The 72,089-nt window shown below is 45.8% G+C and overlaps 1 long non-coding RNA gene across 1 annotated transcript; it reads right to left on the bottom strand.

Annotated features, from left to right (window-relative positions):
• Positions 1–30,501: 30,501 nt before the first annotated feature.
• On the bottom strand, positions 30,502–51,186 carry LOC121005447. Its single transcript, XR_005779948.1, has 3 exons — positions 50,981–51,186; positions 35,037–35,048; positions 30,502–30,512 (listed from the first exon to the last, which is right to left on the bottom strand). It is a non-coding gene; the product is annotated as an uncharacterized LOC121005447 (long non-coding RNA).
• Positions 51,187–72,089: the final 20,903 nt, after the last annotated feature.

Below are 72,089 nucleotides of genomic sequence, written 5' to 3'. Positions count from 1 at the left end.
CAGCCTGTTTCCTGTAGCACATATATTTAAGGGCCAGCACACGTCACTTCCTATGATTTAAGAATTAAGCACATATGACCTGTGCTGACCTTCTGACCAATATCAGCCTTTCTGCACTTATATAAGTGGTCCATCCCCCTTCCCCGGTGCCTAGGTGTCAAAGATCCTTGTGTCCTGCTAAGGTTGCTTTCATATGTGCTTATGTTCCTGAACCCCTGACCCGTACACTACCTGTTTGATCCTTGTCTGCTCAGTCTCGACTCTCCTGCTGATGACCCGGATTGCCTGTACCTGAGCCGCCGACTTCACCTCTGTCTCATCTTTTGATCCTGCAATGTCGCTCCTGATTACGACTTGGCCTGTTGACTACGTCTGTACATCACCCCCTTGGATGAGAAGCAACCCCACATGTAAATGGTCTCAGGATGCTTTACTGTTGACATGACGCAGGACTCATGGTAGCACTTGCTTTTCTTCTCTAGACGATAATTTTTCCTGATGTACCAAACAAGGGGCTTCATCAGAGAAAATATCCTTACCCCAGTCCTCTGAAATCTAATGCCTGCACTTCTGGCAAAATGTCAGTCTTTCCTTGATGTTTATCTTGAAGAGAAGTGTCTTCTTTGATGATGTTCTTGACACAAGGCCTTCTCCTCACTGTGCATGCAGATGCACTCACACCTGCCTACTGCCATTCTTGAGCGAGCTGTACACTGGGAATGAGCTATTCCCATAGCTAAATCCTCTTTAGGAGATGGTCTTGGCACTTGCTAGACTTTCTTGGGCTCCCTAAAGCCTTCTTCACAGCAATTGGACCTCTCTGCTGGAAGTTCTTAAAGGGATTCTGTCACCAGGTTTCACCCCTGTTAGCTAAACATATGCTGATGTTCAGGGCCTCATCAGGATTCCTAATGTGGGCTTCTAAATGTGATCCGTAGCCTTATTTTGCTAAAAAAAACAGGTTTTACTAACCTGTCACTCAAAGAAATAAGGTGCCCAAGGGGATGTTAAGGGATTCAAGGTGTCGGCCGCACCCACCGCCGTTCATGCCCAGCGCCGCCTTTCCATACTTCTGCACCGCCTCCTAATCCTCTGTGCCGCCTCTCGCTCTCCCTCCATCCCCTCTCCTCCTGCTGTAAGATATTGCGCGTGCGCACAGGGCTCTGAGAGGCTGGCGCCAGAGTGCAGGTCATACCTGGGTTGAGCGAAGTGCCGGCGCATGCGCACTTCGCTTTAAGAAGCCAAATCGAGAAGTCCGCACGGGCGCATCAGGCAAAGCCCTGTGCGCACGCGCGAGATCTTACAGCAGGAGGAGGGGGGATGGAGGGAGAGCGAGAGGCGGCCCAGGGGATTAGGAGGCGGTGCAGAAGTCTTGAAAGGCAGTGCTTGGCACGAACGGCGGTGGGTGCGGCCGGCACCTTGCATCCCTTGACATCCCCTTGGGCACCTTATTTCTTTGAGTGACAGGTTAGTAAAACCTGTTTTTTAGCAAAATAAGACTACGGATCACATTTAGAAGCCCACATTAGGAATCCTGATGAGGCCCTGAACATCAGCATATGTTTAGCTGACAGGGGTGAAACCTGGTGACAGAATCCCTTTAAATTCCGATAAATGGTTGATTTAGGTGCAATCCTACAAGAAGCAATATCCTTGCCTCTGAAGTCCTTTTGATGTAAAGCAACCATGATTGCACATGTATCCTTAGCGGTAACCATGGTTAACAGAACAGAAGAAGACAATTAATTCAAGCACCACCCCCTTTAAAACCTTTTAAATCAACCAGTCTACTTCTCTAATTCATGGACTGATATCAGCTGTCTTGTCCTTGTTAACACTTTCTCCTGAGATAACAAGAAGATCATTGAAATGGTGGTAGCAGGTCTTTTTGTAGCAATGAAAATGGGGGTTTTATTTTTATAGCAATGAATGACCTTGCAACTGATTGCAATTCATTTGATCACCCGTCATGAGAATGGTGGCAATGCAAATTGCCACTATAAAAACGGAAGCAGCAAATTTTGCGAAAACCAAATGGCATCAGCCTCAAAACTTTTGGTCTAGACTGTAGTTTACCAGCTGTCCATTTCTGATGATAACTGGTCTCCGTCATTTTACATGAGCCTATTTGTAAATGTGACACGCGTGATCCAATTTTAGGTTTTTAAGAGGTTAATAAGAATTAATATATTTTCCTGGCGAGGCCTGCTTTCCCCTACACTGGCAACGTGAAGTTTGCACAGATGGAACAGCCAGCAAAACCCACAGCAGGATTCCCAGCTACTATCCTGGTTCACACCTCGAAGGAAAAATGGAACAGCACAGAATGGCCAAAGTAAACCATTTGTGGAAATCTAGTCAGCTCCTGTATTCTGCCTTCTAGCTCAGTCTTATTAAAGGTCACTTATGGGCTGAAGAAAGAAGTCTGCAAAGTAGGCCCCAAACCGATCAATGGAGCAGACATAATAATCATGCAAAACTGCACACGTAGAGCCTGTTGTTTGAAACAATACAAGTTCTATAAAACTCTACTTATTAATATGCCACCACTCTGTCCCCTGTATGCCCATTGTGCAAAAAAGTACAATGTTCTTTACAGATCTCTGCCACAAATATGCTATCAGTCTCTCCTCAGGATGCCACTACTGTCCCCTGTGTGTGACCACTCTGTCCCCTGTCTGCCATTATTGTCCACTGTGTGCCACCACTCTGACCCTTGTATGTCCATTGTGCAAGAAATACAATGGGCTCAAGAAAACTCTTGTCGGTCCTTTTGTTCATTTTTCACAAAGCAATAAAATACAAATTGCGGAATTATTGGTAGGATGATTATCCTCCCAGGACAGGAGATATGGACACATGTCCATGCGTGGCTTCGTTGTTTTTATCTATTTTTTTATTTTCATGGTTTTATATGTTTTGCTCCCCCTCCACACACTGACCTCCAGATGATAAATCCCCCACTCGCGACCCACTTCTTAAAGAAAGAGGAGCAAGGCAGCATGTTCTTTACCCATGCCGGGAGCATCCACTACTACAGGCAAATTGTAACCTGCTCTACACTCATGCTGGCTACTACTCATGAGTCTACTCTTTGTTGCCCATAAAAAACAATCAGAGCTCAGCTTTCATTTCTTAAGCTGGTAGAATGAAAGCTGTGCTCTGATTTGTTACTATGGACAACAAACAGTTTTTCTTTTAGATAAATCAGCTACACTAATCCAGGACCCAAGTACAAAAAGTGCTCAAAATACATTATACTCTGTGGTTAAAATTTGGTACCTCATACAGGTGTTTACATTTTCTGAACCATATAGTTAAACATAAATCATGACCAGAGGTGGGCTTGAAATTTCTGGGGCCAAAAGTTATGTCTGGGGAGCCTAATCAGGACAGCCAACCAGGAATCACAATTTCCAGCAGTGGTTCTCTGTCTGCTTACAACTGGATCTGCGTCCTTAGGACACAAATACAGTTAAAAGTTGTGGCCAAGGCAGATTCTAGATTTCTGCTGCTTGAGCTGAAAATTTAAATGGCCCCACCCCTCACCCCGTGCCAAATTCTCAATGCAACCCCTCCCCCCTAGCCCTACTGCTAAAGGCATATTTGAATTGGACATTGCATACAGATCTACATCCCTCTTACATGCAATGATGTCTCCTTTGATGAAGAAGTTCTCTTAGCTCATCTACTCCATTTCGACAAGTTATTTCAGCTGCCTCTTATCCTGCTGCTATCCCCAATGCTGTGTCCACTGTACTCCCCATTAACCCCAAATACTATACTTATGTAATAAAATTGCCATGCAGATAGTCCCCAAAGTCTTATAGTCTGCAGTCAGGATGGTCCAGCAGGGCCAGATCTCCCTGACTGCTGCCACGTGAGTCTGCCACTCACTTTTCACTACAGTGGCCAGCAGTACATGTAAACACCATTTAGATCATACTTCAAAACACTTAGTGTACCTCCTTATTGACCCATTCACCACTGTGCTGGCTAACCAACTTAGCAGTAGTGATGAGCTGCAGTAGTCATATTCGAATTTGCAATATTTCGCGAATATTTTGTAGAATATTCGGCGAATATTCGCAAATTCAAATATTTGTTATATTCTACGATTTTTTTTTACTCGAAAAATCGACAAGGTAATGATCGCGCAATGATATGCGAATTTTCGGATATTTTTATCGCAAATTTTTCAATTGCCGAGCAAAAACATGATTCCTCCCTGCTTCTTGCTTGTGGGCCAATGAGTCATAGCCCTATATACATTACTTTTTTCGAATACATTAGTTTTTTTGAATATTCGTAATATTCTAAAACAAGAATATATAGCAATACAGCCAATATTAGAAAAAAACGAATGTAGAGCAATTTAGCTAATATACAGTTGCAAGAAAAAGTATGTGAACCCTTTGGAATGATATGGATTTCTGCACAAATTAGTCATAAAATGTGATCTGATCTTCATCTAAGTCACAACAATAGACAATCACAGTCTGCTTAAACTAATAACACACAATGAATGAAATCTTACCATGTTTTTATTGAACACACCATGCAAACATTCACAGTGCAGGTGGAAAAAGTATGTGAACCCTTGGATTTAATAACTGGTTGAACCTCCTTTAGCAGCAATAACTTCAACCAAACGTTTTCTGGAGTTGCAGATCAGACGTGCACAACGGTCAGGAGTAATTCTTGACCATTCCTCTTTACAGAACTGTTTTAGTTCAGCAATATTCTTGGGATGTCTGGTGTAAATCGCTTTCTTGAGGTCATGCCACAGCATCTCAATCGGGTTGAGGTCAGGACTCTGACTGGGCCACTCCAGAAGGCGTATTTTCTTCTGTTTAAGCCATTCTGTTGTTGATTTACTTCTATGCTTTGGGTCGTTGTCCTGTGGCAACATCCATCTTCTGTTGAGCTTCAGCTGGTGGACAGATGGCCTTAAGTTCTCCTGCAAAATGTCTTGATAAACTTGGGAATTCATTTTTCCTTCGATGATAGCAATCCGTCCAGGCCCTGACACAGCAAAGCAGCCCCAAACCATGATGCCCCCACCACCATACTTCACAGTTGGGATGAGGTTTTTATGTTGATGTGCTGTGCCTCTTTTTCTCCACACATAGTGTTGTGTGTTTCTTCCAAACAACTCAACTTTGGTTTCATCTGTCCACAGAATATTTTGCCAGCACTGCTGTGGAACATCCAGGTGCTCTTGTGTAAACTGTAAACGTGCAGCAATGTTTTTTTTGGACAGCAGTGGCTTCCTCTGTGGTATCCTCCCATGAAGTCCATTCTTGTTTAGTGTTTTACGTATCGTAGATTTGCTAAAAGGGATGTTAGCATATGCCAGAGACTTTTGTAAGTCTTTAGCTGACACTCTAGGATTCTTCTTCACCTCATTGAGCAGTCTGCGCTGTGCTCTTGCAGTCATCTTTACAGGACGGCCACTCCTAGGGAGAGTAGCAGCAGTGCTGAACTTTCTCCATTTATAGACAATTTGTCTTACCGTGGACTGATGAACAGCAAGGCTTTTGGAGATACTTTTATAACCCTTTCCAGCTTTATGCAAGTCAACAATTCTTAATCGTAGGTCTTCTGAGAGCTCTTTTATGCGAGGCATCATTCACATCAGGCAATGCTTCTTGTGAAAAGCAAACCTAGAACCGGTGTGTGTTTTTTTATAGGGCAGGGCAGCTGTAACCAACACCTCCAATCTCATCTCATTGATTGGACTCCAGTTGGCTGACACCTCACTCCAATTAGCTCTTGGAGATGTCATTAGTCTAGGGGTTCACATACTTTTTCCACCTACACTGTGAATGTTTACATGGTGTGTTCAATAAAAACATGGTAACATTTAATTCTTTGTGTGTTATTAGTTTAAGCAGACTGTGATTGTCTATTGTTGTGACTTAGATGAAGATCAGATCACATTTTATGACCAATTTGTGCAGAAATCCATATAATTCCAAAGGATTCACATACTTTTTCTTGCAACTGTAGTGCTATAATCTTTTTTTTTAATAGTTGTAATTTTTTTCCAATCTGAACTTCAGATGAGAAAAAAATTACAACTATTAGACAAAGAAGATTATAGCACTATCTTAGCTAAATTGCTTTATATTCGTTTTTTTCCCCCCGAATATTTGCTATATTGCTATATATTCTTGTTTTAGAATATTAAGAATATTCGAAAAAACGAATATATTCGGTATAGTGCTATATATTAGTTTTTTAGAATATTCATAAATTTTCCCATTTAAAGTCATGATTCCCTGTTTCTTGCTTGTGGGCCAATGAGTCAGCAGGGAGGAATCATGTTTTTACTCGGCAATTGAAAAATTTGCGATAAAAATTCGCATTACAAAAATTCGCAATAAAAAAATCTAGAATATTCGAAATTACGAATATATATCACTATATTCTAAATATTCGCGAATTTTCGAATTACCTATATTCGCGATAAAAATTTGAATATTCGTGATCAACACTACTTAGCAGTGCACACTAAACCAGGAGGTGAGATGTGGGCCACAACACCAAGCCAGTAGTGTTGATCGAGCATGCTCGGCCGAAAACGTGTTCGGCTAGAGCATCTTGATGCTCGGCACATGGCGGTACTCGGCCGATTACCGCATGTACTCGAGTGCCATGCTCGAGTCTCCTGCCCACACGTTTCTTGGCTGCTACCAAGAAACGTGTGGGTAAGTACTGCCCTTACTGTAATGCCAGTAGCCATGTTGGCTACTGGCATTACAGTGATTGGATAGCCGGAACGCGTCATCGGGTGCTAAATAGCACCCTATGACGCATGTTCGGCTCATTCGTAGTCAGGGAGAGCTGAGCATAGGAAGGGACAGAGAGTGTAGGGAGTGTAATTGAATATTTTTTTTGTACAAAAACGTTTCAGAGATCCAAAAGTCCTTGTAAGGATTATTGTGTGTGACAGCAGCAATATAGTTTGTAGCGCAACCTGTGCTAAATTGCTCAGTGTTAGGGAGAGCTGTGCAGAGGAAGGGACAGACAGTGTAGGGAGTGTAATGAGTAGTGAAGATTTTTATACAAAAAACTTTTCAGAGAATCAAAAGTCCCGTTAAGGACTGTGTGTGACAGCAGAAATATATATTTTTAGCACATCCTGCGCTAAATTCCGTGTAATAGGCCGCTGCGGACAGTTAAATTATTCGCGCCACATCTACTGTGTAAAGTGTGTGCATCCCTAAAATATCTGACATCCAGTGTACTTTTTCCGTAGATGGTGTCTGCTGCGGAAAGTTAAATTATCCGCGCCACATCTCCAGTTTAAACTGTGTGCATCCCTAAAATATCAGCGACATCCAGTGTACTTTTTCCATAGATGGTGTCGGCTGCGGATAGTTAAATTATCCGCGCCACATCTCCTGTTTAAAGTGTGCGCATCCCTAAAATATCAGTGACATCCAGTGTTCTTTTTTTCATAGACGTTGTCCGCTGCGGACAGTTAAATTATCCGCGCCACATCACCTGTTTAAAGTGTGCGCATCCCTAAAATATCAGTGACATCCAGTGTACTTTTTCCGTAGACACTGCGAACAGTGACATTACCTGTGGTACCTGTCCTGTATAACGTTTCCTCATCACAAATACCTTTGTAATTTTTTTTGCGCATACACTTCCAAATCCTACGCTACTGTACTTGTGACATACCTTCAAGCATAAATCACATTTAAAATGAAGAAGGCGAGCGGTAAGGGACGGGTAAGTGGCCGTGATGATGCACGCAGAGGCCGGAGAACAATAAAAACAATCATTCACAATACCTAGCTTCATGTCCCAGTTTGCAGGGCGGCGCAGGACAACTTTCGTGAAGTCAGCCCAGTGCGAGCAGGTGGTCGGTTGGATTGCAGCAGATAATGCTTCCAGTCGGTTAAACACCACCCTGTCTTCCACCAAGTCCAGTCTGAGTAGCCAGGAGTCTGGTCAACACAATCCTCACCCTGATCCTCCTTCCTCCCACCATGTACAATCTGGCCAAACAAGTGATCTCACACTCGGATATTCCGAGGACCCTTTTTTCCTCGCCATTACTTGATTTGGCACTCTCGCCAAGGACGCTTGTAGAGGGACATGAGATCTTGTGCCCTGATTCCCAACTTCTTGAGCATCCACAGTCACAAGAACATGACGGTAGGGAACGGCAATTAGTGTTTAATGAGGTGGATGATGATGAGACACTGTTGCCAATGAGTCAACCGCAATTAGTCTCAAGAGGTTGATGAAGAAGATGAGACACAGTTGTCAATCACTGAGGTTGTGGTTAGGTCAACAAATCAGGAGGATGATCAGAGTGAGGAAGTGGAAGAGGAGGTGGTGGACGATGAGGTCACTAACCCAACCTGGGAAGGTGGAAAGCCGAGAGAGGAGAGCAGTACAGATGGGGAGGGATCTTCAGCACCGCAACAGGCTGGAAGAGGCAGTGGGGTGCCAAAAGGGAGAAGGCGGGCCCCACCAAACAGGGCCGCAACTGTTCCACAGAGCACCCCCTTGCCAAGAGGTAGATGTTACGCAGTATGGCGCTTTTTTGAGGAAAGTGCGGTCAACAAAAGAATAGTAGTTTGCAACCTGTGCCATACTAAAATGAGCCGGGGAGTGAACACTAGCAACCTCACCACCACCAGCATGATCCGCCACATGGCATCCAAGCATCGTAATAAGTGGGACGAACGCCTGGGTCCACAATCTGTGTCTGTGGGTCACACCACTGCCTGCTCTTCTCATATGTTACATGCTGGCCAATCCCCTGTCGAAGGCGCAGGCCAGGATGCCTCCCACCCTGCACCTGGACCTTCGCAAACACCATCAGCGACCACATCCACTTCTGTGTCCCAGCGCAGCATCCAAATGTCCTTACCCCAGGCCTTTGAACGCAAGTGAAAATACCCGCCACCCACCCACCCACAGGCCATAGCACTAAATGCGCAGCTTTCTAAATTACTGGCCCTGCCATTTAGGCTTGTGGACACTGAGGCCTTCTGCAGCCTGATGTCGGCGGCCATCCCATGTTACGCAGTCCCCAGCCGCCACTATTTTTCAAGGTGTGCCGTGCCTGCCTTAGACCAACATGTGTCCCGTAACATCACACGTGCCCTGACCAACGCAGTTACTGGGAAGGTCCACTTAATTATGGACTCAAGGACAAGTGCATTCGGCCAGGGACGCTACATTTCCCTGATGGCACACTAGGTGAATATTGTGGAGGCCGGGGGCGAGTCATACCCTGGGATGGCACGGGTGCTACCGACGCAAGGATTGCGGGCCCTACGTCGATCAGGGTTTCTGCCAGCACCTACGTTAGTGGCTCCAAACCCCACTTCCCCTCCTCCGCCTCCTCCTCCACTTCCACCTCCAAATTATCCGTGTTCAGCACCAGTCAGTCATCAGTCGGTAGCTGGAAGCAGTGTAGCACTGCAGTGGGGAAGCGGCAACAGGCCTGCTGAAGCTGATATGCTTAGGGGACAAAAAGCACACCGCTGTAGAGCTGTGGCAGGGGATAAGAGACCAGACTGAGCTGTGGCTCTCGCCACTCAACCTACAACCAGGCAGGGTTGTGTCTGATAATAGCCGTAACTTGGTGGCGGCTTTGGAGCTCGGCAAGCTCAGACACATCCCATGCCTTCAACCTTGTGGTTCAGTGGTTTCTCAAAACCTACCCATCATGCCCCACTCTGACGATGTGCGGAGGTCGGCCAGGATTGCAGCACGAGTTTAGTGTTTGTTTTGGAGCCGTGCTGGATCCGCCTCTCATCAGGTGCACTGGGTGGGGTCATTAGTTTAAAGTGCTCACCAGTCCAGTGCTCTGAGCGGATTATACAAATCATTGTGGTCTTGGAAGCTAGGAAGGAAGGTTCTCTGTCTGTTCCTGCTCAGAGAGATAAGTGTGATTTCTGGTTTAGTTATTTTGTGTCATCTTTTCCATCCTGGTTCTGTGCGAGCAGGCTGCTCCTATTTCCCCTCTTCACCATCTCAGGGAAGTTAGGGTTTTGTTAGCCCAGGCACGGGGACACCTCATACCTACCTTAAAGATCTGTAGGTAGGCTGAGCAGTGCAGGGAAAGAGGTCAGGGATTTGCTAGGAGGTGACCCTTCCCCTGTCTCTCGCCCAGAGCCTGGTTGGTAGGTTTTCTGATTCTGAGTGCACGCCCGCCGTGACACTACCCCAATTGGTGAAGGTGCGCCACGTGTGTGCACATTTCCGCAAGTCATCGACAGCTTCAGCAGGTCTGTCAACGCTGCAGCAGCGCTTGAAATTGGCAGTTCACCGACTGTTGTGCGACGTGAGCACACGCTGGAACTCCACTTTCCACATGTTGGCCAAGCTTTGTGAGCAGAAGAGGGCAGTAGTGGAATACCAGCTGCAACATGGTTGTCGCCTTTCCAGTCAGCTTCCGCTATTCACAAGCGAGGAGTGGGCATGGATGTCTGACCTCTGTGAGGTTTTAAGAAACTTTGAGGAATCAACACAGATGGTGAACGGCGATAACGCTATTATCAGCGTAACCATCCCACTTCTGTGTCTACTCAAACACTCGCTGCTCCCAATTAAGGTGGACGCTTTGCCTGTGGAAGAGGTGGAAATGGGGGAAGACATTACACAGGGTGATAGCCAGATCACACTCAGTTCGTCTTCTCAGCGAGAATTGGACGATGAAGAGGAGGAGGAGCAGGAGACGGTTGCCTCCGCTACAGAGGATAGTACCCATGGAAGTTTAATTCCATCTGTTCAGTGTGGGTGGGCAGAAGAGGAGGAAGAGGATGAGGAGATTGAGAGTGATCCTCCTGATGACGACAGCGAAGTCTTGCCTGTTGGTACTCTGTCACACATGGCTGACTTCATGTTAGGCTGCCTTTCCCGCGACCTGCGCATTATACGCATTTTAGATAACACGGATTACTGGTTGTTCACCCTTCTCGACGCCCGCTACAAAGAGAACTTCTCATCTCTCATTCCTCTGGTGGTCATAGCAACACATACTTATTTTCGTCGCATATAATGCCCTCGCATATACGCCCTTCGCATATAATGTTTTACAGGGTGAGCTCACCAGCAGGCCCTCACCTACAATGTTTTAGAGGGTCAGCTCACCAGCAGGCCCTCGCATATAATTTTTTAGAGGGTCAGCTCACCAGCAGGCCCTCGCATATAATATTTTACAGGGTCAGCTTACCAGCAGGCCCTCGCATATAATTTTTTAGAGGGTCAGCTCACCAGCAGGCCCTCGCATATAATGTTTTACATGGTCAGCTCACCAGCAGGCCTTCACCTACAATTCTTTACAGGGTCAGCTCACCAGCAGGCCTGCACCTAAAATCTTTTACAGGGTCAGCTGCAGGCCCTCACCTAATTATACCTAATGGGTAATTTGCGCGCATGCTGCCTTGCTTGGATGTTGTAGCCGTAGCTGTTTCTCAGGCTCCCTCTCAGGAATCGAACCATCGTTACCCATGGTCTATATGGTTTGGGCTGAAAATAACATCGAAAGTTGATAGGGCAGACATCCAAATAGATTGTCGCTGTCACGGGGATGTGCGATCGGCCCCAGGTTATCTAGAGTCACCAAAGTGGCAGCAGGCCCTCGCCCATAATGTTCTAGATGGTCAGATCAGCAGGCCCTTGCTCCAAATGTTTTTGAGGGTCACCAGCAGGCCTTTAATCATAATTTTCCAAGGCTGTGTATGATGCCCTCCTATATCTGTAATAAAGGGTGTATTGTAGTGCCGGTTCCTTGTAATTTTTGGCAGAACTTTCACTTAGTGCATAGGCTTTATGAGTGTAAGAATCCCACTACCTGAACAATTGTACCGCAATGTGAATGAGGCCCTCCATTAAGTGATATACAGGTTGTATCGGAGTGCCACTTCCTTGTAATTTTTGGAAGCACTTGCACTTTATATACAAGTAAATATACAGGAAAGAATGTTTCCTAACAATTTTTCCTCTAAAATCGATTTTATCTTCGGTTTAGTGCGTATTATTGTCAGTCTGTAAAAGTGGCGTACTACTCGGACAACATCGTTCCCAGCAGCGACCTGGGAGTCCAAGATGCATCCAGACATCCTCCCCATGCTGTTTCCGAACCATTTAGGTGGTGCTTCCATCGTTTTCTGACCTTTTCCTATGAACCAGGCACCCTCCCTTCTTCAGAGCAGGGGGTGCCTGGTTTAATGCTCGGGTTCTCCCATTGACTCCCATTATACCCGGGTGCTCGATAAAGCACCCGAGCATCCCGATGTGTTCGGCCAGAGCACCCGAGCACTTTGGTGCTCGATCAACACTACAAGCCAGCCCTAACCTCAGCATGCTCCCTGGACTTCCTCTAATAATAACCCCTATAGTTCCCCCAGTAGTATCGGCCCACAGGGAAAATTCCCTGTAGGGTGTATGGCCAGTCCACCGCTGGCCATTGGGCCTAAAAGATGCTAAGGTCTCCTGTCTTTTGAGAGCACCTAGGCATGCTCTGTCACGGTATGATGTAGGGATCAGTAGAGAGTAGATAAGCTGTGGTATCACTTATTGTGAATGGTAGAGTCTGTGTTATCTATATAAAGGTGTTCCTTATCATTGTAATTCTGCCTGTGGTGATAATGATAATAGCTACTGAAAAGTTACCTGTATAGAGCAGGAAATCATGACCTATTATTATCCCTAGTAGCCAGGGTTATATACATTTTTTCATTACATAGATAGAGCGGGTAGAATTGTGCTAAATGGCAATCCCTCAACTCTACTCCACTATCTAATTATTGAATCTCCCAGATTCCCTTTAAAAGGCCAGGAAATAAAGGACTGAAAATAAAATACATGGAGAGACTTCAAAAATTATATCCAGAAAACTATCCACCTGTTTTTCATAAAGAAAATACAACGAATATTCACATATAGACTGTTAGTGTCTGATAAAAAGGTAAAAGTAAAGATAAGGTTTAAGGTAAAGTTTAAAAAAAAAACACAAAACACAATATATATATGTTTTTTTCCCAATGGACAATGTAAAAATGCAATTTTTTTTGCTTGTCCTACCCAAAATAAATTCCTAATAATTAAACTGAAATTGACATGTACCCTCCAAATAGTAGGTGAAACTACAACTCTTTCTGAAAATAAGCAAGAATTTATATTTATATTGCTGTCTTGCATTTAACAAAATGATTGGTTCCCCAGGGCCGAGATGAAAGTCTAAACAAGAAGCCCAAATATGGCTTAGTCCAGAACAGTCAACATTCTGTACATCACATAAAACCTATTGGACGGAAGGAATTTTTCTTGCGTTCCTAGTCCAAAAAGAATATTTTATTTGATAACTGAACTTGGTCTCCATTCTATATTCTACATTTTTCAAACCTGCACCTGGATGTAAATACTTCTGTAATCGCATGTATCTGTATAGCTCCACCTGCAGTTTTTTTTCTTTCTTACTTCTTTGACCTGCTCACTGAGATGGTCGCACATGCTCAGTTTCATCCTTCAACTGCCTCCCCAGTGGTAATAGGGTGAGAGTTGCAGCAGAAAGGATGCGCCTCCGTCCTGAGCTACAGCAGAAAGAACACCCCCCTTGAGCTGTCTGCTTGATGTAAATCTAGCAGAGCAGTTGGAGCAATGAATGGGGAGATCTCTGGATCTATGTGAGGTACAGGGCTGGTTCTGGCTTTGTTAGAAAGAGATTGTCATGTACTATATGATGTTTGATTTTCATTTTATATATTTATCATGGGATAACGCCTTTAAAATGTTTCACCAACTAGAATTCATACAGGCATGGCCACCATTTATTTGGTGGCTTTATGCACTAAGGGCAAATTTTGAGGTTATGGCTACAAACACGGTTCTACATATAAACATAGTTGTGATCAAACCCCACTTATCTAATAAAATAATTTGTTTCGCTCAGTGGTGCGGGGTCAGGGGCTAAATGTCCACAGTTTTTAAGGTTCCCTCAGTCTAGATGGAGGATAAAGGAACATGACCTAGTCAGACCTGTATAAGAGGACAGATAAAGACCTACATGTCCTGGTGAAGCCTTCTATGGCTTATGTTGGAGATGTATGTCTAATCTGTGTGCTGATTTGAGTGTAATCTCTGTAATACTGCATTTTATTACAACGTTTTACACAATAGATCCCTCATAAGTGAATCAGTGTTCATAGTCCCCAGTCAGTGGGATTGTTCCAGCTCAGCCCTTGCTCTGTGACCCTCAGCTAATCCAGGACTGCCCTTGGTCACGGTCTGTGCCCAGAAATGAGGTGTGAGAGCTGCGTGTCTGCTTCAGTGGGAGACCATCTGTCTCTGTCAGCTTCACTCTGTCACTGGATGTTCCTTTCACAGCTCACTGTGCCAGGGTGGAGAGGGACCTTCTCAATCGCCCTCAATGTACCGGATACAGTGTATTACAGTATAATCAGTCTTGTCTTCTTAAAAAGCTGAATTATACATTTGCACACATTTAAAAACAAAATTCATTATGGCAGCTCAGTCTTGAGCACTGTTTCCTTGCAATACTGTGGTTCTGGGTTTGGAACTACCCAATGACAGCAGATTGCATGAAGTTTGTACACAGTCAAGTCACATTATTAAGACCACCAATTAATATCCAGAGTAACCGCAGTGTGTATCATGGACAACAGCTAAACGGGCTAGGAGTGGCTCAGGGAGGTCTTGCTAGATTGTCATAGGTATCTGGAGCCATGCTGAGGGAACAGGAGGTAGGATCCATAGAGCAAACACAACGATAAAAGTGGTCCTACAGATCCTCAATTGGGTCCAAGTCTGGGGAATTAGGGGGCCAGGGTAGTACTTGGAAGTCTTGGTCATGCTCTTCCAACCAATGTTGAACATTTCTAGCCATGTGACATGTTGAATTGTCTTGATGAAAGATCCCATCCACCCCAGGGAAGACAATCAGCATGTGTGGGTGTACGTGATCTGCAAAGATGGGATCATACCAAAATTAGTTGATAGTGTCTTCCACATGGATGAGTGTCCCAGTACTGTCATAATGCTGTCACCTCCAGCTTGTGTTCTTCCAGCAATGCTTGCAGGGTGTTTATTCTCTGATGTTACTTGCCTGACACATCAACATCAATTCGTTCGATGAAGCAGAAAATGTAACTCATAGGAGAAGGCAACCCTTTGCCAATTAGCGGAGGTCCAATTCCGATACTCCTGCGAACATTGAATCTTTTTCTGCTGATGCAACTTCGTTAGCAGAGGTGCAGTGACCATCCTTCTGCTTCGGGGCCCCATATGCAATAGGGTTCACCGAACTGTTGTTTTAGACACACGTCTGGTAGCTCCAGGGTTCATTTTGGCGGTGCGTTGCTCCACTGTGGTTGCGCAGATTTGCTCCGGGTTCACGAGTATCCTCCCACACTCCAAAAGCATACTAATACGTTAATTAGCTTCATATGGAATTGGAACTTACTTGTCCATCTGAGATAAGGGTATTAGACTGTGAGCCCTATTGGAGACTAGGACTGACATAGTCTCTGTATAGCGTTGAGGGATATTTCGGCTTTGTAAACTATGGAACAAATCATGGGTATAGGAGGTTGAAATTAGCAGTCAAAATGAGCACCCCCACTTCTTGGTCCTGGTTTACCACTATATACCCCTATACATGGACAGCTGTCACTCGGTTAAAGTTCGTGCCACATAAGGTCAGTGTATGCCCAGGCTTAGGTGGAACGGCAGCATGAACCTTAGGTCAATGTCTCCTTCATATAGCTGAAATGCTGTGAATCTTCCATGCAGATTTGCACAGGTAATATTTACTCCAGGTAACAGTATCAAGCAACCAGATGAGTTTTTAACAAATCTCATCCACACATTGCATAACTTTGCCAGTACAGAAAATCACCTGTAATCCAAATTTTTATGTTAATTTCTGGCACGGGTTGCCTGTTAATTTGTTGCAGGTTTTCACGATTGACTTCAATGGAGTAGTACAGCGGTGCCACATTAAGGATGAAGACACCGCACAGCCTCTGTGTGGACATACAAGCCAGAATGGGATCTTAACTGATTAGAAACAACGTTTTTTTTGTGTGTTAATGGTGACTGTGTCCAAACCCGTATGACTGTACCCTTAATGCGTAGTTCACACAATGCAGCAGACGGCAGGGAAGGCACGAGGATAGGAGTGGTAGGGGTGGAGAGGATGGAGGTGATGGCACTCATGGTGGTGATCCTGCTTCAGCACTCCCTAGGCCATGTACAGTACATAGTGAAGGGAGGGGCAAAGCCCTTCCCTCCCCTCAGGGCACACCTTGGTTTGAGGTCACCTGGATGATGTACTGCAAGGTGGGTTGCCGTTGGTGTTGGTGGACTATGGAGTTCAAGGCAGGGATCTGGCAGATGTGGTGGTGCACCGCAAGGCAATGACTCTTAAGATATCACCATGCTTCTCTCTTACCCAACTTGATGGTGCAGTATTCTCTCAAGTACTGTATTCTCCTGACGTATGGTGCTACAATACCCTCTGCAGGGTGTAGTCCTTCATTAGACTATCAAGATCTCTCTCTCCCTCTAATATGGCTAGGGACTTTAGGCCTTTACACCTAATCAAAATAGCGTGGAGTCCAAAACCTTATAGGACTGTTACCTCCACAAAACAATATGGCTGCTTGACCTTTAATAGAATTGTTATTAGCTGTCTCAGTGTGGATGGATGGCAGGAGTTCCTCTAAGCCCCAAGTACTTGGCTGCTTACTGCTCAGTCGAGCTTACAACATCCCAGCTAACTTAAGGAAGGAGGCTAAATCAGGGATGCCCAACCTGCAGCCCCCCAGCTGTTGTAAAACTACAACTCCCACCATGCCGGACGGCCTACAGCTATCAGCCTACAGTGGGGCATGATGGAAGTTGTAGTTTTACAACAGCTGGAGAGCCGCAGGTTGAGCATCCCTAGGCTAAATAAAGAGGGCTGATCAGGCCCCTGCCTAGTAACCAAAAGCAGAGTTAACCTTTCATGTGCCAGATGGAATTTTACAAAACTTTGCAAAAATAAAATTTTTGAACCTAGTTCACACATTTGAAGACATAACTTCTCTTAGACTTTGGGGGATCAGTACATCTGTCATCTTTAGCAGTGGCCTCCAGGTCACTGGAACGATTTGGTGTGGATTTATCTTGCAGATTTCCCCACATATTGAGAATTTGCTGTAGAAATTTTCTGCAGCAAATCCAGCTTTTGTGTACTCATTCTAAGGTTATTAATTTATTATACATTCTCTTCACTGTCAAAAAGTTGCAGCAATCTTTTTTTTTAAAAAACAGCTTTTTCTAAAACCTGTACCTGTGACATCACGGATAAATGTCAAATATGAATATGTAGCGTGTGAGTGTTTTCTGGATGGTACAAGAATGTTCACTCTCAGGTGAGTATGCTATTGCCCTCTGCCATCCAGGTTGGCTCTGGTGTATTGTCAGCATTACTGTACAGCCAGCGTACATTGCAGTGGATACTTCGGCTGAGCCCTGCGCCCCACACATCCTGTTCCCATCTCAGTCTCTCCACTCCATTTGGGAAACACATTAGTGCTGACAAGGATCCCATTGTACAGCTCCGCTGTTAGCTGGTGATTAAATCCCATTCCTGAAATTTCTGGGAATCAATGAAAACCTGGGGAATGATCGAGGCTGGTAACCCATTCGCTGCCAAGGTATTTCGTGGAAATTTTCAGCAAGGTCTTTTCATAGTCTGCTTTGAAATGGAAATGTATTTGGTTTTAGAGAGAACTGTCACTAGAAAGTGGCACAGATTACTCTTCTCTCCCATGCCAGCTTGTACAGATGTGTGCCATATCTATAGTCAATTTCCCCCTCCATGGCTTTCTCTTCTATTAAGGTGTAGTGCCTGTAACAGGGCCCCTCCACCATTATAAGCTACTTGTATTACTGCTGTTCACTCCATCAGGAACAAGTGGGGCGACCCTACTTCTAATATCTCAGTGGACTTTTTATGTCAACAGAAATTTCCCTTAATTAGCATGAAGCTCCCCCTTTAAAGAAGTTCTGCAAAGCAAGTGACGATATACCAGAAAACATAACACACCCTATCTCCTGTTAAACATAACAACAGAAAGCTTTATACCAAAGGGGTTCAGCTAGAGTATGTAAGGTGAATTTTCCCATGGTGGGACTATTAAAGGTGTCATACAGTATATTGCTTTCTATACTTCAATAATGTTATGTAGAAAATTAACTCCTAATATTAGTCTTCACCGATCAGCCATAACATTTAAACTGCCTAATATCATTTAGGCCCACCTCATGCCACTAAAACAGCTTTGACCCACGGAGGCATGGACTCCACAAGACCTTTGAAGGTGTCCAGTAGTATCTTATGCCAAGAAATTAGCCACAAGTCCTGTAAGTTGTAAGGTGGGACTAATATAGATCGGACTTGTTTTTCCAGTACATCCCACAAATTTTGAATCGGATTAAGATCTGGGAATTTGGAGATCAAGTCGTCACCGTGAACTTTTAGTCATGTTCCGCAAACTATTCCTGAACAATTTTTGCCAGTGCACTGCTTGTCTTTCCTTGGACATCTTTTTGTAATTACTAACCACTGCACACAAGGAACACCCCACAAGACCCTCTGTTTTGGAGATGTTCCGACTAACTCATCTAGCCATCACAGTTTGGTCCTTGCAAAGTTGGGTTATAGCTGAGGGCGAGGTTTGTGGGGTTCGGATGGGGGCTCAAACAAGTAAATTTTCCTTGTCCAAGGTTTTTAGATTGAGTTCCATTGCAGCACTGAATATTTTCTCTGGAGGAACCTTGCCCTGACTCTAAACCTATATTGAAAATCAGAAAGCATAGAATGAACGTGTCAATTTTTAGTCCATTAGCAGTTAGATTGCCTATGTATATGCTATAGCCATATGAATGTTACCATAAAGTCTTTTATATGTTGTATATATTAAAGGGGTTGTCCAAGATATTAATATTGATGGCCTATCGTCAGGATAGGTCATCAGTAGAGATGAGCAAAGTTTTCAAAAATTTGTTTTGGACGCTTCGCCAAATTCTTTCAAGAAATTTGCTTTGTTCTGAATTAATTAGTCACGAAGCGAGTTAAATCAGCTATATCCTGGGAGAGTGTATCTTTGTATACACCACTGTGCATTGCAGCAACATGCATAGCTAGTCCTTTCTGGTAGTGAAACAGTTGCTGTGCGTCAGTATGAAAGGCAGGTCTCATATAGTATATGGACGTGCACATTGTCGTGTAGGCCACCAACAGTCCTAGCTAACCCCTAGCTAAAGCAAACGAAAAACACGACCACTAGATGATAGTGGCATCTCTGGCCTGTTACTGCGGCGGCTGCCACCACCACCCATTCTTCTGTTGCTACTTCTGCTGGCTCCAGCAACATATTTGCAACTGCCCATTCCTTTAGAAGGCCCTGACAACTGTCTGTTGGATATACTGTACAGTAACAGTAACTGTATAGGTAAAATAAGTTTTTCAATGTCAATGTGGACACCCTACTAACAGTAAAAGTAGACAGGTTATTCATCCCAATTTGAGAATCAATGTGTAATAGAATTGCTTATCTAGTAAACAAGGAGGACACCCCAATAACAGTTAAATTTGCTAAGTTTGCCCCCATAACTTTTTTATATTTACATCTATGGAGCTGTGTGAGGGCTTATTTTTTATGGGGTCAATATTTAGTTTTTATTTAAAACATTTTGGAGTAAGTATAACTTTTTGATCACTTTTTTATTTGATATTTTTTTGGGAGGTGAAGTGATCAAAAATTGTCGATTCGGCCATTTCTTTCTTTTCTGTTCACTGTATGGGATAAATACTTTTATAATTTAAAAGTACGGGCATTTTGGGATCTTTATTTTTTTATTGTATATTTATTTGTATTTTTACATGGGGAAATGGGAGTGGTCATTTTTTTATATCTTTTTATTGTTTAATAATTTTTTTAACTTTTTTTTACATTTATTTTTAGTCCTCCTAAAGGGACGTTAACATGCAATTATCTGATCACTTGTATCATAAACTGCAATGATCTGTTATTGCAGTCTAAGGAAGATTCAGTGTGTTCCTATGGAGCCCTGCCACTTCACTATGACAGGTCTGGGAGCATTCAGAAGGCCTGAGGCTCCTATAGCAACTGAACGACTCCCTTGATCTCGGCACAGGGGAGCTATTTGGTCTCTGGGAGTGCTCCTTGGAAAAGACTGCTCAGATGTTTTAGTCCCAATTGACCACAGCATCTGAGGGATTAAAAGTCTGTGATTGGAGTTATTGCCGATCACAGACTCTGTTACTGTTTGTCAGCTGTGTAAAACAGCAGGCACCTGGCAACTATGGTGGCTGCTAAGCTCTGAGCGGGAGCCGACATCTGTACATTTAATGATAAAATACAATTTATACTGAATATTTTCCCACAAAACTATATATCGATCTGCTCAGCTCCTCCTACTCTAATACATGTTGCCTGCAGAGTACACAGCATTTTGTGGTGACAGGTCCTCTTTAAACGATGAATAAGTTATCTGAGCAACAAATGGAAATATTTTTAGCACTTTATCATTAAAATGTATGGCAGTTTAATTTGAGAACCGTATGGCATTAGTATTTTAGCACAGAGAACTGGTATTTTTAGCAGTGTACATTATGACTATTATTTAAACATTAAACTGTAGATTGCATTCATAATATACAGCCATGATTATTTTAGAGGTAAAATGACAGCTAGTAACGAGCTGTGCAAGCGACAAGGAGAAATGCTTTAAATGTTTGATCTTCCGCATAACTTGTGCATGCATATGGACATTTATTCCTATGTAGCAGGTCAAATAAGGCCTATTACTGACTGCACGTTGTAGTTGCTGCTGTTAGTAAATAACCCCATGCTATGAAGGTGACCCATGCTATAAAGGTGACCTCTCCGTCTACTTTTAGGGTCATTACATTCTTCCACCATTGAAGGCGTTGCATGTGGGATTAATATCTCTTTCTCTTCTGCATTGCTGTGCTGTGGTTAATGCTGCAGAGAAGGAGAATTATGTGCCATTTGACTTAAACCACTTTAGTCATTGATGTTAGTGGGTGATGGATGCCAGCCACTGGACTGAGAATTGTTTGCAGAAGTCAATGTGGCATGACCTTAACTTCACAACTGCAAGAGGGGCTGTCACTACCATGTCATCTGTGCTTGAGCGGCCCTAATACTGCTCTGGAGACCTATCGAGTCAGAGAACTTCTCAGCCGACATCAATCAGATTAAATCACAGCATTCAGCGTAGGTCACTCTAAGAGTGCAGGCACTGTGTAAGACTAGAAGGCTCGCCAGGACCAAGGACTAAGGACTATGATCTACATAGACAATAAAAAAAATATCTGCAATGACATGGTACGCTGTAGTGGATCAACATGTGAATATAGTAGACTTCCATATAAGGTCACTCGTGTCCCTGAAGATTCCTACTGTCCAAAATATTCTGGTAGTTTGCGTCCGTTAGAATGAAATCAGATTATGTGCTCACCTTACCTTTCCCCCATTTCTTTTCCAACACATTATACAATAATTATTTCTAGTTTTTTTTTTGTATTCGTAGAATTTTAGCCACTGGTATGGCAAATGCGCGAGTATATACGGGAGAAGGACCTATCATCTCCCCTATATTCATGTCATAGAGGAACAAGCAGTGAGGTTCCCATTTAACCACCTCCGGACCGCCTAACGCAGGATCGCGTTCCGGAGGTGGCAGCGCTGCGCACAGTCACGCATATACGCGTCATCTCGCGAGACGCGAGATTTCCTGTGAACGCGCGCACACAGGCGCGCGCGCTCACAGGAACGGAAGGTAAGAGAGTTGATCTCCAGCCTGCCAGCGGCGATCGTTCGCTGGCAGGCTGGAGATGTGTTTTTTTTAACCCCTAACAGGTATATTAGACGCTGTTTTGATAACAGCGTCTAATATACCTGCTACCTGGTCCTCTGGTGGTCCCCTTTGTTTGGATCGACCACCAGAGGACACAGGTAGCTCAGTAAAGTAGCACCAAGCACCACTACACTACACTACACCCCCCCCCCATCACTTATTAACCCCTTATTAGCCCCTGATCACCCCTAATCACCCCTGATCACCCCATATAGACTCCCTGATCACCCCCCTGTCATTGATTACCCCCCTGTCATTGATCAACCCCCTGTAAAGCTCCATTCAGACGTCCGCATGATTTTTACGGATCCACTGATAGATGGATCGGATCCGCAAAACGCATCCGGACGTCTGAATGAAGCCTTACAGGGGCATGATCAATGACTGTGGTGATCACCCCATATAGACTCCCTGATCACCCCCCTGTCATTGATTACCCCCCTGTAAAGCTCCATTCAGATGTCCGCATGATTTTTACGGATGCACTGATACATGGATCGGATCCGCAAAACGCATCCGGTCGTCTGAATGAAGCCTTACAGGGGCATGATCAATGACTGTGGTGATCACCCCCCTGTCATTGATTACCCCCCTGTAAAGCTCCATTCAGATGTCCGCATGATTTTTACGGATGCACTGATAGATGGATCGGATCCGCAAAACGCATCCGGACGTCTGAATGAAGCCTTACAGGGGCATGATCAATGACTGTGGTGATCACCCCATATAGACTCCCTGATCACCCCCCTGTCATTGATTACCCCCCTGTCATTGATTACCCCCCTGTAAAGCTCCATTCAGATGTCCGCATGATTTTTACGGATGCACTGATAGATGGATCGGATCCGCAAAACGCATCCGGACGTCTGAATGAAGCCTTACAGGGGCATGATCAATGACTGTGGTGATCACCCCATATAGACTCCCTGATCACCCCCCTGTAAAGCTCCATTCAGATGTCCGCATGATTTTTACGGATGCACTGATACATGGATCGGATCCGCAAAACGCATCCGGTCGTCTGAATGAAGCCTTACAGGGGCATGATCAATGACTGTGGTGATCACCCCCCTGTCATTGATTACCCCCCTGTAAAGCTCCATTCAGATGTCCGCATGATTTTTACGGATGCACTGATAGATGGATCCGATCCGCAAAACGCATCCGGACGTCTGAATGAAGCCTTACAGGGGCATGATCAATGACTGTGGTGATCACCCCATATAGACTCCCTGATCACCCCCCTGTCATTGATCACCCCCCTGTCATTGATTACCCCCCTGTAAAGCTCCATTCAGATGTCCGCATGATTTTTACGGATGCACTGATAGATGGATCCGATCCGCAAAACGCATCCGGACGTCTGAATGAAGCCTTACAGGGGCATGATCAATGACTGTGGTGATCACCCCATATAGACTCCCTGATCACCCCCCTGTCATTGATCACCCCCCTGTCATTGATCACCCCCCTGTAAAGCTCCATTCAGATGTCCGCATGATTTTTACGGATGCACTGATAGATGGATCGGATCCGCAAAACGCATCCGGACGTCTGAATGAAGCCTTACACGGGCGTGATCAATGACTGTGGTTATCACCCCATATAGACTCCCTGATCACCCCCCTGTCATTGATCACCCCCCTGTCATTGATCACCCCCCTGTCATTGATCACCCCCCTGTCATTTATCACCCCCCTGTCATTTATCACCCCCCTGTCATTTATCACCCCCCTGTCATTTAGCACCCCTCTGTAAGGCTCCATTCAGATATTTTTTTGGCCCAAGTTAGCAGAATTTTTTTTTTTTTTTCTTACAAAGTCTCATATTCCACTAACTTGTGTCAAAAAATAAAATCTCACATGAACTCACCATACCCCTCACGGAATCCAAATGCGTAAAATTTTTTAGACATTTATATTCCAGACTTCTTCTCACGCTTTAGGGCCCCTAGAATGCCAGGGCAGTATAAATACCCCACATGTGACCCCATTTCGGAAAGAAGACACCCCCAGGTATTCCGTGAGGGGCATATTGAGTCCATGAAAGATTGAAATTTTTGTCCCAAGTTAGCGGAACGGGAGACTTTGTGAGAAAAAAATTAAAAATATCAATTTCCGCTAACTTGTGCCAAAAAAAAAAAATTTCTATGAACTCGCCATGCCCCTCATTGAATACCTTGGGGTGTCTTCTTTCCAAAATGGGGTCACATGTGGGGTATTTATACTGCCCTGGCATTCTAGGGGCCCCAAAGCGTGAGAAGAAGTCTGGTATCCAAATGTCTAAAAATGCCCTCCTAAAAGGAATTTGGGCACCTTTGCGCATCTAGGCTGCAAAAAAGTGTCACACATCTGGTATCGCCGTACTCAGGAGAAGTTGGGGAATGTGTTTTGGGGTGTCATTTTACATATACCCATGCTGGGTGAGAGAAATATCTTGGTCAAATGCCAACTTTGTATAAAAAAATGGGAAAAGTTGTCTTTTGCCAAGATATTTCTCTCACCCAGCATGGGTATATGTAAAATGACACCCCAAAACACATTCCCCAACTTCTCCTGAATACGGCGATACCACATGTGTGACACTTTTTTGCAGCCTAGGTGGGCAAAGGGGCCCATATTCCAAAGAGCACCTTTAGGATTTCACAGGTCATTTACCTACTTACCACACATTAGGGCCCCTGGAAAATGCCAGGGCAGTATAACTACCCCACAAGTGACCCCATTTTGGAAAGAAGACACCCCAAGGTATTCTGTGAGGGGCATGGCGAGTTCCTAGAATTTTTTATTTTTTGTCACAAGTTAGTGGAAAATGCTTATTTTTTTTTTTTATTTTTTTTTCATACAAAGTCTCATATTCCACTAACTTGTGACAAAAAATAAAAACTTCCATGAACTCACTTTGCCCATCAGCGAATACCTTGGGGTCTCTTCTTTCCAAAATGGGGTCACTTGTGGGGTAGTTATACTGCCCTGGCATTCTAGGGGCCCAAATGTGTGGTAAGGAGTTTGAAATCAAATTCTGTAAAAAATGACCTGTGAAATCCGAAAGGTGCTCTTTTGAATATGGGCCCCTTTGCCCACCTCGGCTGCAAAAAAGTGTCACACATCTGGTATCTCCGTAATCGGGAGAAGTTGGGGAATGTGTTTTGGGGTGTCATTTTACATATACCCATGCTGGGTGAGAGAAATATCTTGGCAAAAGACAACTTTTCCCATTTTTTTATACAAAGTTGGCATTTGACCAAGATATTTATCTCACCCAGCATGGGTATATGTAAAAAGACACCCCAAAACACATTCCTCAACTTCTCCTGAATACAGAGATACCAGATGTGTGACACTTTTTTGCAGCCTAGGTGGGCAAAGGGGCCCACATTCCAAAGAGCACCTTTCGGATTTCACAGGTCATTTACCTACTTACCACACATTTGGGCCCCTAGAATGCCAGGGCAGTATAACTACCACACAAGTGACCCCATTTTGGAAAGAAGAGACCCCAAGGTATTCGCTGATGGGCATAGTGAGTTCATGGAAGTTTTTATTTTTTGTCACAAGTTTGTGGAATATGAGACTTTGTATGAAAAAAAAAAAAAAAAAAAAAATCATCATTTTCCACTAACTTGTGACAAAAAATAAAAAATTCTAGGAACTCGCCATGCCCCTCACGGAATACCTTGGGGTGTCTTCTTTCCAAAATGGGGTCACTTGTGGGGTAGTTATACTGCCCTGGTATTCTAGGGGCCCAAATGTGTGGTAAGGAGTTTGAAATCAAATTCAGGAAAAAATGAGGAGTGAAATCCGAAAGGTGCTCTTTGGAATATGGGCCCCTTTGCCCACCTAGGCTGCAAAAAAGTGTCACACATCTGGTATCCCCGTACTCAGGAGAAGTTGAGGAATGTGTTTTGGGGTGTCTTTTTACATATACCCATGCTGGGTGAGATAAATATCTTGGTCAAATGACAACTTTGTATAAAAAAATGGGAAAAGTTGTCTTTTGCCAAGATATTTCTCTCACCCAGCATGGGTATATATAAAATGACACCCCAAAACACATTCCCCACCTTCTCCTGAGTACGGAGATACCAGATGTGTGACACTTTTTTGCAGCCTAGGTGGGCAAAGGGGCCCATATTCCAAAGAGCACCTTTCGGATTTCACAGGTCATTTATTACAGAATTTGATTTCAAACTCCTTACCACACATTTGGGCCCCTAGAATGCCAGGGCAGTATAACTACCCCACAAGTGACCCCATTTTGGAAAGAAGAGACCCCAAGGTATTCGCTGATGGGCATAGTGAGTTCATAGAAGTTTTTATTTTTTGTCACAAGTTAGTGGAATATGAGACTTTGTAAGGAAAAAAAAAAAAAAAAAAAAAATCATCATTTTCCGCTAACTTGTGACAAAAAATAAAAAGTTCTATGAACTCACTATGCCCATCAGCGAATACCTTAGGGTGTGTACTTTCAGAAATGGGGTCATTTGTGGGGTGTTTGTACTGTCTGGGCATTGTAGAACCTCAGGAAACATGACAGGTGCTCAGAAAGTCAGAGCTGCTTCAAAAAGCGGAAATTCACATTTTTGTACCATAGTTTGTAAACGCTATAACTTTTACCCAAACCATTTTTTTTTTACCCAAACATTTTTTTTTTATCAAAGACATGTAGAACTATAAATTTAAAGCAAAATTTCTATATGGATGTCGTTTTTTTTGCAAAATTTTACAACTGAAAGTGAAAAATGTCATTTTTTTGCAAAAAAATCGTTAAATTTCGATTAATAACAAAAAAAGTAAAAATGTCAGCAGCAATGAAATACCACCAAATGAAAGCTCTATTAGTGAGAAGAAAAGGAGGTAAAATTCATTTGGGTGGTAAGTTGCATGACCGAGCAATAAACGGTGAAAGTAGTGTAGGTCAGAAGTGTAAAAAGTGGCCTGGTCTTTCAGGGTGTTTAAGCACTGGGGGCTGAGGTGGTTAAAGGCTAAGGACACCTTTGTGGCAATTTTTTATGATTGCATTTTACAAATTTTGGGCTAAAAAAAAGAATTTTTTCAATTTGTCTTTATTAAAAATTTTCAGCTGTTTTTAAGATACAGGAGTTTAAAATCTGTCTGTTTGCAGAGTATGAAAAAGTAAAAAAAAAGAGTATGACTTCTCAGTGCCGTCAGCCAACGCCTTCTGTGAAGCCTTATCACTGATCTCCTGATCTCATAAACACTCCTTTAAAGGGACACTGACAGGCCCTATAAACATATTTAGTTACTCCTATGCAGTCATAGATCTATTAAAGTGTATTCCAATGATATAAGAGTACCCCCTGTCCGCATTGTAAACCATGTAAAAACAACTTTATATTCATCTGTCAATCACATTTCTTTATGCCCAAGGGGCGTTTTTTCTCCTACCTTCGTGCCCAGCCGCACCTCAACTGTCGCTTCCTAGCGCCGCCCAGCTCATTATTATTCACTGCGCTGGGCGGCTCTTACATTCCCCGATCCTGTCAGTTGCTGCGCATGCCCGATAGATACTTATGGGCATCGGCCTCAATCGGACCATCTGCGCATGCGCCGGCACCCTGGCACCCTCCCAAGCCTGTAATTGAATCCAGCGCTCTTCTCTCGGGCGCTGGATTCAATTACAGGCTTGGGAGGGTGCCAGCGCATGGTCCGATTGAGGCCGATGCCCATAAGTATCTATCGGGCATGCGCGGCAACTGACAGGATCGGGGAATGTAAGAGCCGCCCAGCGAAGTGAATAATAATGAGCTGGGCGGCGCTAGGAAGCGACAGTTGAGGCGCGGCTGGGCACAAAGGTAGGGGAAAACCCGCCCCTTGGGCATAAAGGAAGGTGATTGACAGATGAATATAAAGTTGTTTTTACATGGTTTACAATGCGGACAGGGGGTACTCTTATATCATTGGAATACACTTTAATAGATCTATGACTGCATAGGAATAACTAAATATGTTTATAGGGCCTGTCAGTGTCCCTTTAAGCCATAGTCTTATCAGTTTGATAAGAGTTTAACTATAATGAGTTTTTTGTCAAGCCAATAGTAGGCGCTCATGCCGGAAAGAAGCTAAATCCCCGCCGGTTCCCATTATAGTCAATCAGTGCACAGCCCCATCCGCCAAGCCAGATCCGGTGAACTCTGGCAGGGTGTTCCTCTGCAGGAAAAGCCTGCCAGATAGCTTTACTGCAAGTGGGAAAGCAGTCTTAAACTATTAAATTACCATGGAGTCCAGCTTTCCCCATACTCATTATTATTATTTTTAGGTAAATATTTGCCTATAAAATACATACAGGCAGTTACCTAAATCCTTACAATCCATCTCTAAATTGGCCGTGGTTTTACCTCTTTTTTACTGCCAGGTCTTTGACAGACGATTCATTAATTTTAACCACTGTGTGGATTTCTAAGTGATAATTACTGAATGCAAGAAATGGCCAGAGGATGGAGAGCCACTCCAGTGATTAAACTGTTGTGCGCCGCTTCAGGCCTTCCCGTCTCTTCTCTATAAAAGCTACCGACACATATGCACAAAGAAGCCATTAAGAAGTATTGAGTGTAATGCAATTATTACACAAGCATAATTGAATGGGGGAACCATTGATCTGTAGTAAGAAGGAAATTGCTCTTTTCATTTTGCAGCTATGAATATGGGAGTATTAATCTGCACGAATGCAGTTTATTTCATATGTGCCTGAGTGAAGCTAAATGCCCGTATCTGTGCTAACATTATGTTAATTTGGCTGAGCGTCACATCTCCTAGGTCTGCCAGTGGAGATAATTCTCTCCCAAGATCAATAGTAATTGTGCTGCTCTAAGACTGGAAGTAGCTGCTGCCTGATCCACATTTAATCACTTTCTTGCTTTCCTTTCTTTAAGATTACATTGCAGCATTTTGATTTCTGGTCCAAAAATATCTTGCAAATTTGACAGCTGGATTGAAAATACTTTTTTTTTTAGAAAGTCAACAATTTTGGAGACATTTAGAATTTTCCAAGACCTACAATTGTCCTACAATTCACAGCCGTACTAGGACTGAATAGCTATATGCAAACTCATCTCATCACTTTAACATAGGCTCATGGGCAGATTAGTTGTGCCCAGGACCCCTGGTTTGCCACTAAGATATAGGAGCAGGAGCGAAATATTCGGTCCTGAGAATGGAAACCTTTCCCAAACAAAACCATTCTCGCCTTGCACTGATAGGGTCAGATCTCATTTTTGGAACCCATGAGAAGGTGTGTTACGGGTGAGACACTCACTCTACAAAAAGAGAGAATATTGCTCTTCTTCAGGGATGACTACTTAGCCTTATCAAGAACATGGGGTGGAAGGGAGCATATAGGTATCTTAAAGGAGTTACCCTATGACTAATATAGAAAATGAAAATCAGAGATCATATAGTACATGACAATCTCTTTCTAACAAAGCTAGAACCAGCCCTGTACCTCACATGGATCCAGAGATCTCCACATTCATTGCTCTGCTAGATTTGTATCAAGCTGACAGCTCAAGGGGGGGGGGGGGGGGGCGAGGTCTTTTCTGGTGCAGCTAAGGGGGCGTGTCTCAGCTCTCCCTATCACAGCTCAGGAGGCAGTTTTGAAAGTTGTAACTGAGCATGTGCGGCCATCTCGGTGAGCATAACAAACAAAAGAAACAAACAGAAGGTGGCGCTATACAGTTACAGTTTATTGAATAACTCAGTGGCTATGCTAAATTTTTTAATTAAAGGGGTTCTCCGGGAATCAAGAAAAAGAAAATACCTAAATATTACTTTATTAAAAATAAATTCCCAAATACCTTTCATTAGTTTCAATGGCTCATTTTGTCTGGGGAGCAATCATTAGGAGAAATAAAATGGCTGCGTCCTACTAGTACACACATAACCTGTCCTAATCACACAGCAGGACACAGCCACATCCCCACCTCCTCTCTGTACTTCAGGTCTCCTCTTGTTATTCAGCTGAAGATCATATTAAACAGTATTCAGGACTAGAGTTGAGCGAACCCGTACTGTAAAGTTCGGGTTCGTACCGAACTTTAGGTTTTTCGGCACCCGGACCCAAACATTTGCGTAAAAGTTCGGGTTCGGGGTTCGGCGATTTCTATGGCGCTTTTTGAAAGGCTGCAAAGCAGCCAATCAACAAGCATCATACTACTTGCCCCAAGAGGCCATCACAGCCATGCCTACTATTGGCATGGCTGTGATTGGCCAGTGCAGCATGTGACCCAGCCTCTATTTAAGCTGGAGTCACGTAGCGCCGCCCGTCACTCTGCTCGGATTAGTGTAAGGATAGGCTGCAGCTGCTGTGAGGGAGAGATCAGGGAGCAATCTTATGAAGAACTGCTTCTTTACTCAGCGATCTACAGCAAATGTGTTTTGTGGGTGCAGTGCACAATTGTTTTAAGCCTGTCTTGAGCCAACTACTACTGAAAACGAACTTTTTTCCTTCAGTTAGTCAATACATAATCGACAGCCATTTTATGCAACGATAGTGCACCAGCACAGGATATCTGCATGTCTGCAAGTCCAGAAATACAGCTTTGAGACACTGGGGTTAAAAAAAACCTCTGTTTCATATAGTGCACATCTAGGATTATCGCTGCATAAGTGAGTGTCACATTTAGGCCAGAAATACGGCTTTGGCATACTGGGGCATACTGGGTGAAAAAAAAAACTCTGTTTCATGTAGTGCACATCTAGGATTATAGGTGCATTAGGGACTGTTCATTTTAGGCCAGAAATACGGCTTTCGCATACCGGGGTGGAAAAAACACTGTGTTTTATATACTGCACATCTGTGATTATAGGTGCATAAGTTACTGTGAAATTTAGGCCACAAATACGGCTTTTGCTTACTGGGGTTAAAAAAAATACCTCTGATATACTGCACATCTGGGATTAGAGGTGCATAAGTTAGTGTGAAATTTAGGCCACAAATACCGCTGTCATATAGAGTTTAAAAAAAAAAAATTGTGCAATACCCTACATCAGGGTTTTTATTGGCGGATAATTATTTTTAACAGACTCAACCACTTTTTACTTTGCTTGGTGAACGCTAACTATGAGGCAAACATCTAATAAGGGACGTGGTCATGGTCGTGGTGGTGGTGTTGGTGGAGCCTCTGGTGCAGGGAGAGGACGTGGCCGTTCTGCTACAGCTAAACGTCCTACTGAACCTACTACCTCAGGTCCCAGTAGCCGCCAGAATCTACAGCGATATTTGGTCGGGGCTAATGCCGTTCTAAGGATGGTAAGGCCTGAGCAAGTACAGGCGCTAGTCGATTGGGTGGCCGACAGTGGATCCAGCACGTTCACATTATCTCCCACCCAGTCTTCTGCAGAAAGCGCACAGGTGGCGCCTTAAACCCAGGCCCATCAGTCTGTCACATCACCCCCGTGCATATCGGGGAACCTGTCTGAGCCTCAAGTCATGCAGCAGTCTCTGACGCTGTTTGAAGACTCTGCTGGCAGGGTTTCCCAAGGGCATCCACCTAGCCTTTCCCCAGGGGTGGAAGACATAGAATGCACTGACGCACAACCACTTATGTTTCCTGATGAGGACATGGGAATACCACCTCAGCATGTCTCTGATGATGACGAAACACAGGTGCCAACTGCTGCGTTTTTCTGCAGTGTGCAGACTGAAAAGGAGGTCAGGGAGGAAGACTGGGTGGAAGACGATGCAGGGGACGATGAGGTCCTAGACCCCACATGGAATGAAGGTCGTGCCACTGACTTTCAGAGTTTGGAGGAAGAGACAGTGGTGAGACCGAGCCAACAGCGTAGCAAAAGAGGGAGCAGGGTGCAAAAGTAGAGCAGCCGTCGCCAAAACAGTTCGCCTGCTACTGGCCACCGCCACCAGGGACCAAGCACACCAAAGGCAGCTTCAAGGAGTTCCCTGGCATGGCACTTCTTCACACAATGTGCTGACGACAAGACCCGAGTGGTTTGCACGCTGTGCCATCAGAGCCTGAAGCGAGGCATTAATGTTCTGAACCTTAGCACAACCTGCATGACCAGGCATCTACATGCGAGACACAGGCTGCAGTGGAGTAAGCACCTTCAAAACCAAGAAAGGGTTCAGGCCCCTCCTGCTCCCTCTTCTGCTGCTGCCTCGGCCTTTTCCTCCAGCTCTGGAGGAACGTTGGCACCTGCCGCCCAGCAAACAGAGGATGTGCCACCACCTCCGTCACCAAGCATCTGCACCATGCCACACGGAAGCGTTCAGCTCTCCATTTCACAAACCTTGGAGAGAAAGCGTAAATTCCCACCTAGCCACCCTCGATCCCTGGCCCTGAATGCCAGAATTTCTAAACTACTGGCCTTTGAAATGCTGTCATTCAGGCTGGTGGAGACAGACAGCTTCAAACAGCTCATGTCGCTTGCTGTCCCACAGTACGTCGTTCCCAGCCGCCACTACTTCTCCAGGAGAGCTGTGCCCTCCCTGCACAGCCAAGTATCGGATAAAATCAAGTGTGCACTGCGCAACGCCATCTGTGGAAAGGTCCACCTAACCACAGATACGTGGACCAGTAAGCACGGCCAGTGACGTTATATCTCCCTAACTGCACACTGGGTAAATGTAGTGGTGGCTGGGCCCCAGGCGGAGAGCTATTTGGCGCACGTCCTTCCGCAGCCAAGGATCGCAGGGCATCATTCTTTGCCTCCTGTTGCCTCCTCTTCCTACTCGGCTTCCTCCTCCTCTTCTACCACCTCCTCATCTGGTCAACGACAGACCTTCACCACCAACTTCAGCACAGCCAGGGGTAAACGTCAGCAGGCCGTTTTGAAACTGATGTGTTTGGGGGACAGGCCCCACACCGCACAGGAGTTGTGGCGGGGTATAGAACAACAGACCGACGAGTGGTTGCTGCCAGTGAGCCTCAAGCCCGGCCTGGTGGTGTGCGATAATGGGCGAAATCTCGTTACAGCTCTGGGACTAGCCGGTTTGACGCACATCCCTTGCCTGGCGCATGTGCTGAATTTGATGGTGCATAAATTCATTCACAACTACCCCGACATGTCAGAGCTGCTGCATAAAGTGCGGGCCGTCTGTGCGCGGTTCCGGCGTTCTCATTCTGCCGCCGCTCGGCTGTCTGCTCTACAGCGTAACTTCGGCCTTCCCGCTGACCGCCTCATATGCTATGTGTCCACTAGGTGGAACTCCACCTTGCACATGCTGGAGAGACTGTGCGAGCAGCAGCAGGCCATAGTGGAGTTTCAGCTGCAGCACGCACGGGTGAGTCGCACTGTGGAACAGCACCACTTCACCACCAATGACTGGGCCTCCATGCGAGACCTGTGTGCCCTGTTGCACTGTTTCGAGTACTCCTCCAACATGGCCAGTGACGATGACGCCGTTATCGGCGTTACAATACCACTTCTATGTCTCCTTGAGAAAACACTTAGGGCGATGATGGAAGAGGATGTGGCCCAGGACGAGGAGGAGGAGGAGGAGGAAGAGGGGTCATTTCAGGCCAGTCTTTTAGAAGTGATTCAGAGGGAGGTTTTCTGCAACAGCAGAGGCCAGGTACAAATTTGGCCAGCCAGGGCCCACTACTGGAGGACGAGGAGGATGAGGAGGAGGATGAGGATGAAGCATGTTCACAGTGGGGTGGCACCCAACGCAGCTCGGGCCCATCACTGGTGCGTGGCTGGGGGGATACGGAGGACGCAGACGATACGCCTCCCACAGAGGACAGCTTGTCCTTACCTCTGGGCAAAAACCAAACAAGTGGAAATAATATATCAAAATGTCATTTATTATAAAATATAAAAGTATGGAAAAACAACAGGATGGTATACAGTGTACGGAGAAGCACAGGGCCAATAACACCAAGAAAACTACTAGTAAATCTGTGCAATGTAAAGCACAGGTAGGTACGACCAAAAAATCAAAGCGTAAGGCTCAGGGATAACCAGAATAGTATGACATATGAGGGTCACCCCTAGTAGGGTTATGTACACAAAGTACAACAGACCAGATCTGGTGAATCGTGAGCCATAACGCACATACACCAAAATACATAGGCGCCAAAACAGACCAATGGTAGTAAATCCAACTGATAGGAATCAAATGGCTAGGAAATCAGAAATAGCATGCACCTAAATACAAAGGACCCACTATGGATACATACAGAGGTGTCCTATAGGATGTAGGCACACATGAGCCTGGCACACATGCTGCAGTGCCTGCGCAACGACTGCAGAGTTGCCCACATTTTAACGTGTGCTGACTACTGGGTGGCCACCCTGCTGGATCCCCGTTACAAAGACAATGTGCCGTCCTTAATTCCCTCACTGGAGCGTGATCGGAAGATGCGCGACTACAGGCGCACGCTTGTAGATGCGCTCCTGAGAGCATTCCCGACTGACATCGGGGGACAAGTGGAAGCACAAGGTGAAGGCAGGGGAGGAGGATGAGGTCGCCAACTCAGCTGTGTCAGCGCCGCACCTCAGAAGGCAGGGTTAGCATGGCCGACATGTGGAAAAGCTTTGTCACCTCGCCGCAACAACCGGCCCCAACTGCTGATATGGAGCGTGTTAGCAGGAGGCAGCATTTGAACAACATGGTGGAACAGTACCTGTGCACACGCCTACATGTACTGACTGATGGTTCTGCCCCATTCAACTTCTGGGTCTCCAAATTGTCCACATGGCCAGAGCTTGCCCTGTATGCCTTGGAGGTGCTGGCCTGCCCTGCAGCCAGTGTACTCTCTGAACGTGTATTTAGCACGGCAGGAGGCGTCATTACAGACAGACGCAGGCGCCTGTCCACAGCCAACGTGGACAAGCTCACGTTCATTAAAATGAACCAGGCCTGGATCCCACAGGACTTGTCCGTACCTTGTGCAGAATAGACAGTTCTAACAGCCTCAACCATCCATCCTTGTACTCAAGTGCACTTATTCCTTTTTTTTTTATATGTCCCAATATTTTGGGGGATACCCCTATGTAAAATTGCAAAATAACACACATCTGTGTTGGCTACCTATTCCTCCTTCGCCGCCGCTTCCACCTAGACCGCCACGTGAGCCTACACCGCCACATCCACCCATTAACCGCCTCCTCAACCTCTTCCTCCTACATCATTCCTAATTTTTTTTTTTTAAGGTCTTTTATGTTTTTTTAATTCATTTCCCTATCCACATTTGTTTGCAGAGCATTTGCCATGCTCTTAAGCACATTGTGCTGCCTTTTGCAGCCCTCTAGCTCTTTCCAGGGCTATTTTAGAGCCATTTTAGTGGCCAAAAGTTCGGGTCCCGAACCCGAACTTTTTTTTCAAGTTCGGCCGAACCTGCCGAACCCGAACATCCAGGTGTCCGCTCAACTCTATTCAGGACCATAATCCCTGACAAGCAGAGCAGAGAGGAGGATGAGGTATCTCTTTACCTCAGTACTCTGAAGTAACTTGTCCTCCTGTGTGATTAGGACAGGTTTTGTGTGTACTAGTAGGACAGCGGCCATTTTATTTCTCCTAATGATTGCTCCCCAGAGAAAACGAGTCATTAATGGTATTTGGGAATTTATTTATAATAAAGTAATATTTACATATTTTCCTTTTCTTAATTCCTGGAGAACCCCTTTAAGTATATGCAATTACAAACAAATCAGATCCAGATGCTGGTTTGACAACTGTAGAATATTTTTGTGGGACAACTCCTTTAGGATTTTGAGCTATTGAGTTCTTATTACAATTTACAACACATATAAGGTTGATCTTTGTCTCCGACAAGATTCTGATAAAGTCGAAGAAATACAATAGTGAGGGCCAAATTTATTTTAAAAATGCATCTTACCAATGGAGATCGTTATTACCGAATTTTGGCATAGGGACTTTTAAACTAACTAATTTTCATTTACAAATGCCAATCATGAAAGTTGCATGTAGCAGTATAGCCATAGGGAGTGCACAGACAGGAATCACACCCAGAGGTACCCTGGTGCCTTACTGGGTTCAGGTTAAAAATACATCAGTATTACAAATGGCATGTGGTAAGTACAGGACCAGAAGCTTTAAGTTATAGTTCTGATTAAAGATTCGTCTCATTAGCAGGCGCTCTTCACCAGTGAAGAAGGTCCCACTTGACGCTTGATTGACAAAGCTGAAATTCAACTTTCAACTTCAAGTGCAGTCGCTGCTCCTGAAGCCAAATCTGAGCTGTGGAGCCTGCACCGCTACTTGGAACAACGGCGCAGACATCAGATTGTCAGGGCCGAGTGAGATGTCAAGGCACTGTCAGACAACAGGGTTCTTCACCTGTGGGACCAGCCCCTCACAGATGAAGAGCTCCTGCTAATGAGGCAAATTGATCTGTTAGAACTGATTCACTCATCCCTATGTCTGTTCATATGGATTCAAATTTTCCTCCTGGCCACTTGCGTGCAACCAATGCTTTGTTTAAGAGTGTAAATGACAAAATTCCATTTTATTTGGACTTGCCCTTTAATTTTCTGGTTACCTGTACCAAAACTGTGACATTAATCTTGTAAGACAATCAATACCCTATGACCTGTACAATACTGTGTGGTTCCAATGAAGCATGTCATGTTTTCTCCAAGTCTTCATGGGAATGGTTTCGATTCCTGTATATATGGAGGAGACAATCATCAAATTACAGACTGTTATTACTCATCTTTCTTTCCCAAGAGGACCATTACACATAAACCTTAGTAGAATACAGCTTTTTACGGAGATGATCTATCAAGCTTTGTATGGAACGATACTGGTCAAAGCAGGAGTTATTACTAGTCATCTATTGTCCCTCTCTTTTCTGGTCACTGACTGTTTCATATAAAACCCCTTTTCTATGCAATGGTCATTTTAACGTAAATACCACAGTAGGATCTTCATCAATGCATACGGTATGTCCACAAGTATTACACTGCATTATTACAAAACGTCTTACAGCATGTAGCCAGTCCAGGTATGGCCAAACTGCGGCTCTCCAGCTGTTGTAAAACTACAATTCCCACCATGCCCATGCCATGCTGATAGCTGTAGGCAGTCTGGGCATGCTAGGAGTTGTCGTTTTGCAACAGCTGGAGAGCCGCAGGTTGGCCATCCCTGAGCCAGTTGATTAACTTCTTCACAGTTATGGCGGCTTTACATGGCCTGAGGAACAGCTGATTATCGGGAAGGAAATGTTCCTTCTTGACAACTGGCTACTCATTCAGATTTCCATGCAGCGATCACCTCCACAGTATAAGAACGAGCAATCGCTTGTCCTCATACAGCTGCATTGTGTCTAGGCAGCACAGTGTTGATTAGACAGCATAATATGCTGGCCAGAGGCGATAATATACGGGTGATCAGCTGCACCTTTAGCCAGGCAGATTATCAGGAATGAGCGTTTATAGGAACGTTAGTCCCCAATTATCTGCCCATAAGTTGTTTCTGGGGGGAGATGCTGTTTCTCATTAAGGAGACATAGACGTTTATGTAAACCTGTTGTTCAGGCAATGCTTCATGGTAAAGAGTATTAAAACTAGCTAATATCAATCGGACCACAGAAACCTATCTGTAGACAGCACTGTTTCGGGCATAAATCTCCATGCATCACTTGGTCTTTTCAATGAGAAACTGTAACCACCCCAGTAGGCTACTCTGTAGTAATGAGGGGTAAGAAGCCCAAAAAGGTGCTGTCTACAGATGAGTAGTGATGAGCGTCAGGGGCTATATTCAAATTCGCGAAATTTCATGAATATTTTGTAGAATATTCGTCATATAATCGCAAATTTCGAGAATTCGAGATTATTTTATTGAATGTGATAAATCGGCAATGTAAAAATAGCATAATGCGAATTTGTAACGCCAAATACAGGCGTGGGTCACTTTGGCTACATTTTTTTAAGCTGGTATAAGTTTCCTGAGACTGGAAAAAATGGTTGACACACGCAGAACATTAGAATAGCTTTATATGCAGATAGAGTCAAGTGCTCCAATATATTCGCAATTTCGCTAATCGGCAGTGATTAGAATATTTAATCGCACTACGTTCAACTTCCCATTTTAGCAGGTCTGAATGACTACAGATTACAGATTACTGATTGGTGCACTAAGTATTGTTGTGAACTTGACATTGCTTCCTTCTCATTGGCCCACAAGCAAGAAGCAGAGAGGAATCATGTATTCAGATGAAAACAAATGCAGAATATTCGATATAACGAATATATAGCACTATATTCAAAATATTCGCGAATTATCGAAGTGGCGATATTCGCGATAAAAGTTTGCTATTCAAATATTCGTGCTCAACACTACAGATGAGTGCCTCTTGTTTGGCTGGTATGAGCTAATTTGCACACAGTTACGTTTTCTATGAACAAATAAAAAGAATGAAGATGTTTCATCTATCGGTCATGAGTAATGGCGCAAAATTGCTCACTGAAAAATAGAAAAAATCCAGTATGTGAGTCTACATGAATTGAAGTACTGTAGTAGTGTTGATAACATGTGTTTCTGCGGTTGTTAGTACAGATCCACTCAAATAAAGTCACCATGTAGTGGACAAAGCACTTATACAATATAATTTGATTAAAATACTGTATATCTGAAGAACCTCATGTTCATCTTTGAAAAAAAAACACTGCACAGTGTTCCTGAGAATTAGGCATATGGACCATGTACTCCTTCCTTTTTTGACTATTTATAGGACTCCTACATGCACCACCATCAGATGGCCAAACACTATTCCTTACAATACGGTTTGTTTTGGCTGAATCTACTATATAAGAGGACTATCTAGTTGGAGCTTCAGCCTAGTCTACTGGCTTTGTCCATGTGTGCTCTCACAAGGTACACAATATCTATATTCACAACTAAAATTTGCTGCAAGCTGTTGAGATACAGTATAGGCAAGCTAATCTGGAGAGGGCACAATAACAGTTTTCGCCGTTTTCAAGGTCAAAGCAGTATGAAATAACCCATGACTTTCTGAAAGATTTCAGCAATTGATTAGGTTAAGGATAAGTTCACATAGTGGATTTTGGCATGGATTCGGACTCTAAAATATCAGGGTAAAATGCTTGCAGTACACCTCCTACTGATTTAAATAGAAAAACCATGTTGTAATTTACACGTTGCATTTTTTTCACTCACAGTTTTTATAAAAAGAAGTGACATGTTCATTTTTGGTGAGGATTCTGTGCCAAATCCACATCCAAAGTTCCCATTGAGATTACAAAGATCAAAAACCACATCAAAAACAAAAACAAAAAAAATTAAGCAGATTCTGAGTTGTTTCTTTCAGCATAGAAAAACTCACTGTGAACTCTAAATTTTGCATACTCGTCAGCCATGGTATATGCATTCCTTTTATTATAATTAACAATATTTTTGCTTATTTTTATTATTCTATAAATGACCAAGCCAAAGGAGAAGTAAACGAATAGCCACAAAAGGGAACCTCCACTCAAAAACAAGAACGACTGATCAATCAGCTACCAAGAGACCACAATGCAAGGGAGAAAAATAGAACTTTAACAATGTTAACTGCAATACAATTTACTAAAATGTCTTACATTTTTACATAACCAGGAAATACAAAATAAAAATCAATAAAAATGGCACCACAAATACTTATATCAGAAGGTTCTTATTGTTCTTCAACTTGAAAGCACAATGGTTTTCTGAAATGGTAGCGGGGTTTACTGAAGGGGTTACACAGAAAAGCCATATGGTGAAGAAGTAGAGGAAACAGATTTCACTAAAGTGTATGGCAGCCACCTTATGTTCTGGAGAAACCAGCCTTAGTTGGTTGTCCCAGCACCTCAGGGTCTAGCCATTACGTGAGGCTCCCTCCTGCGAGGCGATGTGGTGGCAGACTACTGTCACTTTGGCTGCCTTTGGGCACTTGATCTATACATTTGCTCAGAGGTGCCCAAGATGAATGCCAGATTTGCCTGAGAGAAAGGTTCTTGTAGAACTGACTCTCAAGGACACAGCTGTTGATCGGAGACCTTACAGCACAACATCTGCAGTCCAGACAGCAGGTTGGAGAGAGATGAGTGATTCCTTCTGGGTACACAACTGGCTTATTGGTTTCTGGGCAGTTCAGCGTAGTTCAGGTCATTGATTCAGGTCAGGTTGCCCAGACTTCGTCACTACATGAGTGAGTAATGGAACAAGTGAACGGCACTATATAATTTTCTTCAAGAAATATCTGTTCCTTAAAGGAAATGTCTCACCAAAATTTTTATCTGCCAGTTAAAACCAGACAGTAGCACATGTCCTTATATCTAATCTGTTTTTATTTTCGGATTGTAGATTTTTGTATTCTATTTTCTGAACATGATTATGGGGCGGCCATCCTGCCTGACCTGTTCTTAACAGCATTTACAAAGCATTAAAGGAAATCTGTCACCTGGATCGTCGCTATTCATGTAAAAACGTTGCCTTATTAGTACATAGTACCTCATTTCCAGATGCACCTTTCTCTCTGCGATGCTTGTTTTCTATTTTCGGAAAATCCACTTTGTTAATTATGCAAATCAGTCAGTAAGGTGCCCAGAGGGGCATTATTTTCTCTAGAAGGAACTCAGGAACACCTCCATCTAGTGCCCAAGCACGCCCTCATGCAGACCCCAAGCACGCCTCCTCCTCACTTAGATACTTAGAGACGCCCCTGTTGAACCGTATCCGCTCACCCCAACGCTCTGTCAGAATCACACCATAACCCCGCCCACCATATCATTGCATTATCTCTTCCAAATCTCGCGCATATGCAGTGGCGAACACTGCCTGCACCTGCACTCCTTGTCTCAACTGAGGGCATCTGCCTCAACTATGGAACTGGGCATGCGCCATGCAAGGAGATGGTGGGCGGGGTTATGGTGTGATTTTGAGTGATTTTGAGTGAGTGGCGGGGTGGGCGGACACGGTGCAGCGGGGATGTCATATCTGAGTGAGGAGGATGTGTGCTTGGGCTCTGCATGGGGGCTAGCTTGGGCACTAGATGGAGGCGTGCCATGGCTCCTTCAAGAGAAAATAACGCCCCTCTGGGCACCTTGCTGATTTGCATACCGAACAAAGTGGATTTTCTGAAGATAGAAAGCAAGAATCGCAGAAAGAAAGGTACATCTGGAAATGAGGTACTGTGGCTATTAGGCAGCAGGTAAGTATGAATCCTCTATTCCGGGGGAAGGCTGTGGGCACTTGCTTAAATATCAATATTCCTGGAAAATCCCTTTAAGGTTGTTATTTTGGAAAATTCTGGGACATGACCCTTTCTGCCTTAATCACCAAACCTGGAATCTAAGGAAAAAATATGATTAAAACAAGGATGACTCACTGAGAAAGCAATTTATCTCCTTGAAAGCTTCCTGGATGGGTGCATTATTAAAGAAAGTATAAGACCCAACATGCCCTCTCCATGAATTCTTACCACTACAGAAAGTCAGCCCTCATACACACTGCAACATAGTAATTGGAGGTACTTTTAAGAGACAGTACAATGGTATGTAGATAGTATGGCAATAGTGGCCCTCAGAGTGAGAGACATTGTAGAGCAGACTGCCAGGCACCACGTTCTCTCTGTCAGTAATCTAAATATTCCAATGTGTAAAAAAAAAGATGGCCGTACTACAAGAATTCAAAATGAAGCGAGGAAGAGAACCGATAAAAAAGCTACATGGGCCTGAAGAAGAGTCCTCTGAGTCATAAAATGCTTTGTGTCTCAGAACATGGAGAACGTCTTTAATAAGTTTCTCATGATCACTCAGTTTTAACTTTTTTTATTTATTATTATTGTGAATTGGACGTAATCCAAGTAAGGGATTTACCTAAGGGCTCCAGGGATGAATATATGATGTCCCTATGGAAACAATAGTCGCCATGCATGGTTTTTGGAGCTCTTTTCCAAAGTGTAAAGTCTGTACATCAGTGAACCAAATTGTCATACGCAAATTGATTACGCCTGTACATACCTAGAGGTGCAAGTCTTGCTAAAGTAGGGCTAAAAGTATGGGCAGACTTGTTGCAGATAGTTCTGCAACAACAACAAAAAATACATTCCATGCATTTGAAGAGGTTTGTTTTTGCAATGTGTGCAGATGAATGGAAGTCACAGCAACTTGTCCATCAAATCTGCAGACTCTAAACACACCCTTAAAGGGGCTGTCCGCTATTCCTCAGTATAGGTAATCAATATCAGATTGGCAGGGGGGGGGGAGCAACACCTAGGACCCCCCAGATCAGCTGTTTGAAGAGAAGGCAGAGCTTATACGAGCTCTGCCTTCTCTGCTCTGTGTACCTGCTCGCTGCAGCAATTGCAGGGGTGAGAAGGTGTAATTACAAGTATGGCATCCCCATTCACTTCTATGTGATGGTTCAGTCTGTTCAAGTGAATACTACAGAGCCATCCCATAGAAATTAATGGGGAAGCCATACTTATAATTACACCTGCTCACCACTGCAATTACTGCCGCGAGCAGGTAAACAGTGAAGAGAAGGCAGTGCTTGTATAAGCTCTGCCTTCTCTTCAAACAGCTAATCGGCGGGGGTGACATAGGCCCACATGACATAGGCCATCAAAAAATGAAAATTTTGAATGGGTCCGCAATCCCTATGATACAGTGGAGTGCTTCCGTGGGTTTTCTGTCTGTGCCTCCCCACTGCAAAAAAGTAGTGCACTTTTTTGCTGAGCGGACCATCGGATGCAGATCGCAGACCCCATTCAAGTGAATGGGTCCGCGTCCACAGACAGTGAGCACAAAAACTTTGCCCATGCATTGTGGACCGCATTTCGTGTGCATGAGCCCTTACAGAATGACTGGTTCAGTAATGTCACGTTTTCCTAATACTCCGCAGAACATGAGTTTGAACGTTCCATAATAATTAAACCAAATTTCTGCAAAATGTTCTGCGTTCATGCGTTTACAGCATCCCGTTTATGCAGGGTATAAAGTATTATACAGCGTGTAATTTAGAGACATATTATTTGCAGAAATGAATGCTCACAGCTTGAGTGTTAAGTAATAATTCAGTAAAAGTATACTGCATAATTAGTGTTTGGGTGCCTTGTCCAACCAGACTGCGATCTGAGCGGTGTCTGACACAGATCTGCACACCTAGCAGCCAGGGAAGTCGGTGCCAGCACGTCAGGACAGGCACACCCCTCCCCTTCCATCACCCGCTGCTGGCATTGTGTAAGGACTCCCGCTGTCTGATAGAAAGCAGAACATTAACTCTTGCCTCCCATTCTATAATTAAACAGTCAAGATGGTGGAATCTCTTGGTTCGAGGTTCACTGAATTTGCAGGAAGTTTTTGAACATTTGCTCCTCTCTAAAAATGACAATAGATTTAGGGAGCGCCAAGGATACTTAAAGCCAGCTCTTCTGACATGTCTAAGTAGATATTTACATTCCCCATAAAATAACATTTCTGGAGCATCCTTGCTTCTGTGCGTTGTGCAATTGCTCTGTTATTCCCCTTGGAGTTCAAATAAGTTGACGACTGAGCTTTACAATTCCTCTTGTCACTAAGGTGTATTCCTACATACACTGTTATTTTTGCAGTGAGTGTGGAGGGTTGCAGATGGTGTAGCGATACAACAGTGAAGGCCAATTCATTCATACATGACAGGGTACTGGTTACTTACACTCGACCCCTTCTTCAGGCTGCCCTCCACACTCCAAGGACCTCCCACCGCCAATCTAAGCCGCCGCGACAATAACCTTCCTTCTTCATTCTTCGCCTTTACTTCTTCCTTTCTTTATCCTTTTTTTTTTTTTTTTTTTTTATAGAACCCTCATTATGCAGACAGCACACAACCCAAAACCCATACCGACAGCTATTTCCCAAGGGGGCCCAGCCCCTCTCCCCCCCCAAAAAAACACAGGGGTGGGTGGGCGGGGGTCAGAACACACAAAATGGCCCCTATCTCCTGCCTTGCATCCCCTTTTAACCCCTTTGTCTCCTTAAACCACCCCCTGTCATGTTCGCCTCCCCCTATGCTACGCCCTCAGTCCGGCTTCTTCATGACAGGGTACTGGTTACTTACACTCGACCCCTTCTTCAGGCTGCCCTCCACACCATCCCTCCTCTACTTCTCCTCCAACCTTCTTCCCTTCAAATAAAAACACTGACACCTGGATGGATAAATTGGCCACAGCAGCCTTTTATTAAACAAACATACATATATAATTGTCCCCACATTAACCTAACCCAGGGTGAGGTCCTTGAAGCCCGGAAACCTTGGAAACCATGCCGGGGTGGCCAACCTTACCTCCAGCCGTTGCACCTTAGCTCGGAAGCACCACGGTTGACACACCCCAACAATCCCGCCACAGCCGCCAAGCAACCATGGGAGTCCAGCCCCCACCGTGGGGCCCTCCCATCCTCGTCCTCTGATAAACCCACCGACTCCAAGGACCTCCCACCGCCACAAAAGCCTAGGCTTGACCTCTTAAGCCTTGGCGTCCCTCCACACCCGCACTGCAACCTCGATGCCTTCCTGCAAAACCAAACACCACATGTCTATACCTAGCGCATTCAGGTGAACCCAATCACTGCGCCAATAGCCACCAACACCCTTCTCCAGCTCTCGATGCCTGACTGCCAATGCCCCATTCCGAGCCATAAACCTACCTATTGCCCTGTTTGCCTTCACCCTCGCCCTGTTCACACCCTCCACTGAGCGAGCCCCCCTCCAAACCGTCTGTGGCACCATGTCTGACCAGACCGTCACCATGCCCGGGTAAAGGGACCACAATCTCAGCAGGTCAAATTTAACATCCCTCACCAACTCCCGTGAAGGACACGCACACAGATCATTGCCCCCCACATGCAATACAAGCACATCCGGAGCCCTATCCTGCTTTACAAACTGGTGGAATTCCGGCAACATACCCTTCCACATCATGCCCCGCCTGCCTATCCACCTTACCACTGCCACATCCCGCGCCAAACCGAGCTGCTGGCCATCAGGCCGAACTGCCGCCCGGAGAGCTCCCCAGAAAACGTAGGAGTGCCCTAGCACCCAAACCAACGCCGGACCGGAACCTGCAAAGAAACGAAAAAACATAACAGAACCAAAATCGATTGGCCAACACCCCACATCCTAAACAAAACTCCCTTCACGACAAGTCACCACCCCCAAGCCCCTCCAGGCGCACATAGGACCTAAACCGCACTGACTCCCATCTCCCGATCTTCTTGATGACCTCCTCTCCCAAACCCCATCTGGCAGCCTCTGTCGCCACACCTATCCGAAAAGAATGACTAGCATATCCCGCATCCCCCAGACCCAACTGAACCAAGCACCGTCTGAAAACTGCCGTGAACTGGAACCTAGACAAAAAATCCCCATCCGCATGCACCAACAGGGGGGTAGCCACCCTATCCCTTTTACAACCGTAATCCCGCCAACAGCGAACAGGACACATTTCACAATCCGGGACACTAAACACCAGCCGCCTGCCTCTTCCCTCCACATCTGTCTTGGATCGCCGCAAAACTATCTCCATCCGGTCCAGAAAAACATCCACATCGTCACACAACAGGCCCCCCAACCTATCTGTTGCCGGGCAGACCAGCTTCCCCACTCTCAATGTCCCGAAAAATGCCAATGAAAACGCTAAGTGAAACAAACGCACCTCCCATGGCGATGTGCACACATCCGCCAACGTCCTACCTAACTGCAGCAACATCAAAAATGAAACTGGGCGGCGAGAATCCTTCCCCGTACCATCCCTACGCCACCCCTTTAATGCCCTCCTCACCAAAAAAGCCTTAGTAATGTCGACCATACCCCGCAAGCGAAACCCAAAAGCCACCCCCGCGATCCAACTATTCATCCTGGTGACGGACCATCCTTCCTCCCTACAATGCCCAATAAACAACAACAGGGGGATCTCAAAATCCTCCCGCTCCCCCACACCAAACCTCACTTTCCACTCTTCCCACCCCCGCCAAGCTCCAGCATACTTATCCCACGTCTCAGGAGCCAAGGATGACCGAATCAAACCCATCACCGCGGTTCCAGGATTTCCCAAATCCCCGCCGGACACTCCAGGCCCACGTCCGCTGCTCCAGGAGCCAGCTGGCGGAAACGGTCCCACTGCGAACGAGAGAGGGCATCAGCAATACAGTTATCCACACCGGGCACATGCACCGCCACGACCCACGCATTAAGTACCAGGCATTCCAGCACCAACTTCTGTAGCAGCCTCACAACCAATGGTGAAGAAGCCGACAAACTGTTAATTGCTTGTACTACCCCCAAATTGTCGCAGTGGAACCGAACCGTCCTATTACGAAAAAGGTCCCCCCACAACAACACCGCAATGACAATCGGAAACAGCTCCAATAACGCTAGGTTGCGCACCCATCCCCTACTAACCCAACTGTCCGGCCACCTACCCGCGCACCACTGGCCCCCCAAATAGACCCCAAAACCACAACCCCCCCGCCGCATCCGAAAACAAATCAAAATCAACCGAACTAACCTCCACCATGAACAAAGAACGCCCATTATACTGCTCCAAAAACATACCCCAAACCCTCAGATCAGCCTTCAACTCCCGACCCAACCGAACAAAATTATGAGCAGCCTGAACCCCCCCCGTGGCCCCCACCAGCCTCCTACAGAAAATCCTCCCCATCGGCATTACCCGGCATGCAAAATTGAGCTTCCCCAGAAGAGACTGCAAATCCCTCAATTTGATTTTTGACAATCTCCCCGCCCTCGCCACTTCTTGTCTAAGGTCCTCCACCTTATCCAACGGCAACCTGCACTCCATCCTCCCAGAGTCTATTACAATCCCTAGGAAGCTCAATTCCGTAACCGGGCCCACCGTTTTCTCCCCCGCCAACGGAACCCCAAACGCCTGAAACAACGCAAACAACGTGTTCAACAAAACTGAACACACCCGGGACTGGGACGGACCCACACACAGGAAATCCTCCAGATAATGGATGACCGACTCGCACCCTGACGCGTCCTGAACTGCCCACTCTAAAAAAGAACTAAACGCCTCAAAGTAAGCACACGATAAGGAGCACCCCATTGGCAAACAACGGTCCATGAAAAAACCCCCGTTCCAAAAACACCCCAACAGATGCAGGCTATCTGGATGTACTGGCAACAGCCTAAATGCCGCCTCAATGTCGGTCTTTGCCATCAAGGCTCCCTGCCCATACCCCTTCACCAATGCCACTGCCGCATCAAATGAAGTATAGACCACGGAACACATCGCCGGGTCGATACCATCATTGACCGACGTTCCCTTAGGGAAGGACAGATGGTGAATCAGCCTGAATTTATTAACCTCCTTCTTTGGAACCACCCCCAAGGGCGACAAACGCAGCGCCGCTAAAGGAGGCTCCAAAAAGGGGCCAGCCATCCTACCCAACCTAACCTCTTTTTCCAGTTTTTCCGTGACTACCTCCGGGTGCTCCATAGCCGACCGCAAGTTCTTCCTAACCAAAACAGCATCGGACGGAACAAACGGAATCCGAAAGCCAAACGCAAACCCATTTTTTAACAAATCCGCCGCTCCCCTATCCGGGTACCTATCGAGGTACGGAACCATCCTTGCTAGCCGCACCGGCGTCTCCCCCTTTTCCAGAATTATCCCCTCCCCTATGCTTCCCCCCTTTAAAGCACCTCGCCGCACCATGCGCCCCCCCCGCAAGTTGAGCACTCGTGCTTATACTTGCACTTTGCCCCGAACTTGCATCCCCCCTCATTAAACAGGAAGCACAGCCCTTTCGCGGATGCTGACGCAAAACCTGACTGGCCTCCTCCCCCCACCTCCCCTCGAAAGGACTGACCCCCCCTTACCGGCGCCGTAACCTTTAACCACAACGCGATATCTTTGTGGTCCCACCGGATACCCTGCCGCACCGCCTTCCGCTGCCGAAACTGCTCATCGTAGCGCAGCCAAGCCAGCCCCCCATACACCCGATAGACCTCCCCTATCGCGTCCAGATAACAAAAAAGAGCGGAACAACATTCCGGCTCCTTTTCCCCTATAACACTAGCCAGGATCGCGAACGCCTGCAACCAGTTTGCAAACGTGCGCGGTATTAACCTATGCCTCGGCTTCTTTTCCTCCTCTCTTTTCCCCTCATCCTTCCTCACCCTATCCAGGTTAAACTTCTCAAGAGGGAGCAGCGAAAAAATATCCACATACTCCCCCTTCCAGATCCGATCCCTCACCTCCTGCTTCAAATGGGCCCCCAGCGGCCCCTCAAAGCAAACATAAACCTCACCCTTTGCCCGGTCATCTAACCGCGACTTACCCCCCTCCCCCACTCCACCGGCCTGCGTCTGCACTGACACACTAGAAGCCCGCACGTCCGAAACCGTACCACAACCACTCTGTACCCCACAGGGACCCCCCGACGCCCCCCAAACTGGCAACGGTGACAGGCCCCCAGCCCCCCAGCTAGCCGCCAGCCCCGCCAAACCCCCCAGCAACTGACCTAAACCTCTGCTCAAATCAAGGTGGGCTCCCCCACCCCCAGCCCCAGCCAAACTAGCCCCCAACTGTACTAACGGTCCCCAAGGTGTCTCACCTGGCTGCGTGGGTGCTGTGACCCCACCAGCCGCAGGTCCTGCATCCGGATGAGCCGATCTCTGCGCTGATCCTCCAGGGGCATCTTCTTCCAAGCGTCGCACCCCTCCACTAGCCGAGGATCCACTGCTACTGGCAATTTCTTCAAGGAGGGCCGGCCCCTCCCCCTCCCTTCTGCTGGACATCACCGCCGGGAGCCTGCTGCCTCCTGCCTCCTGGCCTGCAGCAGCTCCGCCATGCTGCCCACCTCTCCCACGCTGAGAGGCCCCAGTCATCGATCCATGGACTGGGCCTGCCGAACCGGGTCCCGCCTCCAAACGCCGTCCATCACGCCGGGCAGGCCTGGCACAGCCTGCAGCCGAGCTCCGCCGCTGACCAGGATTCCTCCCACGCCTGGGCCTCCGGGGAGGCACAGGCAGGTCCCTTGAGGGGCTCCTTTTTCGGCGCTGAGCCCTAGGGGGCGCCATCTCCGGACTAAGGCGCGCCGGCGGTACGGACCGCCGCGGCTGGGACGTCTGAGGCAGAGGCAAAGCGGGAGCCTCTGCCACCCCCCGCAGCAGCTCCTGGATCCGACCCTGCAGCCAGTCCTCTCCCTTCTCAGCCGCCGCTGCACGAAGCTGTGATATAATCACCTCCATTGTGCGTCTGGATGGCGGTCAGAACACACAAAATGGCCCCTATCTCCTGCCTCGCATCCCCTTTTAACCCCTTTGTCCCCCTCCCACTAAATCAAACCCACCAATCCCTAACCATGACCAGGGAGGGGTCTCCTTAAACCACCCCCTGTCATGTTCGCCTCCCCCTATGCTGCGCCCTCAGTCCGGCTTCTTCTTTTCCAGGATGAATAACACCACAGACACCCATCTGTAAACAGCAGTGGGTATCTCTGGTGTGGCTGGTATGAGATAGTTTGCATACCTTTTTCCATGGAGCATTGCCTTAAAAATACAATTGTAGTGTACGGGAACTGTAATACCCGTCACTACCAAAGTGTCACTTGGTGTGCTGTCGTCCCTCCTAATTATGGGGAAGTTGGTATATGTCAGTTTTATAAAATGTCATGTAATGCAATGCTATGTGTTTCCCTGTTGCTGTGAAACTTGCATGTACAGGCCTGCAGGGGTGTCATTCCAGCTTCTAGTCGCTAGAGGGAGCTAGGGAGCCCTAGTTTATATAAGGCCAGACAGGGAAGTGCAAGGCAGACGGAGTCTAGTATCTGTAATCTACAGTTGGAGATTAGACAATGTCCGAGACAAGTCCAGGCCTGAAGCCTGTTGTTCAGGAGAAGATTCCCTCCTGAATTCCCCTATGCAGAAGCAGGAATACCTTAGACTAAGAACCTGAGGAACCTTTCAGAAGCTGAGAGAGACAGAGGCAAAGATCAGGAAAGCAAGAGGTACTCAGAAAGACAGAGGAGGTACTTATAAAGCTATAGCCAAGGATATAAAGCCAGAACTAGGTTAATGGGCCTTGGTGAAGAATTGCTGTATTCCAGGATCAGACAGAATTAGAGTGCAAGCTCCTGTGCTGCAAGTCCTGTGTTCAACACTCTGTAATTACCCTGCTATAACTGAATTGCCTGCATCGACCGAATTGCAAAATCGACTGTATGCTTAGGAACTGCATTTCCTATATTGTCTCTGCTTGCAAAACTACTAAAGTTGGAGTTCTGTTTTAAGACTACGTTTCCTCAATTTATTCCTGCATCCGCAAACGGCGTGCCACCGTTTACTTGGCACTGGCGTCACGAACTATTTCTACCTATACCTGCCCTTGCAGAGAGTCAGCTGTACCAGGTTAGTGTATATTGCACTACATCACCCAGAAACACCTATTGCACACAACTTGAGTACGCTGCACAATAATAAGGCTTCGTTCACTGTTCTGGTGTAAGCCGTGTACTCGGATGGGCTCCCCAGGGTACAGCGAAGTCACGAATAAGGAAAACGACTCTGACACCAGCTCTTGTGGAACAGACTTTGTTTTACTGTTACGGGATATCAAACACACTCCCAAATGCAGTGAACATAAAATCAGATTACATACACTCAGCCCGAAGGCTGAGACCCCTGTGTCGCACAGCACGACGCCCTACGATAATAGCCGTAACTAACTCTGTCTCGCCATACCTGCTATTACCCTGAAGAACAGGAACAATCGTGTGTGTGTGAGATACAGGCTAGCCCGCGGTGCGACACAGCAGCTTACAATCTTACCTGACTATCCCCTCACCTTTTCCCAAACTGTAATGTGGCACGTGCCTAATATATATATCACTCCCGATAAACACGCTGGGGTAACTAGAGATTATGGTGAAGTCTCCGGAGTGAACCAGAACTTTAACTGATAAGTCCTTGTGATAAACAAGCAGAAATTCTTGATAGTCTGCCACTCTCAACACTAACTAAACCAATAGGTTTGATCTCAGTCTCTAGTACAGTGATCCCTCAAGATACAATGGCCTCAGGATACAATATTTTTAACATACAATGGTCTTTTCTGACCCATCGTAAGTTGAAACCAGACTCAACAAACAATGCCTCTGACTCAGATCCTACCAATCAAGGTCACTTCTCTGGTAAAATAGTTGTATTAGTTGCTAGTTAGCAGCTATTCCTGACTGTTATATGTAAGGACATGTTTTATCTGTCTTAGTTATCTGCTTATTTTTCTTAAATCTTCATTTTCTCTTATCTTGGATGACATTTTTGGGCTTTGGAATGAATTACTCAACTTACAATGGCTTCAACATACAATGGTCATCCTGGAACCAATTAATATTGTAACTTGAGTGACCACTGTATTTAGGCGCCAATCTTATATTGAGGTGCGTGCACACTCTGTCTCACCGACCCGGGTCTGCTCTATCTCCACTGATGACTGCGAACTGAACAAACACTGATCCAACACACATGCGGTACCGCAGGGTCCGTTGCTTTGCTCTTCAGTTCTCATTAGCGATCCTGGCAGCTGTACTCCTTCTCCTGAACGGGATCCGGGTCCTTGACACAATCAGCTTCACTTGACTGCAGTCCTGGTGACAAAAGGGTGATTCCACGCTTGGATGTTAATGGATTTCTTCTCTCACACACTTTTCCAGTCTGCAACTAAGATGGACGCCAGCTTCCTTCCTCTAGACACACAGCTCCACCTCCTGAGCAGTCTGTTTAGCTGTGTGGGGAAACAGTGGCCTCTTATGGCCAAACAGCAAAATAACAGTGTTCATGCAATAAGAGCTGTTTCGCAATCTTACACTGGCAGAGGAACAGACTACTGTAATTACTGGATCCGGTGGAGTCGGACACTGCCGCACACCCCTGTGCACCGCCAGATCTACATTAACTGTATTGGAATCTGATGGGGACCCGGTGGGTTTCCGGCATAAGTCCCAGGCTGGAAATGGCTCCCCAATCTATGTACAGTTGCAAGAAAAAGTATGTGAACCCTTTGGAATGATATGGATTTCTGCACAAATTGGTCATAAAATGTGATCTGATCTTCATCTAAGTCACAACAATAGACAATCACAGTCTGCTTAAACTAATAACACACAAATAATTAAATGTTACCATGTTTTTATTGAACACACCATGTAAACATTCACAGTGCAGGTGGAAAAAGTATGTGAACCCCTAGACTAATGACATCTCCAAGAGCTAATGGGAGTGAGGTGTCAGACAACTGGAGTCCAATCAATGAGATGAGATTGGAGGTGTTGGTTACAGCTGCCTTGCACTATAAAAAACACACACCAGTTCTGGGTTTGCTTTTCACAAGAAGCATTACCTGATGTGAATGATGCCTCATATAAAAGAGCTCTCAGAAGACCTACGATTAAGAATTGTTGACTTGTGGAAAGGGTTATAAAAGTATCTCCAAAAGCCTTGCTGTTCATCAGTCCACGGTAAGACAAATTGTCTATAAATGGAGAAAGTTCAGCACTGCTGCTACTCTCCCTAGGAGTGGCCATCCTGTAAAGATGACTGCAAGAGCACAGTGCAGACTGCTCAATGAGTTGAAGAAGAGTCCTAGAGTGTGAGGTAAAGACTTACAAAAGTCCCTGTTAGCGAATCTACGATACGTAAAACACTAAACAAGAATGGATTTAATGGGAGGATACCACAGAGGAAGCCACTGCTGTCCAAAAAAAACATTGCTGCACGTTTACAGTTTGCACAAGAGCACCTGGATGTTCCACGGCAGTACTGGCAAAATATTCTGTGGACAGATGAAACCAAAGTTGAGTTGTTTGGAAGAAACACACAAAACTATGTGTGGAGAAAAAGAGGCACAGCACACCAACATCAAAACCTCATCCCAACTGTGAAGTATGGTGGTGGTGGCATCATGGTTTGGGGCTGCTTTGCTGCGTCAGGGCCTGGACGGATTGCTATCCTCGAAGGAAAAATGAATTCCCAAGTTTATCAAGACATTTTGCAGGAGAACTGAAGGCCATCTGTCCGCCAGCTGAAGCTCAACAGAAGATGAGTGTTGCAACAGGACAACGACCTAAAGCATAGAAGTAAATCAACAACAGAATGGCTTAAACAGAAGAAAATACGCCTTCTGGAGTGGCCCAGTCAGAGTCCTGACCTCAACCCGATTGAGATGCTGTGGCATGACCTCAAGAAAGCGATTCACACCAGACATCCCAAGAATATTGCTGAACTGAAACAGTTCTGTAAAGAGGAATGGTCAAGAATTACTCCTGACCGTTGTGCACGTCTGATCTGCAACTACAGGAAACGTTTGGTTGAAGTTATTGCTGCCAAAGAAGGTTCAACCAGTTATTAAATCCAACGGTTCACATACTTTTTCCACCTGCACTGTGAATGTTTACATGGTGTGTTCAATAAAAACATGGTAACATTTAATTATTTGTGTGTTATTAGTTTAAGCAGACTGTGATTGTCTATTGTTGTGACTTAGATGAAGATCAGATCACATTTTATGACCAATTTGTGCAGAAATCCATATCATTCCAAAGGGTTCACATACTTTTTCTTGCAACTGTAAATACTATCAGATTGATCAGACTGTATCATGCTCCTCCAGAAATACTTTGACTTTCACTGGAAGCCCTGGCATGGGATCTGTGAGAGATAATGTGAAGTACTCATAAGGTCTCATCTCTCCTTACTTAACCCTAGTGGGAAACCCACTGTTCCTGAAAGGCCCCATTCGTATGAGTGCTCGTTAGCGATCATCTGGCAGTGTAATTCTGTCGCTGATTAGCAAACACTTGTTCATCGGATAATCAGCATCTTTTAACATATTAAAAAATCCGGGTTTTCCAGAGGCAGATTGCATCGTATAATAGGCGCTCTGCTGCTGGCAAACAATGAGACAGTATAGGGATGAGCGATGCATTAGCGATCACTCGTTCCTATACTGAGGAGGAGATCGCTGCATGTAATAGCAGTGGTCTCCTCCTCTAGCAAGCAGGTGATTGATGGGAAGTTACATTTCCCTCCCGAAATTCGTCTGCTCTATCTGTCAGTGTAATAGGGACATAAGGCCACAATGTCTTTTAGGGCTTGAAGATTGGGAGGCCTTCACAAGATCTTTGAAATGCTCTCAGTGAAGGCCTTTCCTGGCCTATGTAAGATGTTTATCCTATGCTAAGGGTCCATTCACACGTCTGTTGTTTTTTTCCTGATTTGTTCTGTTTTTTGCGGAACAGATCTGGACCAGATCTGGACCCATTCATTTTCAATGGGTCCTGAAAAAAAATCTGACATTGAGCTGTCCGTTTTTTTCCAGGACCCATTGAAAATGAATGGGTCCAGATCTGGTCCAGATCTGTTCCGCAAAAAACGGAACAAATCAGGAAAGAAACAACGGACGTGTGAATGGACCCTTAAGAAGGTCTTCTACCACCTATAGGTCAAACAGTACATGGAGTCTTAAATCAAAAGTGCTTCAACTCCTCTTACACGAAGGGCTGTATTACACTAACAGATTATCTGACAGATTTTCTGACCAATCATTGGTCGGATGGCTATTTACACACAGAACTTTCGTTATACTACTGGTCTGACTGGACAGAAATTGGTCAGATAATTTGTTGGTGTAATACAACCCTCAAACACAGAAATATAGTGGCAATTCTGGGGGAGCTGCTCAACCCCTAACACTGTAGCGTGTTTTTCATTGGGGGAGCAGCCCCACCACATGTGGACCGCAGCAAACGACTATCCCCAGCAAAAAAAAATGCATACAATGGAGGATGTCGGCGCGGTTCACATGCACCACAAAGGCATCCTACACAAAACGGAGCATTGTGCGGATGAAAATATAATCATAATAAATCACAGAAAAAAATGCACCAAACGGATATGCCACTGACTATACTGGCTAGTCATAAATGCAGATATTAAAAGCTGAGACTTTTGCCAATATATTCCTGTCAGGAACATATCGGAGCCCATCATGCACCACGTCACGGTCTGTCAGCATGGCACGGGGTCCTACCACTACACTAACTATGGTGTGAACAAGGTCTGAAGGTGATGTAATCCAGCTCACAGCCAAGCTTCCACACAACCGCATAGCAGGACAACTAATGCAATCTGAACAAAGCCAGACTGTAAGCCACACCCATATCAGACCATGTGATGGAGGTTACCAGGTGCAAAAGAGAGTGTTTGAATGCCAGGTAAAGGTACATACACTACATATAAAACAAGACATAAACACAGAAATATAGTGGCAATTCTGGGGGAGCTGCTCAACCCCTAACACTGTAGCGTGTTTTTCATTGGGGGAGCAGCCCCACCGCATGTGGTGCATGATGGGCTCCGATATTTTCCTGACAGGAATATATTGGCAAAAGTCTCAGCTTTTAATATCTGCATTTATGACTAGCCAGTATAGTCAGTGGCAAATCCGTTTGGTGCATTTTTTCTGTGATTTATTATGATTATATTTTCATCCGCACAATGCTCCGTTTTGTGTAGGATGCCTTTGTGGTGCATGTGGACCGCGCCGACATCCTCCATTGTATGTATTTTTTTTGCTGGGGATAGTCGTTTGCTGCGGTTCACATGTGGTGGGGCTGCTCCCCCAATGAAAAACATGCTACAGTGTTAGGGGTTGAGCAGCTCCCCCAGAATTGCCACTATATTTCTGTGTTTGTGTCTTGTTTTATATGTAGTGTATGTGCCTTTACCTGGCATTTAAACACTCTTTTGCACCTGGTAACCTCCATCACACGGTCTGATATGGGTGTGGCTTACAGTCTGGCTTTGTTCACATTGCACTAGTTGTCCTGCTAGGCGGTTGTGTGGAAGCTTGGCTGTGAGCTGGATTACATCACCTTTAGACCTTGTTCACACCATAGTTAGCGTAGTGGTAGGACCCCATGCCATGCTGAGTGACCGTGACGGGGTGCATGATGGGCTCCGATATTTTCCTGACAGGAATATATTGGCAAAAGTCTCAGCTTTTAATATCTGCATTTATGTAATACAACCCTACCACACCTATAACCTAACAATTAAAAAACTTATAGCCATTTAGCTAATGTGATTAACAATGGCTAAAATGTATCTGGTCTTGAAGGCCTAAAGTAGCCTGAACCAGCCTTTGTCTTCCTTGCCACCAAGCAAACTATATAGAGCAGCTCAGAAAACACTGAGATTGGACTTCTCTGAAGTGAACTGTTATCTTTCATGTTGCATGATCAACAAAAAACATCTATTCTCTAGTATACGCAGGAGAGATATAAGCAATCCCGGTTTACCCCTTCCTTTCATTTGCGTCCACTACAATCCCTTGGTTGAACTTGGCAGATGTATGTCTTTTTCAACTGGACCACCTATGTTCTGTAAGTTCTGTAACCATGGTGTCTTCCTTGTCTGACATAAAATGTTCAAAAAGGTGAAGATTGTTTATGGAGCAGTGTGCCCATGACATCACTAATTAAGTTGGTTTCTCTTCACTTCAGGATACCTCTATCCTTCGATTGCTCAACCAGAGGTGTTAGGATTTATCAAGAATGCTGAAAACAAACTCAGTAATTTTTCAGATATACCCGTACTGTACACAGGACAAAATGTTCCGGCAGAGACTCCCAAAGTTAATGACATCTAGCCTAGGTAGAAGCTGTGACTGTCTACAGAGCAGGATATGATTTATGGTCTGTGGTTATTGGCTGATCAAATTTAGGTGCAGCAATGAACATCCTGGCTACATGTACTCATGACGGGAATGTTGTCAAGTCCCTCCATGGAATATACTTGATATAAATGATGACACAACACCAAGCGAAGTCCAAACCATAATCGGTAACAACATCCCCTATCTATCGATATATGGAGTATAAAGTACATCCATGTAATTCTACACAGTCACGTGAGGTCCTCAAATTCCTCAATCTGCCCACAAACCTAACTACTTACCGTTGATAAACAATGGCTCGCAGGCAATAATTAAAACCTTCAACCCCACATGGTTGACCTGGCCCCAGCTCATTAGTAATATTTGCAGACTGAAGGACACTCCTCAATTTTATATGCAATTGGGTAGTCCAGAGCCTTACTGGTTCCTCCCCAACCGCCAAGCCCATCCATTTTCTACCAACTTCAAAGATTCCCACCACCTTAGCTACTGCAATAAGACAAATCATAGGACCAGATAAACAAGAGTAAGTGTGATTTGGAGGATCTTTCCCAGTTCATTCCCTTGGGAAAATGACTGTTAATCCTTCCCAGGCACCAATTCTTAATTCCTTTTCCCTACTCACCCCCCTGGTCACATAGTCTGATGGCAAGCCTATATCCTTAAAGGGATTCTGTCAGCCAGATTATGGCTATAGAGCCACTTACACGTTATGGTAGATCTCCTATAGCACTTCAGAACTATACCATTGTCAAATTTATGATTGCATTACTTTTTCCATAAAATATTTTTTATATACCTGTCAATTACCTTTGAAAAGAGCCTAAGGGGCTGTGCCAAACGTCTGTGGAGACCAGCTGTGCCCATTACGAGGGAGCCCAGCACCGCCCGCATCCCAAAGTACCCTCCTAGCTCCCCTGACATCATTCAGAGGACTCAGCATAATCTCGCATGAGCGCCTGTACTCGTCACGTAAGCAACTGTGCGGTCTTCCATCCCTGTACTGGCATCAGCATCAGGGACCGGACTAAGCATGTGCCACGGAATGGGCAAGGTTGGGCTCCACAGCACAGTTGTGCTCTTCTGTTTTTTCATCAAATTCTCCAGGTTTTTTTTTGCCCAATACTTTATACTGTACATCTAAATTTTGGTGTCATTTTTGAAGGAAGATTTGAAATAAATAAAGGTGTAGTTACTAGAGGCTTGTACTGAAACTGAAAGAGTCCCTTTACATTGTCTGATGATCTGGCAGATTATCGGAAACAAAACAGATGCTCCCAGTAAATGCCAGCTCTTCAGACAAGATAAGGTTTACATTCAGAAATCACTTTCGCTGTATGGGGACAAGTGATCAATACAGCGATCGCTTGTCCCCATAGAAGATCGTTATTCCTCGGCACTGTTTAGATGGCACTATCTGCTGCACAGGAACAATAAATTTCATTGCCTGCAGAACAACACGGTCACACGACAAATGAGCCACATGACTTATTTAACATGTTTTTACCACTTTTCTCAACAGCTTTTCATTAGTAGCACGCAACGTAAGTGCCATGTTGGGATATGCGACCGAAGGAAGGAAGCAAAGCAATGAAGAGAGAATTGATGCCTCATGCCATAGGAATATTAACCTGATCAGAGGGAAATATGTACACGTTTGTAACCCTCTTGGGGTAAAAGGAATTGGCAGCTCTGCCAAAATAACCTCTTCAGTGGGACCTCAGGATGTGGTCAGAAGCATGTGTCTACAGATAAAATAAAAAATGTTTAAAAAAAAGTTTAATTTCTTCGCACCTCAGCCAATTCATTTGGTGAAATTATTTTCTAGGAGTGAGGAGAACATACAGTATAACTTCCTCTAGCGTGCATGTAAGAGGGTTGAAAGGAACTACTGTACACGACCTCTAACAAGAAAACATATCTTATGAACTTATGTGCCATTATAGTATACTGTTGTTATGGGTCACAGTTGACCCGTTTAAGGAAGTAAAAAAGTCACAGTTTACTGTTAAGGTACCAGTAATGTGGTGATTACTATGTGACATTCTACCTCAATTGTAGTTGTGTCACACTTTAAAGGGCATCTGTCAGCAGATTTGTACCTTTGAAACTGGCTGAACTGGTGCGTGTGGGCTTGGTAGCTGAAGGCATCTGTGTTGGTCCCATGTTCATATGTGCCCGCATTGCTGAGAAAAATGAAGTTTTACTATAAGCAAATGAACCTCTAAGAGCAACGGGGGTGTTGCCGTTACACCCAGAGGTAACTGCCGCACCCTCTCCACTTTGATTGACATGGCCAGGCGTGATCATGTTTTCACTGCCTGGCCCTGTCAATCAAAGTGCAGTGGGTGCGGCAGTTGCAGAGAGAGAGTGTAAGGGCAACACCCCCGTTGCTCCTAGAGGCTCATTTGCCTACACTAAAACATTAGCATCCACAGTCAGAAAAAGAGGGGGAACGGCAATTAGTGTTTCACGAGGTGGATGATGATGATGAGACACGGTTGTCAAAAAGTGAGGTTCTTATTAGGTCAACAAGTCAGGAGGATGACCAGAGTGAGGAAGTGGAAGAGGGGGTGGTGGACGATGAAATCACTGGCCCAACCTGGGAAGGTGGCAAGCCGAGCGAGGACAGCAGTACAGAGGGGGAGGCATCTGCAGCACCGCAACAGGCTGGAAGAGGCAGTGGGGTGGCAAAAGGGAGAAGGCGGGCCACACCAAACAGGCCCACAACTGTTCCCTGGAGCACCCCCTTGCGGCAATCTCCCTTGACAAGGGGTAGGTGTCATTTGCAACCTGTGCCGCACCAAAATGAGCAGGGGCGTGAATACTAGCAACCTCACCACCACCAGCATGATCCGCCACATGGCATCAAAGCACCCTAATAGGTGGTCCGAATGCCTGGGTCCACAAACAGTGTCTGCGGGTCACACCACTGCCTCCTCATCCCCTGTGTTACATGTTGGCCAATCCCCTGTCTAAGACGCAGGCCCGGATGCCTCCAACCCTGCACCTGGACCTTCGCAAGCACCATCATATAGCACATCCACTTCTGTGTCCCAGCGCAGCATACAGATGTCCATACCCCAGGCCTTTGAACGAAAGCGCAAATACCCAGCCACCCACCCACCCACAGGCCATAGCACTAAATGCGCATCTTTCCAAATTGCTGGCCCTGGAAATGTTGCCAATTAGGCTTGTGGACAGTAAGGCTTTCCACAGCCTGATGGTGACGGCCGTCCCTCGTTTCTCAGTCCACAGCCACCACTATTTTTCCAGGTGTGCCATCACCCGTGCCCTGACCAATGCAGTAATTGGGAATGTCCACTTAATGACTGACACATGGACAAGTGCTTTGGCCAGGCACACTGGGTGAACGTTGTGGAGGACGGGAGCGAGTTGTACCCTGGGATGGCACAGGTGCTACCGACGCCAAGGATTGCGGGCCCTACCTCCATCAGGATTTCGGCCACCACCTACATTAGTGGCTACAACCCCCTTTCTCCTCCTCCATCTCCTCCTCCACTCCACCTCTGAATTCTCATCTTGCAGCACCAGTCAGCCATCAGTCAGTAGCTGGAAGCAGTGTAGCACTGCAGGAGGGAAGCGGCAACAGGCCGCGCTGAAACTAATTTTCTTAGGTGACAATCAGCACACAGCCGCAGAGCTGTGGCAGGGTATAATGGACCAGACTGAGCTGTGGCTCTTGCCACTCAACCTACAACCAGGCATGATTGTGTCTGATAATGGTCGTAACTTGGTGGGGCCTTTGGAGCTCGGCAAGCTTACACACATACCATGCCTAGTCCAAGTGTTCCACTTAGTGGTTCAGCGGTTTCTCAAAACCTACCCCAATTTGCCTGATCTACTGGTGAAGGTGCGTGTGTGCCCATTTCCGAAAGACATCTACAGCTGCCGCTGGTCTGTCAACGCTGCAGCCGCACTTGCAATTGCCAACTCACCGACTGTTGTGCGACGTGAGCATGCGCTGGAACTCCATGTTCCACATGTTGGCCTGGCTTTGTGAGCAGCAGAGGGCAGTAGTGGAATACCAGCTGCAACATGGTCGTCAGCTTCCACTCTTCACAAGCGACGAGTGGGCATGGATGTCTGACTTTTGTGAGGTTTTACGCAACTTTGAGGAATCAACACAGATGGTGAGCGGCGATGCCGCTATTATCAGCGCAACCATCCCACTTCTGTGTCTACTGAAACGCTCGCTGCTCACAATGAAGGCGGACGCTTTGCATGTGGAAGAGGTGGAAATGGGAGAAGACAGTACACACGGTGATAGCCAGACCACCCTCAGTTCATCTTCTCAGCATGAATTGGATGATGAGGAGGAGGAGGAGCAGGAGACGGTTGCCTCCGCTACAGAACCCATAGCAGTAGTACCCATAGCAGGCTTATTCCATCTGTTCAGTGTGGATGGGCAGAAGAGGAGGAAGAGGATGAGGAGATTGAGAGTCATCCTCCTGATGAGGACAGCGAAGTCTTGTCTGTTGGGACTCTGGCACACATGGCTGACTTTATGTTATGCTGCCTTTCCCGTGACCCTCGCGTTATACGCATTTTGGCCAACACCGATTACTGGTTGTTCACCCTTCTCGACCCCTGCTACAAACATCTCTCATTCCTGTGGTGGAGAGGACTAGCAAAATGGTGCAATACCAGCAGGTCCTTGTGGAAAAATTTCTCCAAACATTTCCAGAGTACGTAGTTCCTTGGGCAACCGAGGAGGGGAGATGAGGGGAACACACAGCAGCTCCAACAGAGGCAGGGCAACACTCTCCAAGGCCTGGGACAGTTTCATGACACCTCGCCAGCACTCTCACCTTGATGCGCGGCCTAGATATCAAAAGGAGGGAAAAGTTTTGGAAGATGGTGAAGGAGTACAAAGCAGACCGTGTCAGCATCCTCAGTGATCCCTCTGTGCCTTACAACTATTAGGTGTCCAAGCTGGACACGTGGCACGAACTGGCGCTCTACGCCTTGGAGGTGCTGGCCTGCCCTGCCGCCAGCGTTTTGTCAGAGCGGGTATTTAGTGCTGCTGGGGGCATAATAACTGATAAGCGCATCCACCTGTCAACTAAAAATGCTAACAGGTTGACTCTTATCAAAATGAACAAGGCCTGGATTGCCCCTGACTTCTCTACTCCACCAGAGGAAAGCGGCTGAACATAAAGGCACTTTAAATGTGGCTTTTATGGTGTATTGAATACACTGTATTCCCATGCACCCCTTCCATCACAAAAAAGGGTATATGGTTCAATTTTCCTATTCTCGTCCTCAGGGGCATTGCTAGATTAAAACATTCGGGGCCTGGGCCCCTGATGTTTTGTCCCAGGCCCCGAATGTCCTGCCTGCCAGATAAATCTAACTGTATTGCCGTCCTCACGGGCAATACAATTGAATCTAATGCAGTGGAAGATCTTACTTGGGACTGTATGTTGAAGGCGGCTGGGAAGAAGGTGATGTTATTTACATGGGACTGTATTTTGGAGGGGGCTGTAGATGGAGAGGGATGTTATTTACATGGGACTGTATATTGGAGGGGGCTGGATAGATGGTGTGATGTTATTTACATGGGACTCTATGGCGGAAGGAAGAAAATATTGTTATTTACATGGGACTGTATATTGGAGCGGCTGAAGGGAGGGGACTTATGTTATTTACATAGGACTGTATTTTGGAGGGGGCAGGAGAGATTGTGTGATGTTATTTACATGGGACTGTATGGTGGAGGGAGGAATATAACTACAGGGGGCACTGCAGGGGGCGTTATAAACACTGGGGGAACTTTAGGGTGAGCATTATAACAGTAGGGGGCAGTATAAATACTGGGGACACTGTAGGGGACACTTTAGGCGTTCTTATTACTACTGGGGGCTCTATAGGGGGGACTTATAGATCTGCCTTATTTATACTAAGAGCACTAAGGGGGGGCCTTATTACTACTGAGGAGTCTGTAGAGAGATTTATTACCACTGGGGGAACATAGGGCGGCATTATTTTTACTGGTGGCTCTGTGAGGTTATTATTAATACTGGAGGGCTCATCTACTAATGGGGCACTTGGGGAGCACTGTAGGAGGCAGTGTTACTAATGAGGGCATTGTAGAAGGGAATTATTATTGGTGGGACTATAAGGAGTAGTAATGGCCAGTTCGCAGTGTTCGTCGACGAACACTGCGATCTGCCATCTTCACTACCAAGCCCAGCGATGCAGAGGTAAGTCCTTACCTGTGCCTGCGCCACGAGCCGCTCTGAAACACATGTGGTCACCGGCAGCAGGCAGTTCCGAGAACAGCCTTCATCGGGCTGTTCTCGGAACTGTCTGCTCCCGGTGACCGCATGTGTTTCAGAGCGTCTCGCGGCGCATGCACAGGTAAGGACTTACCTCTGCATCGCCGGGCTTGGGAGTGAAGATGGCAGATCGCATGTGTTCTTCGGCGAACACTGCGAACTGGCCATCACTGATGAGAAGCACTATTACTATGGGGGCACAATTTTTTCCTCAGGATAGTATTTGGGGGTATTGGGGAGCACAGCGAGCGGCAGGATAACACTGTGGGGACTCCAGGTTGGGGGATGATGATAGAAATGTGAGGATGCTAAGATGAATGTGTGTCACACTCTGCAGAGATGAGGCGCGTTGTATGGACAAAAAGGAGAAGATGATGAGAAGAGCTACATCGGAGGATACGTCACCTGGAGGCACTGGAAGTGAGAGGTATGTGCTGCTATATAGCAAGAACAGCAAAATGCGGTGTGCGGGGGGAGGGTCGAGAACTGGGCCATATTCAATGGGGCTTGGGTCCCGGATCTTTTGAGACCCTAGCAACACCCCTGCTTGTCCTCATCCTCCATCATATCAACATGCTTATTTGGCTGCCCTCGCTCCTAATGTTTTAGAGGGTCGCCAGCAGGCCCTCGCCCCTAATGTTTTAGATGGTCAGATAAGCAGCAGGTACTCGCCCCTAATGTTTTAGAGGGTCAGCTCAGCAGCAGACCCTCACCGCTAATGTTTTAGATGGTCAGATCAGCAGCAGGCCCTCGCCCCTAATGTTTTAGAGGGTCAGCTCATCAGCAGACCCTTACCCCTATTGTTTTAGATGGTCACATTAGCAGCAGGCCCTCGCCCCTAATGTTTTAGAGGGTCACCAGCAGGCCCTTGCTCCTAATGTTTTTGAGGGTCACCAGCAGGCCCTTGCTCCTAATGTTTTTGAGGGTCACCAGCAGGCCATCAATCATAATTTTTCAAGGGTGCGTATGATGCCCTCCTTAATGTATTGGAGTGCCGTAATTTTTGGCAGCCCTTTTACTTAGTGCATAGGCTTTATGAGTGTCGGAGTCCCACTACCTGAACAATTGTACCACAATGTGAATGAGGTCCTCCTTTATGTGATATACAGGTTGTATCGGAGTGCCTCTTCCTTGTAATTTTTTGGCAGCACTTGCACTTTATACACAAGTAAATATACAGGAAAGAATGTTTCCTAACAATTTTTCCTCTAAAATCGATTTTATCTTCGTTTTGTGGGTATTATTGTCAGTCTGTAAAAGTGGCGTACTACTCAGACAGTATTGTTCCCAGCAGCGATCTGGGAGTCCAAGATGCATCCAGACATCCTCCCCATGCTGTTCCCGAACCATTTTGGTGGTTTCCATCACTTTCTGACCTTTTCCTGTGAACAAGACATCCTCCCCTCTTCAGAGCAGGGGGTGCCTGGTTTAATGCTCTGGTTCTCCCAATGACTTCCATTGTGCTCGGCTGCTCTGTATAGCACCCGAGCTCCCAAAGTGTTCTACTCGAGCACCAGAGCACCCGAGCACTTTGGTGCTCGATCAACACTAAACATAAACTGAATTCAAAAGATTTGTGTCATGACCGGCGTCACGCAAAGGGAGGGAAATGGGAAGGCCCTGTCCAAGGGAGAGGGAAAGGTGGTGACCCCTGACTCACCTTGAGGCTGGCACCTGACTGCCCTGACGTCCCTAGACAGGTTCCTCACCCGTACGCCAATCACGTGCCTAAACCCTGGCTTTCCCTAAGATGAGCCCTACGTAGTGAACCGGGCGGTGGGAACACTAGTCCGAACCACTGACACTAAAAGGAAAACACCAAGGAGAGGACAGACAACACAGACAAAACATATAATCCCAGGTGGACGACAACAGCGGATAACAAAAGTCCAACAGGGATCCGGAGGGTAACGTTCTGGAACAACAACCAGGGAACACAGCTACACAGCTCCAGTGGGTCAGTATAGAAGTCCAGGCAGGAAGCTCTATATCTGGCAACCAGAGAAGTGGGAGAGGGGAATATAAGGAGGTTGGGAGTGCTGGACAAGAAACAGCTGAGGAGAAGGAGCTACGGATCCCTGAGTGAGCCAAAAAGGGTTGCAAGGCAAACCCAGAAAGCTACCATTAAGAATCAGCACTATCTTTATACATAGAGTGCGCAGCCACCCGCTGCGACTTCCTGACCCCGGGTATAACGGAGTCAGGCGTGGCTCTTGACACCCTCGTGACAGTACCCCCCTCTCTACGAGGGGCCTCCGGACACTCAGGACTAGGTCTCTCAGGATGAGAGGCATGAAAAGCCCGAACTAACCTGTCGGCGTTTACCTCAGACGCTGGAACCCACATTCTTTCCTCGGGACCGTAACCCCTCCAATGCACCAGATATTGAAGAGAGCGGCGGACCCGACGAGAATCAACAATTTTGGATATTTGAAACTCTAGATTACCATCCACAACAACAGGAGGGGGCGGCAGCGGTGACGGTTCTAGAGGTGGAACATACTTCTTGAGTAACGACTTATGGAAGACGTTATGGATTTTAAAAGTCTGAGGTAGCTCCAGGCGAAAAGCCATGGAGTTAATGATGGCTACTATTTTGTAAGGGCCAATGAACCTAGGACCCAGTTTCCAAGAGGGAACCTTTAATTTAATATTCCTAGTAGACAACCACACATAGTCATTCACTCCTAGGTCCGGACCTGGCGACCGTCTCTTATCAGCCATGCATTTATATTTACCTCCCATATTTTTCAAGTTAGCTTGCACCTTCTGCCATACAGATGAAAGAGATGATGAAAACCGTTCCTCTTCAGGAACCCCAGAAGACCCCCCCTCTTTGAAAGTACAGAATTGGGGATGAAAACCATATGCACCAAGAAATGGTGACTTGCCAGTGGATTCTTGACGGCGATTATTTATGGCAAACTCTGCTAACGGTAAATATGATGACCACACCTCTTGGTTTTCAGACACAAAACACCTTAGATATGTCTCAAGGTTTTGGTTGGTACGCTCAGTCTGTCCATTCGACTGAGGATGGAAAGCCGAGGAAAAGGACAAGTGTACCCCCAAACGGGAACAAAAAGCTTTCCAAAACTTAGAAATAAACTGGGTTCCCCGATCCGAAACAACATCGGAAGGGACCCCGTGAAGCTTCACGATTTCACTGATGAATACCTGAGCAAGAGTCTTAGCATTAGGTAGTGCGGGTAACGCAATGAAGTGCACCATTTTACTAAACCTGTCTACTACTACCAAGATAACTGTTTTACCCGCAGACAAAGGTAAGTCAGTGCTAAAATCCATTGACAGATGTGTCCATGGCCTATTGGGAATGACAAGTGGCAATAAAGACCCTGCAGGACGTGTATGAGAGACTTTCGCGCGTGCACAAGTAGAACAAGTAGACACAAAATCCATTACATCCTGACGCAACCTTGGCCACCAAAAACGACGAGACAATAGCTCCAAGGTTGCTTTACTACCCGGATGCCCAGCAAGTGCCGAATTATGATGTTCCTTTAATAATTCGAGACGCAGGTTTAACGGGACAAACAATTTCTCTGAGGGGCAAGAGACCGGGGCGTCCCCCTGGGCCTCTAACACCTTCCCCTCCAGAACAGAGTGTACAGCAGAGACAACCACTCCTCTTTGTAGAATGGGTACCGGATCACTCACATTACCCCCTCCAGGGAAACTACGAGATAATGCATCCGCCTTAGTATTTTTTGCCCCAGGACGATAGGTAATAAAAAAGTTAAACCTGGTAAAAAATAGCGACCACCTAGCTTGTCTAGGGGTGAGACGCCTAGCTGATTCGAGGTACAGAAGGTTTTTGTGGGACTGCCCCCTCTAAAAAGTGATGCCATTCTTCAAACGCTAGTTTAATAGCCAATAGTTCCCTATTGCCAATATCATAGTTCTTCTCCGCTGCAGACAGTTTTTTAGAAAAGAAAGCACAAGGACGCCATTTGCCAGGAGACGGACCCTGAGACAGTACAGCCCCCACTCCCACCTCTGACGCATCTACTTCAACAATAAAAGGCTGAGAGACATCAGGTTGGATTAGTACAGGTGCCAAGGTAAACCTCTCTTTTAGAGAGGAAAAAGCAATTTTAGCGGCGTCAGACCATTTAGAAAAATCAGTCCCCTTCCTAGTCATGTCAGTAAGGGGTTTGACAATCACCGAATAATTTTTAATGAACTTTCTATAGAAATTTGCGAAGCCCAAAAACCATTGCAGTGCTTTGAGGTTCTCAGGAAGATCCCAATCTAAAATTGCCTGGACCTTCCCAGGATCCATACGGAAACCTGAAGCAGATAATAAATAACCTAGGAACTGTATTTCCTGAACGGCCAAGACACACTTTTCAATTTTAGCATATAATTTATTCGTCCGTAGGACCTGCAGTACCTGTCTGACATGCACATCATGTGTTTTCAGATCAGACTAATAAATTAAAATATCATCTAGGTATATCACCACAAACCTGCCGATAAGATGACTAAAAATGTCATTAACGAAATGTTGGAAGACAGCAGGAGCATTGGTCAGACCGAAAGCCATGACTAGATTTTCATAATGCCCCTCAGGGGTGTTAAAAGCTGTCTTCCACTCATCCCCTTCCTTGATACGAATCAGATTGTAGGCCCCCCTAAGATCAAGTTTGGAGAACCACCTAGCACCCGCAATCTGATTGAACAGGTCAGGAATGAGAGGAAGAGGGTATGGGTCTCGGATGGTTATCCGGTTTAGTTTGCGGAAATCTAGGCAAGGACGCAGGCCCCCATCTTTCTTTTTAACGAAGAAAAACCCTGTAGCCACGGGTGAAGAAGAGGGTCTGATGTGTCCCTTAGCCAAGCTCTCGGAGATATAATCTTCCATGGCTTGTCTCTCGGGACCCGAAAGATTATATAACCTGGTCTTGGGTAATTTTGCACCGGGAATCAGGTTAACCGGGCAATCATAAGGACGGTGAGGTGGTAACTTCTGGCAACCCTTTTCAGAAAAAACGTCCTCAAAGTCCGAGACAAATGTAGGTAGAGTAGCTATGGAAGCAACTAAGCAATTGCTATTTAAGCAATTTTCTCTGCTATGCTCACTCCACTCCAATATCTCCCTGGCCTGCCAATCCACCACTGGATTGTGCGCTACCAACCAGGGAAGACCCAATACCACAGGAGTGGGAAGCCCCTCCAGAACATAACATGAAAGACACTCGTTATGGTGGTCCCCTACCCGAAGGTGTAAGTTATGGACAATGTGAGTGAGGTTTCTCTGAGACAGAGGAGCAGAATCAATAGCGAATATGGGAATAGGTCTCTGTAGCGGACAGAGAGACAAACCCATAGTGCGGGCAAATGGGCATCTATCAAATTTACCCCTGCTCCACTGTCTAGAAAGAAAGAAATAGTCTCCTTCTTAACACCAGAAACAACAGCTGCTGGCAACACAAATTGAGATGTACGAATGGAGGAAACGTATACCCCCCGGCTGACATCCTCCACATAGCCTGGGGTTAGTAGTTCCGATGGTCTTTTGTTTTTTAGAAAGGAAGGACAGACATTAATGAAATGACCCCTCCCCCCACAGAAAAAACAAACCCCCTGTCTACGGCGAGCCTCAGGAGGACGGACCTGACGAGTAGTTCCTCATAGCTGCATAGGCTCTTCTAGGTCCGTACAGACTAACTGCTGCTTCGGAGGGGTTACCAATTGCTCAGGATTTTTCAATCTGTCCCTAAGACGTCTATCTATTCTGATAGAAAGGGACATAACAGCATCGAGGGAAAAGAGGGTCTCATACAGCGCAAGCGCATCCTTAACCCTTTTGGATAACCCAGAGCAGAACTGACTCCTGAGAGCCGGGTCGTTCCACTAGGTATCCGTAGCCCACCTACGAAACTCTGAGCAATACTCCTCTGCTGGCCGCTCTCCCTGTAGGAGTCTCTGTAATTTCGACTCAGCCAGGGCGACTCGGTCAGGGTCATCATATATGAGACCCAAGGCCCCAAAAAATTCATCCACTGACCGGAGAGCCTGGGAATCAGTGGGTAAAGAGAACGCCCAGGATTGCGGGTCCCCCTGAAGCAGGGAAGTAACAATCCCCACCCGCTGTTCCTAATTACCAGAGGAGTGCGGACGCAGCTTAAAATATAATTTACAGGCCTCACGGAACGTCACAAATTTGTCCCTTCCCCCAGAAAATCTGTCAGGAAGAACAACCTTGGGTTCCGCAGCAACCTGGTTGCCTATAGCAACCGCTGGGCTTGCGGTCTGCTGCAATTGCTGCTGTTGCTGGAGGACCGACGCCTTCAATCCTGCCACCTCCATAGACAGGCCTTGAAGTTGTCTATCAAAGCAGCAATAGGATCCATGCTGGATTCTAGATAGGCAGAAAGAAAAAGTAAATTTTTTTTCTTTTTTTTTTTTTCTTTCTACCTACACAAAATAATGGCCAGATATAATGTCATGACCGGCGTCACGCAAAGGGAGGGAAATGGGAAGGCCCTGTCCAAGGGAGAGGGAAAGATGGTGACCCCTGACTCACCTTGCGGCTGGCACCTAACTGCCCTGACGTCCCTAGACGGGTTCCTCACCCGTACGCCGATCAGGTGCCTAAACCCTGGCTTTCCCTAAGATGAGCCCTACGTAGTAAACGGGGCGGTGGGAACACTAGTCCGCACCACTGACACTAAAAGGAAAACACCAAGGAGAGGACAGACAACACAGACAAAACATATAATCCCAGGTGGACGACAACAGCGGACAACAAAAGTCCAACAGGGATCCGGAGGGTAACGTTCTGGAACAACAACCAGGGAACACAGCCACACAGCTCCAGTGGGTCAGTATAGAAGTCCAGGCAGGAAGCTCTATATCTGGCAACCAGAGAAGTGTGAGAGGGGAATATAAGGAGGTTGGGAGTGCTGGACAAGAAACAGCTGAGGAGAAGGAGCTACGGATCCCTGAGTGAGCCAAAAAGGGTTGCAAGGCAAACCCAGAAAGCTACCATTAAGAATCAGCACTATCTTTATACATAGAGTGCGCAGCCACCCGCTGCGACTTCCTGACCCCGGGTATATAACAGAGTCAGGCGTGGCTCTTGACACCCTCGTGACAATTCGAGAATGAATAAGCATACGCAGGCTAAGTTAATAAATACATTTACTAAGTGTGATTAAATGTATGATAACACAAGGAAATCACATACTGAATAATAAAAAGTAAATAGATCACTAGCCTAAATGGGGTGGAGACTCCGTTGATCATGCTATAACACATTGCTGTCTACCACGTCATAACACATGAGAGACACCCCAGGATGTAGGGAAAATCAATACTTACACTCTACGGCCTCATGCACACGGACGTTTTTTTTTGCGATCCGCAAAAACGGTATCCGTTGTACCGTGATCCGTGTCCGTTTTTTCATCTGTGGGTCTTCCTTGATTTTTAGAGGATCCACGGACATGAAAAGTGAAAAAAAAAACTAAGTCAAGTTTGCATTGAAAATGATAGGAAAAACGGACACGGATCACGGACACGGATCACGGACACGGATGACTATCTTGTGTGCATCCGTGATTTTTCACGGACCCATTGACTTGAATGGGTCCGTGAACCGTTGGTTCAGGTCCTATTTTTTTCACGGACTGGAAAAACGGATCACGGACGCGGAAGCCAAACGGTGCATTTTCCGATTTTTCCACGGACCATTTAAAAAGTCAATGGGTCTGCGAAAAAAAACGGAAAACGGAACAACGGCAGCGGATGCACACAACGGTCGTGTGCATGAGGCCTACCTAGGATGAAATTCTCGGTAGAGTGTCCTGAATGTATGTGTGTCACTGATTTTAAACCTTTTAGCCCCTTCAACAGTATGCAGAACGCATGTCTCTGAGATCACTCAGCACTCAGCAAGTCTTATCAGCACGATGGGGAATGGGTACTACATTAAAAGGAATGGTAATAATAAAAGGGAACATAATTAGAGGGACAGAACCAATCAGTACTTAAAAAATACTCTTACAATACAGACGTTATGCATAGAGGGTGGCTGGACCCACAATGGGCCTCTGGTGGGTCCAAGGGCCCCTGAAACATACTAGAAAGAACATCTGAAATATCATAAATCTAAATGCTGTTGTCACTTCCCTCCACCACTTCTCCCTGTAAGTCACAGAAAGTATATTTGTGTTAATTGAACAATCATTGTATTAGTTTCCTCCTCATTTTATTGATACCTACTTATTAATATTTTTAAGAACTTTGACATCTATTGTGGCCGGAGTTGTTCTTTAAGGTAGATTTTATTACACTTATCAGAGACATCTAGTGAACAGAATTAGTGTGAATCCTATAAATTTACATGAAGCCTGTGACAGCGCAGGGGCACTGACTGACTTATATTCATGACATATTGCTTTTCAGGAAACTGGCCCAATGAATAATTAACTCCGCTCACAAGATGGCTGATTCTGCTCTTTGTAACTAACCAGTCTAATTTAGCGATTAGATTTAATTTAGTATATGGATTATTAGGCCTTAACCCTTGCTATGTTTTCTCTTATCGGCCTACAATATCAGCCCCATACTAAATTTACCTAACTATACTATATAAACTAGGCACCCTTCTAACGCTGCTATCATGGGAGCTTTAGTTAAAGAGGTTTTCCTAGATGTCCATATTGATGGCCTATCAAGATACATCATTAATATCTGATCATGGGGGGTCTGAACCAATAATGAAGCACCACTGATCAGCAGTCAGTTCACCGAAGCGCCGCAGGGTTTTCCTATATTCACTGGTCATATGGCCTATTTGCAGCTCAGTCCCTTTAGAGTGAATGGGTCTGAGCTGCAATACCAACTACGGGCACTATACAATGTGCTTGAAATGCTGTGAGGAGGACACGGCCTCTTCAAACAGCTGATTGGCGAGGGTGCTGGGAATCAGACCCTGAACGATCCTGCGAATAGGTCATCAGTATTGAGCTCCCTCTATTGAAACCCCTTCAGCTTTTATACAATTGCAGTGGCCGGGTATGGGATGGCTCCAACTCTACTCTGGGTCCCTCGGACACCATCAAGGTGACACCACATGTTGCTGCTCTCCGGAAGGGATGGTAAGGCGTGGTGCACCCCAATGAGAAATAAGTCCAGAGAGT

The sequence above is a fragment of the Bufo bufo genome, chromosome 6 (assembly GCF_905171765.1).
Source record: "Bufo bufo chromosome 6, aBufBuf1.1, whole genome shotgun sequence".
NCBI lineage: Eukaryota > Metazoa > Chordata > Amphibia > Anura > Bufonidae > Bufo > Bufo bufo.
The sequence above is the reverse complement of the archived record's forward strand: the minus strand, read 5'-3'. Positions and strand labels throughout refer to the sequence as shown.